The sequence below is a fragment of the Lepus europaeus genome, chromosome 4 (assembly GCF_033115175.1).
Source record: "Lepus europaeus isolate LE1 chromosome 4, mLepTim1.pri, whole genome shotgun sequence".
Classification (NCBI taxonomy): domain Eukaryota; kingdom Metazoa; phylum Chordata; class Mammalia; order Lagomorpha; family Leporidae; genus Lepus; species Lepus europaeus.
The window spans coordinates 33,950,718-34,022,806 of NC_084830.1; the positions used below are offsets into that span (position 1 = coordinate 33,950,718).

Below are 72,089 nucleotides of genomic sequence, written 5' to 3' on the forward strand. Positions count from 1 at the left end.
CCTTGGCTGCTCCACTTCCGATTCAGCTCTCTGCTATGGCCTGGGAAAGCAGTGGAAGATGGCCCAAGACTTGGGCCCCTGCACCTGTGTAGGAGATCTGGAAGAAGCTCCAGGCTCCTGGCTTCAGATGGGTGCAGTTCCGATCATTGCGGCCATTTGGGGAGTGAACCAGAGGATGAAAGACTTCTCTCTCTCTGCCTTTCCTTCTCTCTCTGTGTGTCACTCTGACTTTGTAAGAGAAACGAAGGAAGGAAGGAATCGGAAGGAAGGAAGGAAGGGGAGAAGGAAGGAAGGAAGGGGGAAGGAAGGAAGGAAGGAAGGAAGGAAGGAAGGAAGGAAGGAAGGAAGGGGAGAAGGAAAAGAAGGAAAGAAATACTTAAAAATACAGAGAGTTATCTGCAGTGTCACTTTGTGATTTTTCATTTTCAAGATAAAAAGATATTTCTGATTCATAATTTGTAAGATATTTATTGAAAACAGTTGTAGTATTGATTTTTCCCAGCAATGAACATGTTTGGATTCAGATAGTGCATTTTGGAGATTACTTCTGGAAGGAGAAATGAGGGAGTTAGGACAGTGAGACAAGGAAGGAATCTGAATGTGTGTGTTTTTGAACTGATTTCCTATGTGGAGAATGTTGGCTGAATCATACGAAGACCTTCTGAGGAATCATTTTGAAGATGCCTCAAGAATATTCTATCATAAAGCATAAAGATGTCCATTGGTTTTTATCCCACACACTTTGCGTGTTGTCCCTAACATCAATAACACCTTTGAAACCCTTGGCTATCTAGGCTCAGACTTCATGGATTTCCAAAGTTTTGCAGAACACTCTGGAGAAAAAAAAAACCATCACTTGTTTTGCTGGATTTAGGATAGTGGCAAAGTGTGTGGAGCGGTCCAGCGCAACTCTGCTGAAATTATGACTCCAAAGAGGAGATGTGACATAAGGAACCACAAGGGGCTGCTACTACTGGATTATTTGCATAGGTTAATCTATATCACGTCACCCTTTATAACATGTATTTTGGCTGGATGCAGAATTTTGTGGAGTGAATGGAATGTGCACATTTAGTAGACTTTCGTGTCAGAGAAATCAGTTAACTCATGATGATGAATGTACTTTAGGGTTAACATGAATAAGTGGTTGTTGTTTGAGACCTACTTGAAATCCCCAGTCTTCATAATTATTACACGTGCTACACAATACTCTCTGCTCCTTAAAGTTAATTTTCAATGCACACAATCATTTGCATCCATTGACAAAGGTTTGTGAAGGGTCTTTTATGTTATAGTACTGTGCTAAGCAAGGCAATTTGCTGACCAGAGTGCACAAAAGTGTGCATCTATTGACTTTTATTGCTTTTTCAGGAGATCTGGGAAAGAAGAATGTGCTATTTGGTAAAATTCCATGAAACTACTCATCTCAGGGAACTGAAGAAAATTTATATAGCTTGAGAGCAACATATTGCAATATAAGAAAAAAAGACTTTGAAAGGAGATAGTGGTAATAAGTTTACCTTATTCTCTAGAAATTTGAAAGAACTTTTTTTGGTTCAAAAAATGTTACAATGCTTCAAGTGTGTTTTTTAGTTTATTTTTCCCATGTTCATCACGTGTGAACAAATAAGAGCATTCAAAGTTTGATATTTACTTACACAGGAATTCTCTTTTATCTTCCAAAGTGAACATTACTAAAGAGAATCTGTTTACTCAGTGTCCCAGGAACCAGCCAAGTATGTTTCCATACAGAGCAGAATTTCATAGGCTAAGTGATTTTATATCACCTATCCAGGTAAATTGGAAACTACTTGCAATCACAAAGGTAATGGGGGAATCTGATTTTTACATTTGAGTTTCCTATTTTTCAAGAAGGAGCAGTTAGACATTTGAAACAAATGCTTCAAACAATGTTGCCCAAATTTGAACCACTAGTTAGTCCTCATGATTTTATCTCATTTAACAACAGTAAATTAACTCATTAATATCAATAAAATCATGTATTTGATGCTCTAGACATATTTGTTCCAGTACATTTATTATTAAAATGGAAAATGTCTGTTTACATATTATTTCTAATTATCCCAAGAGCAACAACTAAAACCCTCACAGGTGGTCCGTGTTGAGCTGCATTGAACTGAATGAAACAAAGTTTGCTGGACAAGTGGCTTAGGGTCAAATGATACCCCAGATGAAGCAATTTGGAAGAAAAAGAAAGCTAAAGATCCAGATCTTTGCACTTGATGCTTTATTGCTCCCCATACACACAGTAGGCCAGACACACATTTCCATAGCAGAGCGCATAATACTGCACTTTCTTAAAGAAGAGTCTTTGTTCCATGGAACACATAAAGTGATAAAGTGAGTCAGCAAATTTCCAAAGCTGACAGAAGAAAGCCAAAACATTCAGAGGTACATCATAAACAACATGCAAGTCAACAATGTCGTCACAGTAATCTGAAGTAGTCACTATGTGTTTTTCGATTTCATGTCTAATGTTGAAGCTTAGGTTCATAAATGGCTTAGGTCCCTAAGCTAGCTCTGATCTCTATGTTAAGCATAATTGGATAAATCCAGAGTTGTTAAGTACTTCTATCAATATACACATACATAAATATTTTTAAATATACAGTGATATTATAATACAGGAAAAAGATTTAGACTCATATATTTTTCACCTGGAAAACTAGGGCTATAAGCATACATTTAGAATTACAACACTTACAAGACCACTAGTGCACTGTATTTTCTATAGATCATAAATGAAAGTTTAGAAAATAAATATAACTGACATATACATTTTTAGTTTATATTCTTGTGTATGGGTGGATATTTCCTCAACAAATGAAAGTATATGTCTGTCCCTTACTTCCTTTATGTTTTCTGTGGACCAGCTGCCTGCCTTGTCAATTTGGTGAATTCAACTTACTTTGGATTCATGTCCTTAATATCCAGAGCTTTGCCCTAAAGTTTGTCATTCATCTTGTTTCTCTCACATGGACAGTCTTTTCTTTAACTATCTGGATCAAATCCATCCTTGCAGGAAGTCCTACCTTCTTTACAAAGCCCTGCTTAATGTCAAGAGGGCCTACTGATGATCCTTTCTAGCTGAAGAGCTCAGTTGTTTACAATCTGAAGTCATGCAATTTGGCTTTCAATTATATATACTGTTTTCCTTATATGTTTCTGTGTTAATATATTGTCATTGGATTTTAATCTCTTTGAAAGCAGGAGCAATACTTAATCTCCTTTACTTCTCATTATTAAATTAGATGATGGACATGAGACTGCTATGGAAATTGTTATGCATGATGTACACATAAGAGATTTTGCTGACTTTCACTTGACACATATACCGGAGTGCCCTTCACTGAGCCAGGAGAATTACTTAAAAACTACAAGTAAACAAAATAAGTTATTTTATTGGGAAGATAACCTACAATTGTCAAACTGAGCATCAAGATTTTAGAATGTATCCCTTAATTGGGAATTCATTGATTTATTCACTCATTTTACAGGTACATAGGGATGCCACCAAGTTTAGATAATTTAGAAATACAGAGATGAAACAGACTTACCCTCAAGCAGTTTTCTGTTTAGTAGCTTATTATGTGACAGTGGAGATCCTATGGCTCTATATGGGGACTCAGAAGAAATCAATTTTCAGAGTATACTCAGAGAGCTATAGGCATCAAAATCAGCTAGTAATTAAGAATGACTCAGGTGTAGCTAAAGAAAGTGTACTTTAAGACAATCTCCTGAGTAATTCCTAAGCAGAAATGGCTCATTTTTTCCTGGATAGGGAATAAATATTTGGGATCTTTATTGGGACATCTTCTGACATTTTAAGAATATCATAATGTTCTTGCTTTTTAAATTTAGATCTCTGGTAAGGTGCAGTCTTACCCTATTGCTACATTGCATTTATTTTCCTTTTCTGAAAAGGCTTCATTTTTATCATTATCAGTGTATCTTATTCTTGAGGAACTTTTTCTCTCTTTCTCAGAATTCAAATAAGTTCATGCACAAGAATTAAGTCCATTATTCTATAAGAAACAAAATAATCACTTACAGATGGTACTTCATGGTTCAGATTTCAGGAGCTCTGGTGAATTCCATTGCTTAACCCATCCATTTAATTTTTGTAATTTTCAAAGTGCTTTCAGTTACATTATTCTAGCTGAGTGTCTGTACCATGGACTTGACCTAGATGCTTCTCCTTGAGGACATACAGGAAATTATTATGTAAATTTTATTTTCTCGCTGGATCCAGATTTGAATATTTTGGACAATGTCATGTTTCAATTGTACTACCTCATCCAGCTCTTTTATTTTTTCAGTTGTAACTTCCCAAACTGAATTAACCATCATCTATTGGATCTACCATGAATCAACTTTGTGTAGAATAATGTAGGCAGGCCTGACAATACCGTGTTCAAACATTTATAACTCCTGTCAAAATAGATATTTAAATATTGAAATAATAACCATGTAGATTCATTTTATGTCAGCGTGGTCAATTTAGTGCTAATAACTACCTCAATGACAAAACTATTCCCCAGTGTGCAGTTTCTATACATGAGAATGAGAACTGAGTTATTAAAGATTAAATTTAAAGGTAAAACATATAAGGAAAATATTATTCTTATCTAACCTTTGTTCTTGCATTCTCAATGAACTTAATAATTAAATTAATCAATATGTCTATAGTCCATAATATAGAATCAGACCATACAGATCTTTATACTGTACACCATATTTCCAAATATACCATTAAAAATTTCTTCTATAAAAATATTTCTGACAGCTCCAATTCATATCCTAAATACTGCCAAACAGTTACATCTTGAGATATTATCATATTGGTCTTATATTTTTCATTGAATTGTGAGTTTCCTGAGAATGGGATGAGCCTTTTGTTTTCTTAAAGAAAATACTGGAGCATATTTGCATGCATTCAATATTCTTTTCTTGGATTCTGACAGAAAATTCTGAAATATAAACCTTTACTTTGTTTGAAGAGGAAAATCCATGTTAAGCAGTGCAACTCTACACATGGTTCCTACCACAATAAATGAGGTCAAAAGTCAAACAAAAATTTCAGAGGTATATATTTTTCCTTAATTTAAAGATTTTTATGAAAATGAGTTTGTGGAACCATAACATACTTTTTATACATCTATATTTGAAAGAACATTTACTTTTTATGTAAGACAATTCATATCCACGATCAATGTTGATGAAGTTAGAAGACTGTTCCTGCACTGAGAAAGCTCGGGTTGTGGAGGGTGAGAGTTTGAGGGGAGGAGAAAAAATGATGTACAGTATAAAGAGAAGAAGAAACTATTTATCACTACAGAGCTCTGTAAGATTTCTTCTTATGTATTACCCTAAAAACTTATATCCACTCAGTCAAATCTTGGTTCTCTTGCATTCACATCCAGTTTTCTCACTGTATACACAAATATTCCAGTCCCTTGTGAGTTGTAATTCAGAACTAAAAATATAATCAAACATGATATTTGTAAAATTATTAGAATCATGAGTTAAATCATTAGAATCTCTCTAAAAGGTTAACAGTTTTTTGTTTCTATCATATTTAGAGATCTAACAGTTTATATTACTTAAGTTTTTATTCTTTCAGAACAGTTCAAAAACCATGTAGAATCGGCTTCATTGAAATATAGTGTCCTTAATATTCTAATGTTGTCTTCTGAAAATTAAATTATTCAAGTAATACCAATTTAATACTTAGATACACTCAACTAAGTTTATGGCTATAGTTTTTCTTTGATTTTACTGGTTGTTTTGCTTAAACTAGCCATTTATTGGTATATTATCAAGGTGTATTGTTCTATGCATTTCATCTGTTTAGGAATGATTACAAACTTTGTAAGGTTTGGATTTTTCCTCTTTACCTTTGACATTTAGAATATTTGTGTTGTTTTGTGCTCTAGAAATATGTTCCTAATACAGATGAAGAACTCTTAAGAGAGAATTTATGAATTTTTGTTTGCTTGATTTAGTTATGATCTGTGCCCTTTCCCCAATTATCTTGAGGGCATGAACAAACCAAAGATTAATGAAACAGGAAATAATAAAATAATGCAAGAAATTTTCTTTCTTTGGGCTCTTAATAACATTGCCTCACTCTCCCTGCAAATTTTCATCTAGCTCCTTAGTTTTCATTTGATGGTATATTAAGATTATTTATGAAAATATTTTATGATTTAATATAGTGTGATGAATAACACTTTAAAACATTGTCTCTCTTCTGTGTAGATCCAGATTTCTATTAGATAATACACAGGAACAATTTTATAATGTCATTTTGTTTAAAGATGAAACACTCTGCATTGCCCTCTTTTAAATTTCTCAAGCAGTTTAGACCTAATAAATTATTAGCAAATAAGTTTTTAAAAGTTAAAATGGAAAAATCAAGGCTTTATTTTACATTTCCAAGAATGAGAATGTATTATGTTTTGATATATCTTATAAAAATGAATTATATTTTTTCAACATCTGATGTTACCTGCCTGAAATATATATATATATTTATATATATATATATTATATATATAAATATATATATTTAAAGTATATATATATATACTTTTATATATATATAAAGTATATATATATATTTAAAGTAGCCCATCGGGCTGCAAGAATTTAACTAATGTGTCAACTTAAAAAAATATTGCCCCCATTTTCTCTTTCTAGTAGCCACACTAAGCAGCGTTGATTCCTACCTTCTGTTCATATCATAAAGAAATTGCAGCTGTCGTGAGACTGTGATGAGATCATATTAGTTATGTACCTGTCAGCATGTCTGAGATATTATAGATGTTCAATGAAATTAGTTCCTTTCCCTTTGAAATAACAGAATATATTCCATTCCCCTTTGGTACATGTACATGTGTGTTTGAGGTATCTCTACATGTGCTTGTGTGAGTTGGAGTTGGAGCACTCTGGTTCTTTGTCTGTATGACCTCAAGATTAGCACTTAATCCTGGAAAAGTCAGTTAAAATAGATTGGTCAGTGTTATGTGACAGATTTTTAGGTTATCTGCTGTAAATGTTTGTTTGCATTTGTTTACTGACTCAGTGACAGGATAAGAATGTCTTCCTGGAGTAGATGAGATCAAGATTCATAAAAGCATATTCTGGAGCGCTGGATGGCAGAGTCTCCATGAGGTGGCATTTTAAAAAATGAGATTTCATACAGAATAATGTACTTTACTTTAAGAAGGTAAGGAGGAGTAATTATCATTAGTAATTAGATTTCAGAAAATATCCATGAAATAGGCTAGAGAAAGAAAAGGTCAACATATAGGACACTTAAGAGTATGAGAATTTTTTATACAGTCATCAAAAATAAGCCATTAGTGAATTATCACCAGGGGTGATTTAGCTTGGAGATGCAGGTTGATAAAATCTCAGTAGGTGAGTAATTTGTAAGAGATAAAAGTTGGACTGAGAAAAATGTCCTGGGAAGATGCATATTCACATCTGTCTAACGATCACTGGCAAAGCAAGTCTAGGTCATAACTGCAGAGACGAGAAACCGATAATACGATGAGATCAGTTGCAGATAAAACCAACAGAATTTTTTGTTGCTTTGATTTAGAATCTGTAAGCAAAACATAACCAGCATTTGAAAAAGCAAGTAAAAAGCAAGCAGGAAAGAAGGACAATTGCAGGAAAGTTAAAAATCCATCGACTACAATTCTCAGTAGGAGGTCTTCATCTCGTGTAATAGCCAGGCTTTGACTGACTTTAATAACAACAATGTTTTTGAAAATGTTTCAGACTTTTTAAGCTACATGCAGCTATATTCAGCAGAATATAAGCTATATTCACTAGACATGGCTCAGTAATTTATACACAAGCATGTTCAAAAAGGATCTTTCTCCTTAAATATTTCAGAAAAAAAAAGTAAAACCTTATTTTAAATACTTGGTCTCATCTTGGCTATACTGTTCAACATTAATGATATGGTAGTTTTGTTTTTACAGTAATTTAATCTTTGTTCAAATCATCATTTCTGAGGCTCTAAGAGTGGCTAAGGTCTGGATGTAACTTGGAAACAAAGCTAAAGACTCCTCAACACACAACTTGGATATTTTGGGATTTATTTTACATTGAACTTGAATGATGACTATCTACTTTGTGAGATAAAAATCATCTCAGTATTTAATAAACATTATGACAATTTAAAAAATATAGTGGGTATGTTTGTCTGAATCTCATTTTTACTAAGCATATGATTTTTAAAAAACTTTTCTCTATTGTTCTTAGATATTCACATAATAGCTCTATACTTTGTTAAAACAAAATATTAAGTGCAAACATTTAAAACTATACATGGTCCCAAATTAAGAAGTATACTGGTAATTTCTGAAGCGGTTGGGAAATCATATTTGAGAATGTTACTATGCATAATGTGACTTGGTGTCTAGATTTTATGAAAATTTCCTAACTATAGAAAATGTGGTGAATTTCTCAAATTAACTGAAAAGAGCTACACTTTCAGTTTCCATGGTTTAGCTATTTCACAGATCTACTCCATATATATATATATATATATATATATATATATATGCTCTTTTTGTAAGAAGGAAAATCTGAATCATGTTCATGGGTTTAGGTATCTGGGGCTAAGACTTGTAAGAGCATTGGCAAAGTCCCATCTGCTCCTTCTTCACATATGAGTTTTCCCATTTCCTCTTTTGCTGATTTTGATTTCCTTCTAATTTATCAATCAACTTTCACTAAAGGTTGCTTCAGAAGCCAAGCAGGTGTCATCAAAAGACACTTTTGTGGCAGACAAATAAGTGTCAGTGACAGTGATATCCTCAAACTCTGTGCTGAAGTGGTCTGACTCCTTGACGACACTGTAATTTAGGGCCACGTTGTAGTTAGTGGGTTTCTCCATTGGCTTCTGGTTGCAGTTGCAGAGCTTTCTGAAGGCTGCACGGAATTTCTGGGACATGAGATTGTAAATCACTGGGTTGATGGCACTGTTGAGATAAATGCAAATTCTGCAAAAGAGCAAGAACCAATTTTCTTGGAAAGGGCTGGAGAGGAATGAGTTGACAACCACAAGAGTCCTGTAGGGCATCCATAAAAGGGCAAACAGAATTACAACGACTGCCAGCATCTTGGTGACCTATGAAGAAACAGAAAGAAATGCAGTACAAATACAAATCGAAACGAAACAAAATTACCCTCTCACCCCACTGCCAACCCTTTAGTTTTTATAACGGTCTGCAACAAGGCCTTAGCTAAAGATAATTTATCTGGGAAGTGATCCTAGGAAGCAGGATTAAAGATGTGGAAGAGAATGTAACAGAGGAGGAAAAGCCAAAGTAGGGGGTGCTGTGGAGATGGCTTTAGCTGTGAGGGACTGTACTCGAGTAAAGCACTGGAATAATCAGTTCAAAGGAAGAGAGGCTGGGGCATTTACCCACTGGCCACCCGTTCCCATTTGTGGAAGAGTGCCCTTAGGGATTTCAACTTGTACTTCCAGTATGGTCTATCCTGGGAACTCTTCGGTCATTAGTGAGGCCCTTGAAACACAGGAGAGGTGAGATAAATAGGGAACAATGGATGACTAAAGTGTAATGTTGGCTGCATGCAGGAACATCCACTACAGCTATGGCTGAAATCAGTTGGGGTAAGAGTAAAAGGACAGTACACCAAAACATCTTCAACAACATATGTCTAATCCCATCTTTCCTTAATTTACATGTGGCCCTAAGAATCTGTATTAACCTTTCTTATAGTTTATCTGTAAAATAGAGCCAATATTGCCCTCCTAACAAATGAGGTAATATAATAATGTGAAAAAACATAAAGCAGAAATGCAATGGTTGTTGACTCTATACTTTACGGCAGATGCTATTCTATGTATTTTGTAAGCCTTAAAATCCTCCAAAGCTGGCGTTATAGTTGCCAGTTTTCAGATTACAAAACTTGGGTACAGAGTCTGAAAAATACTTTGAGCAAATTATAGATTCTTTTTATTTATTTATTTTTATTTTTTTACTTTTATTTAATGAATATAAATTTCCAAAGTACAGCTTATGGATTACAATGGCTTCCCCCCCCCATAACTTCCCTCCCACCCACAACCCTCCCCTTTCCCGCTCCCTCTCCCCTTCCATTCACATCAAGATTCATTTTCAATTCTCTTTATATACAGAAGATCAGTTCAGTATATATTAAGTAAAGATTTCAACAGTTTGCCCCCACATAGCAACACAAAGTGAAAAATACTGTTGGAGTACTAGTTATAGCATTAAATAACAGTGTACAGCACATTAAAGACAGAGATCCTACATGATATTTTTTAAAAATTAATTTTCTATGCAATTTCTAATTTAACACCAGGTTTTTTCTTTTTCATTTTCAATTATCTTTATATACAGACGATCAATTTAGTATATACTAAGTAAAGATTTCATCAGTTTGCACCCACACAGAAACACAAAGTGAAAAATACTGTTTTAGTACTAGTTATAGCATCACTTCACACTAGACAACACATTAAGGACAGATCCCACATGAGATGTAAGTACACAGTGACTCCTGTTGTTGACTTAACAATTTGACACTCTTGTTTATGGCATCAGTAATGAAACCCGGTCATTTGCAACAAGATGGAGGAATCTGGAAAACATCATGCTGAGTGAATTAAGCCAGTCCCAAAGAGACAAATATCATTTGTTTTCCCTCATCGGTGACAACTAACTGAGCACCAAAGGAGAAACTTGTTGAAGTGAAATGGACACTATAAGAAACAATGACCTGATCAACTCTTGTCCTGACTGTTGATGTACAATATAATACTTCATCCTTTTCAGTATTTTTTGTAGTTGTTGTTGTTCTAGTACTAGTGGTTGAACTCTGTAATTAACACACAATTATTCTTAGGTGTTGAAATTTTAACTGAAAAGTGATCCCTGTTAAATATAAGAGTGGGGAAAAAGAGAGGGAGGAGATGTATAATTTGGGACATGCTCAATCGGACTTGCCCCAAATGGTGGAGTTAGAAATGTGCCAGGGGATTCCAATACAATCCCATCAAGGTGGCATGTACCAATGCCATCTCACTAGTCCAAGTGATCAATCTCAGTTCACAATTGATCACTCTGATAGGTCTAAGAGTCAAAGGGATCACACAAACAAGACAAGTGTCTGCTAATACTAACTGATAGAAACAAAAAGGGAGAGAACGATCCATCATGGGAAGCGGGATACACAGCAGACTCATAGAATGGCAGATGTCCTAAATAGCACTCTGGCCTCAGAATCAGCCCTTAAGGCATTTGGATCTGGCTGAAGAGCCCATGAGAGTATTGTAGGCATGGAAAGCCAAGACACCATGGAAAAGAAAAAAAGACCTAAATGAAAGATCTCTGCGAGTAAGATCCCAGTGGAAAGAACGGGGCCATCAAAGAAGGAGGTACCTTTCTCTGAAGGGAGGAGAGAACTTGCAGTTTGACTATGACCCTATTGGAATAAGATCAAAGTCGGCGAACCCTAAAGGCTTCCATAGCCTTGGCAACTCGTGACTAGAGCCTAGGGAGATTACTGACACAAATTATAGATTCTAATGGCTGGGATTGGAATCTGAATCATTCTGAATTCAAAGCTTTTGCTCTTCCCAAAACAGCTCTTTTTCAGGTTAAGGGGAGGTGCATGATAGAGCGACCAAATTCTAGAATTTTACCTACCTCACTAGAATTCTAGAATTTTACCTGGCCCTACTTTGTAATAAGAGCAATGTACAAGAGACAGGATGATAGATAGGATGATGTCAATACCCAAGATTGCCCAGGGACAAGATGATCAAAGGACATGATTTAGCAGATTTCATTTAATGATCTTAGTGGTCACTGAGATATTGGGGTTGGCTTAAAATTGCACATCAGTTTTGCCTTTACTCTGGTTTTAGGACCTTCATCAACTCATCCATTTATACAGGAAACTACACCTCATCATATTGCTTCACTTAGTAATAAAGTTATTGAGGACTAAAGTAAAATAATTATGTGACAGGACTTTGAAATGATAAAGCATTATAAACATATTATCCTTTGATTAATGACAACATAAAGAGATCATAATATTTTAACTAAATGATGGGGAGTGGTGGTCCTCATTGGTTGGGGATTAATCACTAATTGATTCTTCAAGAACCACATTTTATACTCTTGAAAATAAGTTTTCAGTTATCTTCAGCGTCTCACAGAGTTTGAGCGATTTCATCTTCCTTATCTCATTATAGATGTTCTGAACTTGACCACTACACAAAATAGAATGATGTGATTTCTCCTTCCCTATTTCTGTGAGCTGCCTGTCTCAATGAAACCCCCTATCCTCTTCTACCGCTCGAAGCCTCTGTCTTCTTCTGGCATCAAGGGGAATAATTCCAGCCTAAGGAAGGGCTTTTAAAAGTTATTCAGTATAGAAATAAAGATTCCACATCTAGAGACCTACTCCATAATTAGTATCTAATGTAAACTCAATTCCCACCCTCCACTTCAACCTGGAAACACAGGAATCATGGTTTCCTGCCTTTGTTCCTCAGCACTCTGAGTCTTCTGACCCCAGGGTTCTGTCTTGCCTTTGACCATACCTCTTGCACTCAGCTAGGAACTCTCCATCAGTCCTGCATTGTGGGGGTAATGCTACCTGATGTTTTCTTTCTAGATCTACAGTTATTGCTTCTCTCCTTCCTTTGTTCTCCAAGCGTTATTTGCCTCAAGACTTCTCATCTACGGGCACACATAGTCTTGATATTTATGTTTTAAACTGTACCTATTCTTGCTGCTTTCCTGCATCAGCACTGATGAGCTATCTTCCTTCTCTCATGGTGCTGTGCTTCCTCTCCCAGGTCACTTCCTGCTTCCTTCAAGCTCTCTCCTCTAAGAACATGCCCCAGCCTCCCCTATCTGACTGCACTCATGGTTCTTTGGGCTTCTCTTCTACCTCAGTGTCTGCAGGACACTAACACTCTATATTTTACCACTGGGTTAGAGAAGTTGTTTAATAAGGGCCTATGATTTCACATTGATTCACATAACACCAGGTAAGACATTCTAGTGATTCTGACTCCTCTAGAGATAGAGAGGCTCTACTCAGCCAAAGCGTTAACTGAAACCTGATTTTTAAAAGATTATTAAGTAAACATTTTATTTGGCCCTAGGAAAGTAAAAACGCACTTCAATGGTAAATATTCTGAGTTTTAGAAGGAGCCATAGCGATTATTGCTCTCATTGTCATCATCATCATAGTCGACATCATCACTCACATCCCTGTCTTTCTCCCCTCTGTCTGATATCAGGTCACAGTTTCACACTTGCCAACATCCTCCCAACCACTGCATGGACTAAACATCTTTTACAGTGAAATCCCTGGCTTTATTTTCCATTAGCTTGGAACCATAGCAGTTAGTCTTTGCTGATGGCTCCCCCTAATCTAACAAGTGCTATAAAACAATTTGTTTATGGTAGCTCCATGAATATTAGTATTAATTTCATTTTGCATATGAAGAAATTGAGATTTAGAGCATCTATGTGACTTATTAAGCACACATGTGTAGCAAATAACAGCTGTGATTCAAACTCAAGTCTGCTTGAATCAAAGTCCATGTTCTTTACTTCATACTTTACCCTCTTTATGAATGTTGGTTTGTTTACAATGGTGAAGTTTTTACTCTGTTATCTACTTTATGGTTACCAAAACATTAAATGTCTTCTAAATATAAACCACACTTATTGCTGCAAAATTTCAGAAGAATGGTTGAATTTCACCCACTTTTATATTTTTCTTTACAATCATTAGGTGAAAAACCTTGAATCTACATTTAACTTTTACCTACCTCTTTTCACTTAATGTCAGAGAGGAAGCAACTTTCATTGTTTTAAAGAAGATCAACTTGTTTCAAGTTTAGTAGTTTCTCATGTGCTTCCATAGTCACTTATGTACACACTGACATCATTCTCAAACACTTCAGGACAATCAACTATACTTGTGTTCATATCTCCAATAAATTATCAGTTTATTCAAGGCAGGGATAAACTTATTAACTTGGTATAATATATGACTTAAACCAATTTTTAGACAGGGTTGAATAAATTTGGACGTGGAAAGAATTATTTTGAAATATATAACCATGATTCTTTTCTAGGTGTTATTATTCAAGTATACTGTAAGAGGATTTTTTAAACATTTTGTTTTTTAATATTTAAAGAAATCCCTCTTAAGTAGAGGTTAATAGTAAAATGAACCCCAAATACATTTCAGCTTTTTGTTTAATGTGTATTCAAAAATTTTAGGGAGGTGTAAACTGAAACAAATATGATGATGTTTCTACAATTGACTAAAAGGAAAGGACGTCTTCAGTGCAATAACAGACAACACATAATTATTGCATATTAACTATAAATACTTTGGTTGAGCTTAGTCACTTTCAAAAACGTTCACACATTTTTACTATAGCTGACACTTGGGTTTTTAAAAGCTTTTACTTACTATAGAAACAAACTCAATATAGGAATGAAGTTTCCTGAGATTGTCTTTGATACCCAATTAATTTCACTGCAGTTACTGATATTTTAGTCCTTATGCTGAATAAAGTGACAAAAATGCATATTTGAAAAATATCTTTGGTCCACTGTTTTCAACACAGGCATTTTAGCCAGGATACTACATGCGGCATGTAGTGATGCGGAGGATTGCTTCTATACAGCACCTTCTGCCCCAGGACATAAAGGACTGGAGAAACAGCATGACACAATCTTCAAGGAAAATGATGTTATAATGTATTTTTGATTGGGAAGGAACTTTTTCATTACTTCTGTGTTGTTCATCTACACCCCTACTGTGTTTCAATGTGCTGGCTCTTGAAGGCTAGATGATTCAGAGAGACCTTGCGAATGCCTTCCTGAACATTAGCTCTGATGGACAGTTATGATACAATTTGACAAATTCTAGGACTGAGGAATGTTTCGGTTCTACTAGAGCACCTGCTCAGAACTTTGGGTTGGAGATTGGTTAGTGAGGGCTTTTTGGCCCAAGCGGAAAGTTCAGGGTAAAGAGAGGTGGGAGGTGTTCCTGTAGAAATATGGGTTTGTGACTATCTGGAAGCATGAGAGTTGGGACTAGAAGTGACTGAGTATGCAAGTGTCAATTGCAGACATGTAAAGAAGTGGAGACATTTCTCTTCCTTGTACGCCTGTGGGAACCATTACTAACAGCAATTATTTTTATACAGTAAGATGGTCATCCTCCATAAACTGCCTGGCTTCCACTTCTAGGACACAAAGAGAGACACAGCTGTCAAAGACCGTCCAGCTGCAGGGTGGGGTGTTTAGTTTTGAAAATGTCAGCTCTGGGGAGCTGTTTTGATCAAGGTGGAAGCAGACAGTCATTTCTGCAGCATGTATTAAAGGAAACGAAGGAAGGAAGTTGTAACAATCTATTGATTAAAACCTAGTATTTAATTACAGAGATTTTCAGTAGAGATAACTGAGAAAGGCAGGGTGGGAACAGAGGATTGTAAACTGGACGGCCTCTGGCTATACAAGGTTAACATGAGTATCTACTCAGAATGTGTGCCAACTCTTTTAGTTTTATCTTTACTCTGTATCTTACCCTAACAATTATCTCTAATAATTTTCAAATATTAAGTAATATTCTTGAGTACTTTAAAAATATTTATTTATTTGAAAGGCAGAGTAACACAGGAAGAGGAAGAGACAGAGAGAGATCCTCCATCTGCTGGTTCACTCCCTAGATGGTCGCAATGGCCAGGGCTGAGCCAGGCTGAAGACAGGAGCCAGGAGCTTCATTTAGATCTTTCTTTTGCTGTTTTCTCGGGTGCATTAGCAGAGAGCTGGATCAGAAGTAGAGCAGCCTTGGCAGAAACTGTTGTCCATATGGGATGCCAGAGTCACAGATGGAGGCTTTCCCTGCTATGGCACAATATTGGCCCCCAATATTCTTGAATAGTTTGTAAGATTGGAGTATCAACTGGAAATTTTGCTATCAAACACTGTTACATTTACCCTTCACCATATTTAAATATGTGAGATAATGGCATATGGTTCTAAGAAGAGAGTTTGGATTTAGTCCTCCCCAATGTACCCTTTTATCATTTTTATATATTAAGATTCTATTAAAAGATTTATTTTTAGTTTTTTATGTGAATTAGATTTTATGGAAATTTTTAAATGTGAATTAGATTGCTATCTCATTGGTAAAATTCAGATTATGGTTTCTTGGGTAGGCACAAGTTCAGCTCTGCATATGTGTGTTGCATGGATAAACAGGCTAATTGGGTTCTGTTTTCTATCCAGCTAAGGAATCTTGTATTACTAACTACTATCACTGTTAGGGATACTATTACTACAAGTTCTGGAATTGGTAATTCACATGTGTGTTTAGAACAAGTATTAGATCGACTAAAGAGTTGAAAAGATAATGCAAAGTGTTTCCACATTCTCCCTATCAATACATCCATCTCATTTAACCCCTTATTTTAATTACACGTTTTTCACAATTAATGAATCAATGTTGATAATTTTTACATAGAGTTAGTTAATTCTATTAGCTTTTTAAATTTTTTTCTCCTAATGTCCTTCCATTTCAAGATCTCATCCAGGATAGAATATTATATTTAGTTATAATGTCTCCTTAGCTTCCTCAGGACTGGGACAATTTCTCTTACTTGACTTGTTCTTTATGGTCTTGGCAGTTGTGAGGAGTATATTAGGTGTTTTATAGAATATATCATGTGTGGCTGATGTTTTCCCCATTATTAGACTGAGGAAGGCCACAGAAGTGCCTTTTTCAACATAACACACCAAGGATGCTTGCTCTCCACTTGACTTATGACTGATAATTTTGACCTTGTATATTGCTTTATTGAGATCTAACCAAATTCAGAACCCACACTGTACAACTCAAAGGATTTTAGTGTATTCACAGAGTTGTGTAATCATCACCCTAATCTAATTCTAGATCATCTGTATTATCTCAAGAAGAAACCCATTAACCATAAGCAGTCACTTTCTACTTTCTCTCCCTCCCTCGCCACCCCACTCTAGGTAATCATTAATTTACTTATGTCTCTAGAGAGAGAAACATTTCATGTAAAAAAAAAATTGCACAGACTTTTGTGTATGATTCACTTCCTTCACTACTACAATGATAGGGTCACCATATTGTAGCATGTATAGGTACTTCATTTCTTTGGGGCTGTTGTGGTGTAGTGGGAAAAGCTGCCACCCATGATGCCATCATCCCTTATGTGCACCTGTTCAAGTCTCAGCTGCTTTACTTCCAATCCAGTTCCTCATTAATGTGCCTGAGGAAAGCAGCTGAAGATGGCCCAAGTACTCGAGCCCCTGCACCCATGTGGGAGACTGGGAAGAAGTTCCTGGCTCCTGATTTCTGACCAGCCCAGCTCCAGCGCTGTGGCTCACTTGGTTAATCCTCCACCTGTGGTGCCGGCCCCCCATATGGGCACCGGGTTCTAGTCCTGGTTGCTCCTCTTCCAGTCTAGCTCTCTGCTGTGGCCTGGGAAGGCAGTGGAGAATGGGCCAAGTGCTTGCGCCCTGCACCCGCATGGGAGACCAGGAGGAATCACCTGGCTCCTGGCTTTGGACCAGGAGAGTGTGTCGGCCGTTGTGGTAGTGGCCATTTGGGAGGTGAACCAATGGAAGGAAGATCTTTCCCTCTGTCTCTCTCTCACTGTCTAACTGTCTAATAATAATAATAAAAGATCTCTCTCTCTTTCAAGTCTGCCCTTCAAATAAATAAATCTTTATAAAGAGGTACTTCATTTCTTATTATTGTTAATATTTCATTGTATTCATATTTCTAATTTTAATTTACCCTTTAGTTTCCTCTTTTTGCCTATAATGAATAATATAGTTATAAACACTATGTACAAGTTTTATGGGGGTGTAAGTTTTAATTTTTCTTGGCTATGTATCTAGAAATGAAATCTCTGGTTTTTAATATTACCTTTTAAGTAACTGAGTATTCAAGAATATTAGCTACTCAGTACTTGAAATAATTAATAGAGATAGTTTTTATTATGATGGATAGTAAAAAGTACTAACTGATTCTTATGGAGATACTAGGGCTCTGGAAAGATACATTTGGGACACACTCTCACATTGCTCTTGGAACCTGGAGAATGACAAGGAAATGGGAATTTTGGGTGAAAATATTATTACCTTATACTAATAAAAGCTTTCATTTGTCAAGAAAACCTGGTAGGAATATGTTCAAGAGAGAATTGGAGAAGTGGAGACAGTCATTGTAAACATATCTTTTGAGAATTTTGCTGGAAAAGGGAGGAGAGAACCAAATGACTTGCCAGAGAGGGGTGAAGAGCCTATATTTCATTTATATTTTTCAAAGATGGAAGATGATACAGAACCTTTGCTTAGGAGATGATTTTACACACAGTAAAGGTTATGATACGAGAGAGAAGAGGAGGATGATGGGAGAAACTGTGCTCTAGAACAGGGAATCTTACCCAACATGCAAGAGATGAAACTGTCTTCTTCTCAAACCCAAGCACAAAATTACTTTGTCAGTGTCTGTCCCTTTGTTCTAAGGCACATTTAACAGATCAAGACGCTGCATGAGAAAATGAAACCTATCTCATTGGTCTCCTGAAACCTAATGGCGTTTTGATAGCAGTTAATTCACTTAGATCTTTGGAATTAATATAATTGCTTCATCATCACTAAACTGTTGCGTGGGACAGTTGTTTGGTCCAGCGATTAAGATGCTGATTTTGATGCCTGTAACTCACACCAGAATACTTGGGTTTGATACCTGGTTCTGGTTCCTGACTCCTGCTTCTTGCTAATGTGGTCCTGGTCAGCAGTGGTGATGGAATAAGTAATTAGGTCCCTGCCACCCATGTAGGAGACCTGGGCTGATGGCCCAGTTTCAGTCCTGACCCAGCCTGGGCCATTGTAGCATTTAGGGCATGAACCAACAGACGGGAGCTCTGTCTGTCTATATGTATGCCTCCCTGGGTCTCAAAATAAATAAATAATAAAAGTAAACCATGTTGTGCTTATATTCCTCTGAGTTTTGTAGGCTAAGTATTATAATTTCTATTTCATTGATGAGGAAATAAAAACCAGCTGAGAGGCAGAGAAATAGATTATATGACATACATAAAAGCGACAAAGCTAGTTATTGAACTGAAGATTTTTGACTCTAGTCTTCTATCAAAAGATAATCACAAAGATCACATATAGTGATGTAAAAACTTCTAATTGCTATAAATATTGCTTGTGATCTATTTGGGAGGTATAGTATCGTTAATAGGCATCCTTGGTAGCACTGGGATCAGTTGTGATTTTTTGCCCTATATTGGAGTGCTATATTTAGAAAGTACTGATGAGGGAGAAGAAAATTGTCATAATAAGGCAGATGGGAATCCTTCACACCAATCTTTTTCAACAAGAAAGTTGAAAATATAAAAATAACCAAATAAAATAATGCTACCTCTCTTTCTTGGGCCACAGCCCAATTAATAGAATGTCATTCACTAAGTGATATCGGACAAGACCCCCTAAAATTCACACTAAAATGTGGCCCCTTAAAGTTCCATAGAAATACTAGACAGGGTGCCACATGTACTACCAGAATTTGGGGTGCCATACGATTTCACCACGGGCTTATTATTAAATCCCCGATATTAATAAGCCCAAGAGGGTCCTTGCCTAATATTTAGAGAAGAATTCTAAATACCGGCACAGATAAACAAGGCAGCATGGTACGTTTTAAGCTTTTATTTAGCAAGAAAGGTGCATAGGAGAGTAAGAGCTTTATTTAGGAGAGAGAAGTGAATGGGGGGTTCATACCGAGCACCAGGAACCAGCCACGTAGATGAGCATTTAGGCCAGGAAGCCTAGAGCACATGGCCCGAAGGCCATGCGCCCTGGAGGCGTGGGGCTACAGCAAGCCCCATTCCTAGCAAGAGGCCAGGGAAAAAGAGCAGGCTGGGCACACTGTGCCCCAGGCTTTTAACCCACTCCAAAGGGGAGTGGTCAATTAACCTGATTGGCTGGTGGGCACCCCGGTACGGCCAGGTAGGGGAATAAGGCCACACAAGGGCGTGGCCAAGGCATCAGGTAGGAGCATGAGGTCACACAGGGGTGTGGTCTTCCAGTTCACAAATCCGATCAACTCCAACCTGTATGCCTGCCTACTTCATAAGTTCTGGTTACATAGAATCTGGAGATACTTTGATTAGTTGTCAAAAATCAACTTGTTAGTCAACCTAGAAAGCTACATGCTCTGATTCAAACCTCAGTTCCCTAGGAGATTTAGTTGAAATTCTTTTACTATTTCAGAAGATTTGAATATTGATTCTATATATAATTCAAGAAGAGTTCTGTACATGGTCATGTAGCATGGTCTTGCTGTTTCCTGGATACTTTCCCTTTGGAGATAAAGACTGAGGCATAGTCCTTTGGTATGTTAACGAGTGACAAAGTGTAGTAGATACAAAGGAAGAAAATGGGATTGGTATCTGGCATATTGGTTTGACAATCCATCTCTGCCTTTGGGGACACTGGGCAGGCCATATAATGACTTATGTCTAAAGCTCACCTAAATTCCAGGGCAATCTTTAATACAGAAGTTTTGTTAGTACTAAAAATTCAAAGGCATAAAATAAGAGGGGACAAACATATTATTAAACTTATATTTGAATGAGAGATTTTCAAGGACATCCTAGTAGGTAACTTTATTATGTGAATAGACTTTTTATCAATTTTGAATCCCCCACTGTATAATGCAGAAACTCTTTTAACTTTATGAACAAAATAAGTCAACAACAAACTTTGGCTGCATCTCTGTGACACAAAACCTAATCCTGACACATAGTAAGTGCTCAATGCATTGCTGAATTATTATGGCATATATGCTTATTTTTCACAAGTGTTAAGATGTATTTGTGGAGTTTTGTGTGAGTCTAGGGTTTTTTAAAATCAGAGCAGAGTGCTCCTGTTCTTGTACTTTTTCTGGCTAGAATTGGTCAATGAATACAAAGCAGTTAGTCTTTAATATTCTAATGCCATTCTTTGTAAGGTAACAATACATTCTGTGTTTGGACTCTGTCCCTGTTCTGCATTTCTGCATATTAACACAGTGTTCTTTAAATGAGAATATTTTGCTTTCAGATGGCTCTCAGCAAAGTGATCAATGACCTTTTGCATTTTGTTCCATTAATTGAGCCAGTTGAAGGATAAATTTGACTTGGTAATTAAATAAATCAAATTTAGCCAAGCTTTTGCACTAACTGGGGGCTCTGGGAATTTCTTACAAATTGTTCTGCTTTGTTTCGACTTATGTATGAACAGTTAGTTTTTAAATACAGTTATAATCAATATAGGATGCTTCCTATCATGGAGCGAGATCACTAGTGGGATTTAAAAGTTGAATGATGGGTATACCTAGAAAAGGGCTTGGAATCAACTCAAAGTCAGTTAAAGTATAATACAAGTGATTAAAACCTAAGTGGTGATTTGTGGTACAGAGCGCACAAACCAATGTACTCTGCACTGTACATTACTTATGGATACCTGTTTTATCAAATCTTATTTTTTATTTTACTTTGTTTGAGAGGCAGAGAAGAGAGAGAGGAAAAGAGAGCACACATTCCCACCAAATTTTTCTCCCCAAATGCCTGTGGCAGCTATGGCTGGGCTGAAGACAAAGCCCAGAGGTGGAAATTCAGTCGGGGTCTTCCATATGGATGGCAGGAACATAACAACTTGAACCATCATCTGCTGCCTACCAGGGTGAGCATTAGCTGGAAGCTGGAATCAGGAATGGAGCCAGGACTCAAACCAAGGCACTCTGATGATATAAGATGCAAGCATCCCACCTGGTGATTTAACCTCTAGGCTAAAAGCCTGCCCTCCTTATAGGTTTGATGACAACAAGATATTCAAGGATGCTAATGCATGGGATTTTGATCTTGTCGGTATTTCATTCAGAATAGCCTTTCTGGCAAAAACTGTAGAGTATTTTCTGTGCTGGACTTTAATTAAAAACATCCATGAAAAAATTAGTAGAAATCCACAAAAGTAACTTTGGTTGCATCTGGTAGTGCTTGGGGAAGGGAAAGTGAGGCTTATGGTGGGGGGAAATAGTGACATAGGGTTTTTTTAAAGTGCACATTTATAGGTCTTGTAACATGTGAAATAAAATTATTTTTTTCTCCCCAATTCTAGGGAAGGAAGCTAGGTGGAACTCAGGGAAGAGTGAGAGAGACATTTGGGGAACAGGATACTGGCCTCTATGTAGTAAGGTCATCATCGGGTACTGGGAGGACACCAGAGCACAGATGTGTGCTGGCATTACAGGTTGGCGCTGCTATTCAGAATAGGATGTAAGCCTTCCTCTGTGAGTCCTTTAGTATTCTAGGAAAATAACTGAGCCTTGTCAAATGAGAGTGTGGTGGCAATTACTGCAGTCTGACATGGGATGGACCCTGGAAGCCATGTACTTTCTTTCAAAAGCGAGGTTAGAGGGGTCTGCACTATAGTGTAGTGGCCTAAGCCTCCACCTGTAGTGCCAGAATCCCATGTGGGTGCCAGTTCATGTCAAGGCTGCTCCTCTTCTGATCTAGCTCTCTGCTATGACCTGAGAAAGCAGTAGCGGATGGCCCAGGTACTTGGGCCCCTATCCCCCGTGTGGAAGACCTGGAAGAAGCTCCTGGCTCCTGGCTTCAGATCGGCCCAGCTCCAGCCATTGTGGCCATCTGGGGAGTAAACCAGCAGATAGAAGACCTTTCTCATTGTCTCTTCTTCTCTGTAACTCTACGTGTCAAATAAATGAATGAATCTTAAAAAAAAAAAAAAAAAGTAAACAGAGAAAGACATGAATGCATCAAGAGTGAAAAAAGGAGAAAAGTGATTAGATTTTGAGCTGTCCTGCTTAGTGGAACTGGAGTTCAACGCTAAGTTATACCAAAATTTCTTAGTGTTGGAGAGGCCTTGAGTGACTTTAAGTCTATGTTAGATGAGGACTGTGCAGTATTTTCTTAATGTGCTTCAATTTAGAATAGGGAAAATGGAATGCAAATTGAAGGTAGGCTAATCTAGTGATAGGAATTAGCAGATAAACGGGAGGAAGAGAATGGAGACATATGAAGTACCTGCTATGTACCAGGCAGTGTGCTAGGTATTATCTCCACAACAGTCCTACTTTCATCTGCATTTCACAGACAGCAAGATTCCTGTTGGAAAACTCACGAGTCTATTGCTGAAAGGCACACCAAAGTCATCTTTTCTCTTTACTATAATATCATGAATTTGGGGAAGAAACATTTTTCCAAATTTGCAAAAACCAAAACTAAACAAATTGTAGACTTAAAAGTTGGAATTGGTGGAGGCTGTATGTTGGAGAAGAGAAGGGAAAATGCAAAACCAATTCTTGTTTGTACTCGGGTTTTTTACCTACAGCATCTAACAAAGGTATTGCTATGTGCATTGTGACACCGAGTCTTGATGGGATATATTTTTAAATGCTTTTGATTTCAGGGTTCTTCTGAGAGTGGAGAACAGCTGTGTGCTAGATAAGATTTGTAGCAGGGTACTGGCACTGTGGCATAGCAGGTAAAGCTGCAGCTTGCAGTGCTGGCATCCCACATGGGCACTGGTTGAGACCTGGCTGCTCCATTTCCAATCTGGCTCTCTGCTTTGGCTTGGGAAATCAGTGGAAGATGGCTCAAATTCTTGGGCCCCTGAACCCCCATGGGAAGACCTGGAGGAAGCGCCTGGCTCCTGGCTTCAGATGGGTGCCGCTCCAGCGTTATGACCAATTGGGGCGTGAACCATTGGATGGAAGATCTTTCTCTCTCTCTGCCTCTCCTTTTCTCTCTGTGTAACTCTTTCAAATAAATAAATAAATCTTATAATAAAAAAAGATTTGTAGCAAGACTTGAATATTATATGTAAAACTTTCCATAAAACTAGCAACTATTGTAGTGTGGCATTTCAGTATTGATTATGGAGTTCTTTAATTGTGCAGGATGAAAGACTGGCATCTCTCCTGCTGAGTCGATGGTTTCTTGTTCACAGGAGGCAGATATTCGGAAACACACTGAGAAAGGAAAATCTCAGCTGGTAGGATTGGGATTCAAATTATAATAACATCTGAATTTAGAAGATAAAAATGTGATTTTGAATTCTTTCATGAGCCATGCTGGAACAATGTTACTGTTCCTCTGCTGTGGTTTAAGTTTGCCATTCAGACTTTTCTAAGTGTTTTCTCTTCAAGGTAAATTACTAGTCCATAGCTAAGCATAAGGTAACTCTGCCCTATTTCTTCTGTTTTCCTACCTTTGCTCTCTAGTATGGTTACTGCTCCTGGTCAATTTCCTGTTTGGAACCAAGTTTTAGAAATTCTTAAATGATGTACATTGGCTGGCTCTGTAGTGGAGATCCAGCAGTAAGCTATAACACTCCTCTGACAATATTGATTCTTTCTCAGGAAGGTATTTCCTAACCTCCTCTCTCCCCCATGATTCTCTGGATATCCAGCCTGGAAAGAGTGACAATTGTAGACCCAGCTACAGAAAAGCGATACCTCTGTGTCGGCATTGTGGTGTAGAAGGTTAAGCCTCTGCCTGAGTGTTGGTATCCCATTTGGTCACCAGTTTGCATCCTGGCTGCTCTACTTCCAATACAGCTCCCTGCTAATGAACTGGGAAAAGCAGTGGAAGATGGCCCAAGTCCTTGGGCCCATGAACCCACATGGGATACCCAGAAGTTCCTGGCTCCTGGCTTTTGGATCAGGCCAGTTCTCACCGTTGTGGCAATTTGAGCCAGTGAATTGAAGACCTCTCTCTTTATCTTTACCTCTCCTGTCTATAACTCTGCCTCTCAAATAAAGAACATAAATCTCTAAAAATAAAAAAAGTGATACCTCAGCTGCTTACCCAAAGCCTACTTGAAAATCAAAGAGGATACTTTAACATGTGAAATATGAATTATGGAGAGAAAAAAGGTGATGGTACTCTCTGAGCTGCATCGAGCTGTCTCACTTCTCAAAGTCTTGAACAAAGTCCCTCATCAACAGGCTGAGAGCATTTGGGAGGCATCCAACTCCCACAGTACATGTGTCTTTTTCTAGAGTAGGTCCTGCTTGAACCTGTCTGGAGTTAACAAAGTTAATTTTCCAGCCGTCCTTAGACAATTCAGAGACAACACAAGTGGAGGTGACATCTTTCTTTCCTTTAGCAAACCATAAATTCTGCTTAGCTTTGAGTTTTAACTAAACATGGATCTCGAAAGATGCTATTTTTATATCTCAAAGCTTTCTGATGACTACATTTAAAATGTGTAAATACGTGCAAGAAGATTGAAAGAAGACATGAAATCCATTGTAACGTGTACTATATTAATACAAAGGGCTATTATACTCATCTTTTTATATTAAAAACTACTTGAAAGGCAGAGAGAGAGAGAAAAAGAGAAATAGACAGAGACAGAGATCCCCCAATCACTGGTTCACTCCCTAAATACCTGCAATAACAGTCCAGACCAAAGTGAGGAACCAGGAACTCAATACAGGTCCCCCACATGAGTGACAGTGATCCAATGACTGGAGCCATCGCCTGCTGTGTCTTAGGTTTCAAATTAGCAGGTAGCTGGAATCAAGATTGAAGCAGGGACTCAAATCTTGGTTCTTCTATATGGGATGCAGGTGTCTCAAGTGGTGTCTGAACTTCTATATCAAATGCCTACCCTGGAAGGGGAGGGGAGTGCCATATTCTTTATACTGTCTTGAAATCTACATTCTTGGTAATGGGTGCCAACTTCCTCCCTGTGTCCACCTTGCAAACTGAATGAAGTTTTTCTGTATTTGTCTGCTTCTCACCTGTTTGTTCAGAACATCATTTGAGTCCACAAGGTACTTGAGGCACAGGGTGTGCTGGCTCTGGCTATAAGGTCCAAGCTTCAACACAGATGAATACATCAGTGTCTTTTGGATGGTCTAGGTTGCTTTGTAGTGCAAATGGGGTGTTAGGGGCCAGTGTTGTGGCGTAGTGGGTTGAGCTGTTACCAGCAATGCCAGAATTCCATGTGGTAACCAGTTTGAGTACCAGCTGCTCCACTTATGATCCAGCTCTCTGTTCAGGCACTGGAAGATGGCCAGAGGCCCTAGGCCGCTGCATCGACATGGGAGAGCTGGATGAAGCTCCTGGCTTTGGCTCTTGCGGCCATTTGGGGAATAAACCATTGGATGGAAGTTCTCTCTCTCTCTCCTTTTTAAAGATTTATTTATTTATTTAAAAGTCAGAGTTACACAGAGAGAGGAGAGGCAGAGAGAGAGAGAGAGAGAGAGAGATCCTCCATCCGATGGTTCACTCCCTATTCAGCTGCAATGACTGGAGCTGCGCTGATCCGAAGCCAGGAGCCAGGAGCCTCCTCTGTGTCTCCCATGCAGGTGCAGGGGCTCAAGGACTTGGGCCATCTTCCACTGCTCTCCAAGGCCATAGCAGAAAGCTGGATCAGAAGTGGAGCAGCCGGGTCTTGAACCAGTGCCCACATAGGATGCTGGCGCTTCAGGTCAGGGCTTTAACCCGCTGTGTCACAGTGCCAACCCCACCCCCCCCTTCCTCTCTTTCTGTAAATCTGCTTTTCAAATAAAATAAATAAACCTTAAAAAAAGGAAAATGGGCTGTTGAACACATACATACATAAAACACATACATAGAATACAGACATGGCTGTATTCTAATTCTCATTCTACTACTTATTATGTGTATGGCATAGCACAAGTCATTTCATCCTTCTAAGTCCCAGTATACTCATCTGTGAAACAAAAGCAGGTAGGAAAAATAAAGGACGAAATGTATGTAAAGCACTGGCATGGATTATGGACCTCAACAAATGACAGCTAATTTTACATAATTTAGAATGGTAAAAGTTCCTATCACTGGGAAAATGTGGAGGATTTAACCAAAGGTAGGAGAAGCCTTGGACAACCACAATAGTAATACCTTATTGAACACGCAGAATGTTTTAAACATAGCACTAAGGACTTTATTGAATTATTACATCTTTACAGTAGTTATGACATAGGTATTCACTTCATTTTCTAGGTAAACAAAAAAAGAGATCCAGAGAAGTTACTATTTTTAGAGTGGTAAGTAGGAGTCCTTCTCTAAGTTAGTTGCTTTTATTTCTCCCTGTTTATTTTGCTTGCATTCATGGTTACAACCTGAAAGGATCTTGTTTTACTTACTTACCTACTTATTGTCTGTCCTCGCTAGAATAACCACTCCTTGAGGAGCCCTACTCTACTCTATCTGCAAGAAGCTGTGTGAGGATCTGCCATCTAGTCGGTGAAATAAATATTCAGAAAATGAATGAACACACAATTGAATGAAGAAACAAACTGACTATTCTAAGCTGTACAGCTTTGACAGAATTCTGTGTGGCCATTTTATATTTCTGGTCTAGTCCCAAATATTATTTTGTGTCTCGTTTATTTTCTGGTGTGTGAGATCTCAATGGTTAGGAATAACTTATTGCATATTAGTATCTTTACTTTCTGAAACAGAGTCTGGCATCAAAAAATACTGTAAGTTAAAAGTTAAAAATGAAAATCAGTGTGTAAATATTCTTTCTCCAAAAGAGATATGATAGATCAAATTATGGTGAATAAAATATTCTGGAGAACAGTTTGCTATTCTGCAAAACTGAAGAATTGGTGACTGTATTGTTAGGAAGAATATAGGGAAATTAAAGACCTAAGGGCATACTAACTCAATATGATTTATGCTGAGTTCACTTCCCATTAGTGGGTGTTGACTGACACTATGTTAATATACAACAAAGTAGAATGGGATTTGCCTCCAAATGACAGGCACTTTCTGTCTTATCTGCCTGCTGTCACAGTCAATCGCTTGGGACTTCTCTGTCACTTATACAGTTATAGAAAGCTATTTTTCCTGGTATCACTCTGCATCTAAATACAAATTTGTATTTTCAGGGTTCATCAGAATCAACATTCTGCAATGTAATGGACAAAGCATTTGTTCTGGGGGATATAAAGTAAAGATAAAAGCCTGGGATCCACTAGCTGCTAACTTGGGCTGCTCATAAGTTTGAATTTTCCAGTTCTAAGATTTTGTGCAATCTAAACATTTTTATTTAGCATGATTTTATTATGTATTTAGTCAGCACTTGTCATGCACTAGTAGCTGTACTAAGTATGTAATATTTTCACAAATAAATTCTTAATTAGGAAGAGTCCAGGAGTCATCAAGCTTTTACTGTAAAAGAGCCAGATGGTAAATATTTTAACCTTTGTGCACCTTACAGTTTCCGTTGCAACTACTCGAAAGTCTGTCATTATAGGGAGGAATCTGCCATAGGCAATGCATAACGGATGTGCATAGCCTTTTAAGATTGATTTAAACTCAATTTAGAAAAATAAGCAGGAGGTCAGAATTTGGTCCATAATTAGAGTTTGCTAACCACAGAAGAGTTGAACATTTTTAATATAACAGACAAATGACATACAACCTATTTCAAATCACTATTATGATTTAGGCTTAAAATTTCAATTCTGTCATATAATTATCAAAGCCTATGAGAAATAAAGATCAAATAATCCTGGCTCTTATCTTGTGGACTAAAGTTTTTATTCAAAATTTGATTTATCTTATTTCAGATTCATGGTTAGCTTTTTCTCTCTAGCAACAACAAAAAAAAATTCATGAAATCATTTCACTGTATTTTAATCACCCTGAGACCCACTTTTCCAGAAGATGAGAACTGTTAAGAATTATTAGATTGGAAGACATATAGAAACCATGTCAAGAGGCACTTGAAGAAGGCATATTTACAGATTGGTGGTAGCTGGCTGTCTTGGTCCCAAATAAACCAGTCCCTGGGCTTGTCACTCAGACTCTCCTAATACTGCAATGCAAAAGACTCTCTTCTTCTATGGCAGCCAGGCTGGGCTGGTATCCTGTCTCCAGCACTTGACAGTTGTTACGATTTGGACCCATTACTATTTCTGATTCTTAGCTTTCTCTTTAGTAAAACAGAAGCAGTAACTTGACCTATGGTTGCTGTATGGATAAATGTAAGAATGTTAAGTGCTTCTGCCAGTTCTCAGAACATAGTCAATTCTTGAAAAGTTAAAGCTATTTTTGAAACCAATTAGTAGTAAATATTCAGTTCTTATTGTGAATCAAGCTATGTTCTAAGTGCTTCACTTACATGCTATCATATTTAGACAAGATCACTATGCACAAGGTACTATTATTATCTCCATTTCACACTTGAAGAAATTCATACACCACATACTAAGGGTAAAATTAAGATTTGAACTGGGTAGAAGAGTCTTCTCTGATTTGTCTCTAAAAAGGCCACTGTTTCTTAGTCCCAGGTGAGGATTTGAGCAAGACTGTCACAAAAATGGAGAGAATTAACACTGTACCTGGATGTAGGAACAATTATCAGTAACTTCTCTTAATCACAGATCCACCAAAACGTTCCTATTCCAACACTGAGAAACACTTCAGTGATGAATCAGAATACATTTTCATTTAGAATGGATGTTATAAAAGTTTATGAAATATAATTGAATAGTATCACTAATGCTATACTTCCTGCACATAAAAATCAAATGACTTCTACAAGTCCACTGCGGATTTTAATATTGCGCCAGTGGGAAAAACTGTGTTGAGTTTTGAGCATTGATTTATAAATGCCATTCGCTAGTGTCTGTACAGAGAATCAAAATATCATACTCTGAAAAGAGGCTATCATTTAATATATCTGACTATCTTATTTAAAATTGTATTCCAGTTCAGCATTTCATTATCCCCCTTATGTGTTTGATTTTTATCTGCAATAGGATATGTCACAATTTCATAAGATATATGTATTTGTCTCTTTACTCCCTGTTTCCTACCTTTGTCTTAGAGGGTAAATTCTTTAGAATAGATTTTTGTCTGATTTGTTCATTGCTGTGTTCCCAAGGTCTAAAATAGTGCTTGGAACATTCAAACAGGTATTCAATGCATTATTATGGAATGAATGCATGAATTTAATTGTCACACATGTAAGAAATCCCATTTATCTTGTGAAGGTATGGCTCACTCTGTATCTCATCACTGAGATACTAGCACCATGGGCAGGTATGTGAAGATGTGGAGTATAATGTTGCTGTCAGAGACTTTGAATTAGACACTAGGTTTAAATTGCTTGCTCCTCCATTTTTTTAAAATGACTGAAAATAAGCTTAATGTCATTAAATGTCAGCCCCCATTTTGAAGTTGATAGCATACATTATGACTACACCCTGGGTGCAAGTGAGATGATGGGTAAAAATGTCTTAGCACCATGCTGGGCACATAATAAGAGCTCAGTGGTATCATCTATCACAAAAGTTGGTTAATGATTTGATACTTATGCAGGTGAGATAGACTATTTTCCAGGCTGTGTTGTTTTGGAGGAAGACCAAACACGAAGTCTGGTGCATGATACTAACTGAAGAATCTAAGCTGGAATACGAGTGGATGGAGAGACTTTGAGGAGAGTTTTAAGAATCAGTTGGAGAAATTTTCAAAGGTCTCCATGGTGTCTGGGGAGTCTGAAATCTTGCCCTCTCATTAGAATTTGTATTGGGATATGCCTTGAAAAGTGAAGGGAAAATATCCTATTCTTCAGGAATTTTGGAGTGAAGTTAATGTGAACAACAAATTTATAACACCTTGTTAAGATATAATATGTTTGAATCTTTATGATGATGACAAACACAGCAAATATATGAAATATTAACTCATCAGTTTATGAGGAAATAGCTACTCATTACAAAGGCTTTTGCACACAGAATTTCCCCTGGTGCTACTATATAACAGTTTACCAAGATGTTTTACCTCTGAATGCAGACATTTCTACTACTCTTTAGGGAAAATGGCTCTCTGAATTTTATGCTTGCTAATCAGCATTCTTCAAGTTGCCTTTATGATAAATTATCAGTGCTTTTGAAAGAATGCTTTATATTTTTCACTGCTACAAAAGAAAAAAAATAGCTTTCAGGATCATGTTGGGTCAGTTTAGCTCAGGCAAAAAGGTGACTCTATTGAATGAATAGGATTCTAATTATAAGAGCTTCACGCTGTAATTCTCTAAAAGAAGGCAGCATTATCTGACAGTGGGTTTACATTTAGGAATCAGTTTGCAAAAATTAATGCTCCTTCCAAAAATGCTGCCAAGATCTTCTTAATGACCACTGAAATTATGTGAGATAATTCATTCTGTTGCAGTCCAGAAGTTTATGTCTTGACTACCAGGGCATAAGGACAGGAGTTTCTTTTTCTGGTGCCTAAGTGTTTATCATTACATTTTTAAAAAAATAAAAAAATTGCTTTCTCTACTTGGAGTATATGCATAGATATTTGTCTATTTTAAAGCATATATACTATGAGGACAATAGCCTGGTATGATTTAATAACCTCTCCTGATTAATTATTCTGATGAAATAGCTAGAGTTGAGGAGGAGCCAGCAACAGAAACCGCTATTCATTAGCTTAAAAGCCATGGTCAATAACAGCAGTTTCCCTCCTGTCTGAATTTTGGTATGCATTGGATTTTGAGTGACTGACACAGACTCCTTGAGTTCAGAGAGCTCCCCCAGGGATAAACAAACATCCTGCATGAGGCTGAAGTGTGAGGGCAGGGCATTGATAGCGGAAGCCTTTAGTACTTTAGTTTTTGCCTATAGTACTCTCAAGGGTCTCAGTGAGGAACAAAAAGCCAGACACTTGCCTATGAACCAGAGGAGTCAAGCACCCTTGATTGTGTTGATCCCTGTTTATTAAGTGTTCAAGCCTCATGACACCATATTCCTTTGAGGTAAAGTCAGCAGCAATGTGAAGTCAACAACCAGGTGCAAAACGGAATGTGCTGCTTTTGTCTCAAGGCAAATTGCTTCTAAATGTGTTTCCAGAATTTTTCAAAGATAAAGTGGAAATGAAAAACAGACTGTGTACCTCAGACGTTCATCTGGGGATGCTGATAAAGGAGAGAGCTGGCTCAAGATTGTGAAGAAGGAGTTATTTCCTATGAGCTGATCTTGTTCACAACAGCTTTGAGTAAGGGATTTATTGAAGCACCTGGTTTTATTGATTTGGAGTCAGGGCTTCTGATGCAAACTTTTAGCAGATGAATAAGTCTCTGCCCTGTGGTAATACTTCCAATCTAATCCAGTGTGGTCCTTTATCACAAGATTTTTGCCTCAATGAAGGGGAATAGGATGCTAAATGAGAAATTATCCTGGTTGTGGATGTGTCACTTGCTGTGGCAGAACAGTAACAACCTTGAGGACCATGCCAGGTAGCCTTGTGGTCAATGAAATGGCTCATTTAAATGTGGACTATTGAGTCCCAGAAAAGACAACTGGAACATGTTCAGATATTATTAAGAAATTCATATCAAATGTAATTTACTATCACACTAGTTCATTTAAAAAAAAAACACTATTGGAATCTAATCATTATCATTTCACCAATCACCTACCTCTCCCATTTCCCACAATGAACATCCATACTTCTACTGGTGCCCCCTTTCCCTGGCATTAAACTCATCATTCTCAGCCAATGACTTCCTGTTCTATCTCACGGAGAAAATAGAGACCATCTAATGAGAACATTCTGCCTTCTAATCTAAAATTCATCAGCTACCATGATCATCCTTATCTCTTTTCCTTGTATCCTATTCACTTCTTCTTTAATCCATTCATTTAGAACACATTCATTTATCCACTTATTTACTGAAAAAAACATTTATTTGGGTACTTCTATGTACCAGACCCTGCTATGTGCAGCACATGCCTCAGTAAATTTGACCCAAACCTCACTGAAAAAGAAAAGATGGCCCCTTTCATATCACTTCTTGCCTCCTCAGAAACTATGTTCTTTCGATATTAAGTCTTGTTCATGTTTCTCCAAATAATTCTTTCTAATCCACTAGCTCTTTCCTATCAAGACTTAAACAGGCTCAGGTTTCTTCCATCTTAAGAAGTAAAGCAAAATGATACAAAAACACCCTACTTTATTTCTCCAGTTGTTACTTTCTTTATCACAATCAGGTTGTTAGAACAGAGATCTATTCCTAACCTCTTTGTAGTTTCCTCCATCCATCACACATCCTCCGCCATCAAATCCATGCAGTCTGATTTCCCTCATGCTTCAAGGAAACCACTTGTGGAATTTTCCAATGCATTTTTAGACCCCATTGTTGATGTTTTCCATTGACTGCCTTTAAAAGAGACTCCTTCTTTGGTCTTTGTGACTTTTCTTTCTCTTGTTTCCTTCCTCTGTCTCTGCCTATTCCTTCTCTGTTTATCTCACAGGCTCTTATTCTCCCTAGAATTCTAGCTACTCAGTGTTTCTTTTCTATTCCACAAAATTGCATCCTGGGATGGTATTACTCTGGTTTCTTTAATAAATGATCTGTATGCTAATTGCTTCCAAATCTATGTCTGCAGGCTACTTACTTCTTTTGAGCTCTAAAGCTGTATTTCTGATTCTGTCTTTGTCTTCTGTAGATACTTCAAATACAATAAACTAAACTAAGCTAAACTTTTTCACCTCAAGGAAATGTTTACTCTCCACTTACTGTCCCCATTCAGGTAAATGACATTATCCACTTAATAATAGAAGTAAATAAAATTTATTATTTCTATATTCCAGGAACTGTGATAAGTACTTTATAAAGAGTTTGTTTGCACCAAGTCCTAATAACTACCTTGAAAGATAGGTGCTTTTATCATCACCATTTTCATAGTATATCAACTAAGGCTCAAGGCTGCAAATTAACTGGTTCACATCACATAATCATTGGCAATCCAGGATGTTATCCCAGGGGGTGAGATCCAGAATTTAATCTCTTGGCTGTCACACCACTTTTGCTCTCAAAGATTCAAGAGAGCTGCCTTTGCCTCCCTCTCTCACATCTACTCACACCAACTTTACTGATTCTATTCTAATTGTATATATTTCTTTCTCTCCTAATTGCTATTCACCTTTTCATGCTAGGCATGCACAGGGTGATTAATATCATTTTGCTCATGCTACTGCAGTCCTCTCCTAACTAAAGTCCCTGACTTTGGACCAACTATTTTCCTATATGGAAAGCAGTGATATTCTTCAAGCATAAATCTGGTTAATACACTCCCTGCCTGGCAATCTCCCAGTGACTTTCTACAGCCTTTAGAATCTTGTCTGAATCCCTCAGTATACTAACCACCTTCTTGCCTGGTCCCTACTTACCTCGTTAGTTTCATCTTTGGTTACTCAGCATTAATGAGATTCTTGAGGTTCTCTGAATAAGTCTGTATTTCTAGCCTTTACCTGTCACGTTCCCACTGCAGACACCACTTTCCATCTTCATCTATAAGATGTCTGCTAATTCACAAGGCTTAATTTAGGAGCCCTTGGTTCCAGAAAGCCTTTCTGATGACCACCTGTACCCAACCTTCCAGATCAAGAGCCACTAATCTGTGTTTTTCATCATGCTAGTACATTCCTTTATAGCTTATCAGTTTACTTTGCTTTTCCTATTAGACTTTGAACTTGCTCTGAGAAAAACTCTTCATTTATTTTCATATCCTAGGGATGAACACAGTACCTGGCAGAGAAGAGGTTTTAAAGCATTGGTGAGGAAGTGCAAATCTGTCCTGAATTTGTGTAACTACTCTTTGCCTATTTTCCCAACCCATGTAATTAAGTGCTGGAAGGGATTGTAATAATTTAACCAGACCATACTTAATTCCAGGAAAGCATCTCCACTGTGCACTGCAGTTGGTTTATACATAAGAATTGATTTTATTGCTTTTAACTTTTTCAGAGAGCTGTCTAATGGATTCCTACAGAAATCCCTGGAGGTTCATCCTAGTACTTTATAATCTCTAGTTAAATATTTCTCTTGTAAATTTACCCTGGATCTGAGTCTATTCCTATCTTTCCTGGTAAAATAGAAAATGGATTAGTGCATTCTTCCCCCTACCCTCCTCCAACCAAAATTTTAAGTCTGTATAATCTTTCAAATGTTTACCAAGAGGAATTAACCACAAAGCTGAACTCCCATCCAAGAAAGTGTGGCAGAGGGTTCAGTGCCACACATCTGTGGGGGCTTGAGCCACTTGACTTTACAAATGATCTTGAAAAATGCATGGGTTGCTCTGCCTTTACCTTGCCTATGTCTTCTCTCACTCTCACAACGCTGCCACATTTCTCCCTGAGTCACTTTCTTATTTTCAAAACTAACTACCTCTGCCTGCAGAAGATACACTGAGTTCTCCCATAGTCATAAATCTCCATCAAGCTCAAACAACTAAGGTCCCAAATGGGGGAGCATAGGAGGCTTTAAAGTTACTATATGATTTTTTTTCTGGGCAAACTATTCAAGGGTACAGTGGAGTCACCAGTGTTGTTTATGGAAGGTTAGTTCTTTTTCTAGGATATTATTTTTATGTCTACTAAATATGGTTATCAAGTGTCTTCTTCACTTTATTTCATGTGCATATGCATAGCCTTGTTTAATTTTTAGGTCTAATTTGAATTTCCATTTATTCAAGATTTTCTCCTGTGTCTCCACATAGCCCTCAGGTGTTGTGCCTGACTCTGGTGGCCAGGCCATGACTTTTGTTTTAGATAAATGCACTTATTCTTTTAACAGCAACTTTTCTCATACTTTGACTAATACTTCTGTCCTCACATTCCTTCCCAAGTGGGAGTACCCACTAAAATCTATCTTTGTTCACCTGACCATATTCTAAGAGGGGAAAATGGGTCTTTTTATTTCTAGCAAAGTACCCAACTCTGTTTTAGCCTCTGAAATAAAAACATTCTCCTAGATCTCAATTTTTATTAATCTGTCCTCCCATTTTCAAAAACGGAATCCTCATGGGGCTAGTGTTGTGGCATAGCAGGTTAAGCCACCATCTGCAACACTGGCATCCTGTCTGAGTGCTGATTGGAGTCCCAGCTGCTCCACTTCCAATCCAGCTTCCTGCTGATGTGGCTGGGAATGCAGCAGAAGATGGCTCAAGTTCATGTGCCCCTGCCACCATCATGGTAGACCTAGATGCAGTTCCAGGGTCCTGGCTTCAGCCTGGCCCAGCCCAGGCCATTGTGGCCATTTGGAGAATGAACCAGCAGATGGAAGCACTCTTGCTCTCCCCACTTCCCTGTCCCACCTTTCAAATAAATAGAAAAAAAATCTTAGAATCCTTGTCATACTTCCTTTCCATTATTTTGATGATTCTCAAATCTACATATCTGATTCTGACCATTCACTATCTAATATCTCCAACTCCTCCATACAACTACTTCTCATCTCAAATTGAACATTTCTGATATTTTTTAAATTTAAAATTTATTTATTTTGGAAGCAGAGAGTCACAGAGGTAGAGAGAAAGACAGTGCTTCCATTTGCTGTTTCACTGCCCAAATGTAGGCAATAGGCCGGGGCTAAAACCAGAAGGTAAGATCACAGTTCAAGTCTCCCACATGGGTGTTAGGAACACAATTACCTAATTCATTACTGTTGCCTTGCAGGGTTTGCATTATCAGGAAGCTGGAGTCAAGATGAAAGCCGGGAACTGAACCCAGATACCCCTGTACAGGATGCAGGCACCTTAAACCAAGGCTAAACACCCATTCTCCTAGCAGTGTTTTAAATATCTCTCCCTGAACATGTCTTTCAGTAACTCCTGAAAAATGTCTTTCAAGTCATATTTGATTCTTTCACTATTTTCTTCATTTCCATGCTGTTCTAGTCATTTATCAATATGTTCCTAAGCATATGAAGTGGGGCACCATGGACACCAAGAGGAATGGGCTAATGTTTCTGCAAAGGTGGTGTGGACAATCCTGTGGTGGAAACAGCCATTGTAACAGATCATTAACAAAACCATGGTTAGGACAGACGAGAGCACACAGTGCTACAATGAGTAGGAAGAAACACCAGACCTTGGCAGTGGAGATCAGGGGAGCCTGCTCTGAGAAGTGACCCATTAGATGTTGAATTGGAAGTATTAGGTCAATTAGATGGCTTAAAACTTGGGGGGATATGCCCACTGGCTTGGAGGTATGCTAGAGTATAACAGATAAGGATTATATGTTGGCAGAAGGAAGGCAACAGCCTGGGCAATCATTAGGGAACAGATCATAAATGTATGGCATGGTAGCAACTTGAGATTTCAACAGATAAGAAATGAGAATAGTGAAGGATTTCAGGCAGCACAGCGATGGTATCAAGTCTGCAATTATGATGATTGTATCAGCACTCTAGGAAATGAATTAGAAGATAACATTCAAGAGTCACAGATATTGGTTATGGATTCACTGAAAATTTGGGGAGGCAGGAAACCAGCCTTCTCACCTACAGTACAAAAGGGAAATGATGAGACTGGAACTGAGGCAAAAACAATAGAAAAGATGTTGGGTATCTGTGTGTGTGTGTGGGGGGGGTGGCAGATAACAACTACCTGATAGTGAGTTTTGAAATAGGCATTTCAAGAATCAAATGATGGAAGTGATTAATGTCCTGCAAATGGATAGGCAGAGATTACTGGGAGCACATTTGGAATGGGAACTCCAAGGATGATGTAGCCACCGTCTAAGGAATGCAATTTTCAAAGGCATTGCTCAATAGCATGATGAAGAAACTGAGGAGGCAGCTCTTGGAGGTGATTTTGGGCTTCGTGTCCTGACATCATTGATCCAACCTCAGCCTATCCATTCTCCAAATTTATTTTTCATGTCTCTGTAACATATTTACTCACCACCATTCCTCTGGCAGAACATGTTTATTTTAAGTCCATTTTTTTCTACTGACAATGCTGTCATATCTTCCCATTCCTCCCTTTACTTCTAACAACTTCTCTTCTCTCATTCTATTCAATTACTAACCTAACCTCTATACTGTATCCTACCAGTTCCAAAAAATTTACTTTAACCTCCACCAACCTCTTTTTTTTTTTTTAATGTTCTTTTGTCCTGGTGGTTGACATCATGTAAACTCTGGAGCAGAGGTGCTGAGTTCAAGTCCTGGCTTTGCCACAACTACTTGTGTGACTCAGGGCATGTTTTGCAGCATGTCTATGCCTCCAAATTATCATCCATAAGTCCATACTTTCCAGGATTGTTGTTAGGATTTACTGAGTTTATGTAAAACACTTTGAATAGTACAGAACACATAATAAAAAATGAATAATGTCTAGCTTCTGTTCTGTGTGTCATTAGGTGTTGTACTTCTCTCTGGGCACACAGTTTGAGTGTAGGAAGCATTTACTGATTTGATCTTATTAATATGCTGTTAGAGACCTGCAAGATCTGCCTCTGTTATAACCTATAAATTTTGTCTTCTTCTTTAGGAATGTACGGCCATTTTATATTTTTATTGCTTTATGAATAAGGAAAGAGTACATGATATTTTAAATATATGATTTAACCACAGTAATATTTTTGAATGTTTATTATGAACTAGCCATTTCCTCACACTCTATGAGTGAAAATTATTAGTATTTTACCCTACATATGAACAAAGTAAAGTATCAAGAAATAAAATGACTTACCCAAAGCCATAGATACAGTCATTAGAAGAGCTGGGATTGGAGTTTATGCTTTCCTGACTCCAGAGCTCATGCTCAGCCTGCCTCCCAGTCTACCCCTAATCTGTTGACCTAATTGCAGCCTGTGCTGGGAACCTGCACATTGTAGAACTGTGTGGAAGTGCCAAGAGTAAGGACTTTACAAGCAGGGAGAATTTGCATGAGCAAAGTCATAAAGTACTAATGAACTTGGCATGTGCGAGAAATTCTTGTTCAGTGTGCCTGAATCTGTGGAGAAGAGAGAAATACAAAGAGGACTGCTTGTCCCTTTGTATTCTGTGCTGTGTTTAATAAACCATAGACTGCCCCAGCTAAGAACCTAGACTCCCTTTAGGAATTTTTCTGTTCTTTCTACCTAATTAGTTCTGAAATCATTCTGATTTTGCCTTCTGAATATTTCTCATCTACATACACTCTATCCCAACAATCCCTAATGCTGTCCCTGAATTCATGTGTTCCTTGATTGATTGCAACAACTTCATTCCTGTTTCCCAGGTTCCTGGTTGGCACCATCAGACAATTTTAATAGCAAATTTCTCAAAGTCGAATATCATTTACCACTGTCTTTTTGAAAGACCACCTATGGTTCCCTAGCACCTTAGAACCAAATCTTCAAACGACACACTAGGTTTTCCATGGTCTTGTCTGGGCCGTTTGGTGACTTAAATGACTACTTCTGCTGTCATGAAAGTCTTCTTCTCATGTTGGCCTGGTGAATATCAACTCATTCTTCAGGAGTGAGAGTGACTCTTACTCCCTTAGGGGTTTGCCCTCCAGCCTTAAGTACAGTATTCGCCCTTTGCTGCTGCTCCTTCTGCACGCTGGGCAACCTAATCTTGTGTTTTCTAAATATTTTAATATCAAATCTCTTGCATTTTATTGAAAATTTGATAAGCTGGTAACTATCACTGGTTCTTTAGAAGAATATCAGGTATGAAACTGGCATTCAATGAATCTTCATTGAATTAACGAGACAGTGGATGAACAGTGCCAGGAATATGACGAAATGTCACATTTTAGAGGGTGTTGAAAGCTTGTCAGAGCAGAGTGGAGATAGTTCCTTCCGAAGGAAGAGAATGCGTGCAAATTGTTTCAGGAAAGCAGTCACACAAGGGCACTCAAGTAGATTTATTCTCTTTAAATCTCTGCTTGGATTGTTTTCCTCCCCCGGGTTGCCATCCCTCTGCCTCTCTGCCCCTTCTGCCTCATGGAGATCGCTGATGGAGAAGATTGTAAAGGAGAACAAGAAAGTCAACGTGATTTTGTATAACAAGGTGAATTATTATCTGTCTGCTGTGTTTGTAAGTAAATCTTTCCCCCTTTGAAAGGGAATCTTCCTAAAATGTCTTATCTACTAACAAAATCACCACCATTCTAGCTAGTTGACTTTGGATATTTAGGAATTCAAAATGCATTTGATAAAAGAAAATACATTTTAATTAAAATTGGAGGATATGGCATAAATAATTTTTCAGGGATCAAAATAGAGTGTTGGCTTTGACTGAACTTTCACACTTTATTATATATGTGAAATTATATATATTTGATACATATGACAACATACATGTATTTGCATTTATACACAAATAGAAAGGTTCTGGCACATATTTAACAATCATCTTTCCACAAAAACAGGGGGGCGTGGGTTATCCTATTTGCTGATCTCTGTTGTATAAGTCTGTCAGTCATGGCTAATTTTCTTTCCTTTTTTTTTTTTTTTTGACAGGCAGAGTGGACAGTGAGAGACAGAGAGAGAGACAGAGAGAAAGGTCTTCCTTTGCCATTGGTTCACCCTCCAATGGCCGCCGTGGCCAGTGCGCTGCACCGCGCTGATCTGAAGGCAGGAACCAGGTGCTTCTCCTGGTCTCCCATGGGGTGCAGGGCCCAAGTACTTGGGCCATCCTCTACTGCACTCCCTGGCCACAGCAGAGAGCTGGCCTGGAAGAGGGGCAACCGGGACAGAATCTGGTGCCTCGACTGGGACTAGAACCCGGTGTGCCAGCGCCGCAAGGCGGAGGATTAGAGTCATGGCTAATTTTAAACAGTAAAATGTAATGGCCTTGAAAGTGGCATCGGGAAGACAGTCCAACAACTTGATCTTGAAAAGCCCATACTCTTTGGCTGCAGCACACTACTACATTTATAAACATTTTGGGAGCTTGCTATATATCAAAGGCAGCACTAGGTTTGCTTTTAAGGATGTTAGTGGCAGTAGAGAGACAGGCAGGTTAACAATTATGGTCCAGAAGAAATACTAAACTTGAAGTATATGCAAAGGACTATGGAAACATAGGAAGAACATCTAAATAGTTATGCTTAGAGGTCCAGGTACATACATTTGAAAAACTCAGGAAAGATTTGATGTTTGCATGGGGCATTATTTGATTGGAGACTTGAAAAACAGTTGGGAGTTTGCCAGATGAAGAGCATTCAGGCTGAGAGAACACAGCATGTTCAAAGAACTGCAAATAATTCAGTATTCCTGGAGCATAAAGTAAGTTGGGAGAGCACAAGAGATGAAGCTGAAAATGTTGGAAGGAGCCAAGATCTTATTTGTTATGCTAAGGAGTTGAAATGCCAGGCTTCAATGGACTTTAAAAATTATTTTGGTAATATATCTCTGTTAGAGAGATCCCTTGGTTGGTAACACAAAGAGTGATTTGGAGGAGAGAGGACCGGGAGCCAGAGAGACTGGTGAGGTGTTAGTGAAGTAGGGCAGTGAGAAGTGGCAAATGAGAGCAGTGGTAGTGCAAGTGGAGAAGTAGGCCAGCTGGGGGAGTTACCAGCCAGAATCACTAGGGCTTGGTTATTGCTTAGATCTGGTTGGGAAATATTTGGGTTTAAAAAAAAAAAAAAACAGAAAAGGATTCCCAGGTCTATAGTTTGTGAACCTAGAACAGGAAAGAACAACAGGAAGGAAGGGAGAAAGAAAGGAAGAAAAATAAAGAGAAATAAAAAAAGAACAGAAAAGAAGAAAAAGAGACATTTATGAAAGAAACCAGCAAGTTTGATATAATTACATTACATCCAAGAAGCAATTGCATGTATGGGTCAGGAGATGTCATTTCTGGAGCCATAGATACTGCAGACTCATAGGTAGCAGCTATAAGCACAGATATGGAAGAAAGTATATGAAATGAGGCTGGCGCCGTGGCTCAACAGGCTAATCCTCCACCTTGCGGTGCTGGCACACCAGGTTCTAGTTCCGGTCGGGGCGCCGGATTCTGTCCTGGTTGCCCCTCTTCCGGGCCAGCTCTCTGCTATGGCCCAGGAATGCAGTGGAGGATGGCCCAAGTGCTTGGGTCCTGCACCCGCATGGGAGACCAGGATAAGCACCTGGCTCCTGCCTTCGAATCAGCGCAGTGCGCCGGCCGCAGCACGCCTGCCGCAGCGGCCGTTTGGAGGGTGAACCAATAGCAAAGGAAGACCTTTCTCTCTGTCTCTCTCTCTCACTGTCCACTCTGCCTGTCAAAAAGAAAAAAAAATGAAAGTATATGAAATGACAAAGGGGCCAGGCTGGGGAGGAGGGATGGGAATTGTGTGTGGCTACACTACAGTCTGTTTAGACTTCCCTCTCCAGACATTTCCCTTCCACAGTCCCCTTCAACAATACTGAATAATTCCACCTCTGGATATGCCCATTCCTCTGCCACCTCCTCTCTCCCTTCTGGTGACCTTTCTTCCTTTTCTGCCTGTCTCCTCATCGCTGCTTTGCGATATTCTGTCTTTTAGGTCCCCCTCAAATATCATGTATTCCATAAAGTTTACCTCCATTCCCTTCCATTTTTGCTTCTCCCCTCACGGATGCTATGTCCTCTATGTTGGAATATAATGGTCTGCTCTGGGTCGGTTGTGTTCATTAGCCTTAGACTCTTTGAAGATGAGTTTGTTTTGATGGATCCTTGTAGCCTCCACACCTAGGCTGTTGCAAGGTGCTTTCAGGGATCCAAATGAATATTTAACCAAATTGGGGAGATATTGAATCTAAATGGCCTACTGTAAAATGTATTTAATACTGACCTAGTTCTAGCTTCATACAGTTTCTTTCCCCCAGTTAATAACAAATAGTAAAGAACAATAAGAACAGTTACAGATTAACCTTTTGTCCGTCTGGAACTTGGGATACCTGCATTTTGAAGAATTCACAAGATGCTGTATTAAGAAGTACAAAGTAAAGCAGTTTGTCATTTTCAAGTCTGACTGATTTTAAGATGTTTTTTGCATGGCCAAATTGACAATTCTGTATGATTGCAGTTTTTCCTGTCTCTAGGTATTTGAGATAATTCATTTTTCTCTACTGGTGGAATTATGGCTCAAACTTGCAGATATAAAATTGGGCATGGACAGTGTATGCTCATCTGAAACAAAGAACAAAAGCATGAAACTGCAGGGGAGCACCCCTGTGTCAATTTATGAGCTATACATTAAACATGTTCTTGTATACATGATTGTGAAGCAAAGTGGAAACTTATTCTTTAATAATAAAAGTAAAATGGCACATTTAGCTACTTGGGTGCTAAGTAACAAAAATTACACTTTTTTATTTCCAATTTAGGGACCTTTGCATATAGTTAGTTGAACCCAGTCAATTGGAACAAATAAAACAATTAAAAATTAAAATAAAGCTGTAAAATAGCCCCAATAAACTTGGGAAATTTCTAATTTAGTTTTAATGCTGCTGAGTTTAGTGTCATTAATTTGCCTTGTAAGGTTAATCACTGATTAAGCTAACTGGGAAGAGGGGAGACTGAGTTGAGCAAGGTTTTTATTAGAGGTGGTGCAATTATCCGTTACTTAAATCAGAAAACCCAAAGGGCTCTAAGCTTCTGAGTGCCAGGCCTCCTGTCTGACTGTCTGCAACAATGCTTCCTTCCCTTTGTGTCTTAAAGACATTTTCTTCTTTCAGGTGTCTTGTTTAAAAAGTCAATAGCATTGGAGGGAAGAAGGAGGAGCATACAGAAGACACATGGAAACCATTTCTCTGTCTTAATTGCCCATGCGCACATTGTATGACTGCAGATTCCTGAACAGAGAGTCAGGAGGGTACCCAGGGGGATGCAGGTCCCTGAGAAGTGGCTGGACATGTGGGAGAACAAAAATGGATTTAGTCTGATGAAACTTGATGTCAGCAACAAAGCTGTGAGGTAATTGTTCTCCCCATTTCAGACATGAGATAACTGAGGCTGCAAAGCAACCCAATCCGAATCACTTTCTTTCACTCTGCTTCTTTCATTTTGAGAATATTAATTTCAGCATTTTGTGTGATATAAAATTATGTCTACATTTTTACTATAAATATATAAAAAAAATCCAGTGAAAACGTAAGAAAAAATATAATCAAATTATAATGATACTGGTTTTAGTGGAGTGTGGTAAAGGATGCTATTTTTGTTATTTCTAGTTTTCTGTATAACCTATAATATGCATGATTGCTTTTATATCATTGTGATAACCATGACTGTCACTAACAACAAAAGGATGGTATTGCTTTTATTATTATTTATGTATTTTTTTGACAGGCAGAGTTAGAGAGAGAGAGAGGCAGAGAGAAAGGTTTTCCTTCTCCGTTGGTTCACCCCCCAAGTGGCATGTTGCGGCTGGCAGTGCTGCGCCGATCCAAAACCAGGAGCCAGGTGCTTCCTCCTGGGTCTCCCATGCGGGTGCAGGGCCCAAGGACCTGGGCTAGCCTCCACTGCACTCCCTGGCCACAGCAGAGAGCTGGACTGGAAGAGGAGCAACCGGGACAGAATCCGGAGCCCCAACCGGGTGGGACTAGAACCCAGGGTGCAGGTGCCGCAGGCGGAGGATTAGCCAAGTGAGCCGCGGCACTGGCCAGGATTGTATTGCTTTTAAAAAGAAAGTCACTTTTGTTTCTTGGGCTGCCAACACCTTTCTAGTAAGGTGGAAGGCATTTAAGAAATTTTTGGAAGGAGTCAACATTGTGGTGTAGCTGGTAAAGCCGCCTCTTGTGATGGCAGCATTCCATATGGGTGCTAGTTAATGTCCTGGCTGCCACACTTCCAATTCAGCTCCCTGCTAATGGCCTAGGAATAGCAAGTGCTTGGGCCCCTGCCACTCACACAGGGGACCCAGATGAAACTCCTGTCTCCTAGTTTCAGCCTGGCTTAGCCCTGGCGGCTGTGGCCACTTGGGGAGTGAACCAGAGGGTAGAAGATTCTCTCTCTCTCTCTCTCTCTCTCTCTCTCTTTCTCTGTGTATTACTCCGATTTTCAAATAAATAAATGGATCTTTAAAAAACAAGGACTTTTTTTTGGAAACAAAGATTGATACTTTCCAGATTTGATTTGTCAAATAAAACTCAGAACAAAAATTTTCCCATAAATTCATGGGGATTCTATTAAGACTGTGTAACACAGTTTCCCCTACCAGTTTTGTTGCAAGAAAACAAAAAAAGTTAGAGTGACTCCACTAAAAATGAAACAAAGTCTGATCTACAAAATATTCTGCATATCATTGCACCTTTTGTAAATCAATATTTAGGATGAGTACATTTAATATATACCAGGATGTATAGGTGCTTTCATAATAACAAAATATCTAATTAATTACCTAGACAATGATGGAAAAATTTTATCTCCATAATGCTGAACACTTAAACTGTCTGAACTGAAGAGAATCTTTTGGCATTGTGGGGATAGAACTGCAGGGCAACAAATCTGATCATTTAAACATTTCTCCTCAAAATCAAAACAAACAGCTACAAAGCAAAATATTTAGTCTATTAGATAATTTTTTGTTCAAGCAGTAAGTTTGAGTAATTTATTTCATTGAATTTATCCAATATTCAAGTGGTTTCCTAAATATAATTGAGGCTGTGAATAATAGGAGTAAAGGATTCTGGCCTGGATTTTCTGCAAACAAAAAAAAAAAATTTCACATCCGTCCCTTACATGTAAATGCTCTTTTAATTCCTTTGTAAATGTGGTTCCTTTAGGCAATGCACATTGGACTTTAATAACTTGGTGAGAAAGACCTGACCTAGACTGGTATTTATTAAAATGTAAATTAAATTTGCTAAAAGAAAAATGCAGAGAAATATTAAAATAAAAGTATTTATATTATAGAAGGTGACGATTTGAACTTTTGTAGCATTTAAGACAAGAGCCATTTCCGAGAAGGAAAAAGCCAGATCAAGGAGCACTAACTTTGGAGAGAACAGACTGCATAGCTCTCAGTCCCACTCATCAGGGGCTCTGTGGTTCCACTAGGCTCAGGAGCCTTGCCCCAGAGTGAATTACCCTCTCGTCATCTTTGATGACTGACATGTTCACACTTCAGCCTTTCTTTGAAGGATCTTTTGTTTACACCTTACATTTAAGTTTTCCTGTTGGAGAAGCTTACTACCTTATGTTTGTATCTCTACCAACAACTTTCAAAGTGGCCTTTCTGGCATCAGTCTTTCCCTCGTCAAATCTGCCTCACCTACAGCTGTCAAATTTCTCATTCCCAAGCACCAGTCATCATTACTGCACCCTGCTCACCACCCAAATTCTTTGTTGTCTCTTCATTAAGTTTAAACTCCTTTCTCTGGCTGATAATTGGGAACTTCCAGTCTCAGGCTTGCTGGTTCTCTCCTCTCTCTGTCCCCCCCCCCCCCCCATTCCCAGCTCTCTCTCACACATTTCTATTGATTAAAAACTAGTTTTTCCCACTCTCCCAATTGCTTCATTCATTTTACTTAATGAAATTCTTCCATTCATAAAAACTCCAAGCTATGAAACCCTCCTTGCCCCTCTCCAAGCCCATACACTCTTACCCCAGCCATAATCTTTCATCTTTCATGCATGGAATGTTGTTCCTACTGACTTTAATTTTTTGAGTTATACTTATTCTTCCAGAGCCTTTTCAAATGTTACCTCTTCTATGAAGACTACTCTGATCGCTTTAGCCCCATACGTTCTCCTTCTTTTCACCAAACTCCTTTGCTATCTACAATCAGGGCTGAATTACACGACTCACTACTTAAATACACTCCTGTTGAAAGATGTCATTTCATGATTATCAGTGAGGGTCTTGCTGATATTTGTAAGAGGACACCTTTTTGGGCAGGACCGTCTTATATCTTGCAGGACGTTTGACACCCCTCACTCCTAGATGTTAATGTGATGACCCCAAATACTCTGAATACATCTCCAAATGCCTCAATTAACAAAAAAATCCCTTAGATGAGTTATTATACTGTATATACTATATGTACATTTGTTTAACAAATAATCTTTGATTAAATGGTAAATGTGTATTTTTAAGAACAAAATCTTAGAGGTGTAACATTAAAACACTAGGAAGGTGAACAGGCAATAATCACCAATCCACTTCAGAAGTCTTTTATAAGCTATCTCATTGGACACACACCCTGATCCTGGGGATGCTGTATCAATTTATGGATCAGGAAACCAAGGCTCTCAGAGTTCTGATTATCCACGGTCACATAGTTTGCTTGTAGCCCTGACAATTAAGCCCAGGGCATTTAGAACCAAAGCTTTGCCTTTTTCTCCTTTCACACGCCTCTATAAATACAACTTATCTATAACAGCGTTGCAATAAGAGTGTGAACATGTAACTTAATTACCAATTTCAAGTCCATTATTAATGTTGATAGGTACTAATGACTGTAATTGAAAGAAAGGACATTAGACCAGGCAAACAATTTTTTAGAAAACAAGAATATAAATTGGAATCTAATGAATGAATTTATTTGCTTAACTTCCTTGCCATAGACATTTACCTATGTTTAGTCTGTAATTGAGATGTACATATTCTTTACTCTCTTATTTTATTTGTTAATGTTTGTCTTGGCAGATGGTCAACAGATCTCTCCAAATTTCCATCAATCAAGTTTTGGATAATAAATGGCCAAATATGCATTGTATGAGGTAGCACTGCTGGGTTCAAAGCAATAGAAATCTAAGAGCTGGCAATAGTTGATCAGATCTCCCCTTCTATCATTTATCTAAGTATCTTTAATAATAAATTTTATATAAATCAAGAATTACAGTATCATTTCAAATGCTATATATATATATTTACAGTTCACTATTCATTTCATGCATATCTAAACTGCCTAAAGATTTTTGTTTATTTCACCATGTGATTATACATCGAATGACAATTATTCATGCACCCAGCTAACTTAGTTTAGGAAGTAATAGCAGGGATGATCTTAATGCATATTTTGGAAAATATATTCAGTTTCTATTTATGTACATGCAAAGATTTGTTATTCCCTTTGGGAAAAAATGAGTAAATTCAACCCAATTGAAAGAAACAGTATTATTGATTTCAAATTTTCTTTTTCAGATTGGAGAATAAATATTTATCATGTGTTGATTATGTTTGACAAAGGAGGAAAAGGAACTGAAAGCTAAATCTGTGAATAGCTTAGAACAATTGTGTAAATACAGATGAATGTTTATATGATGTAAAACACTTTATTCTTGTATTATGGTATAAATTATGTCTGTTATAATACAGTTGCATTTTATTCACTGGTTAAACCACTATTCAACTGTAAATGCATGGATATTCTGGTTATCTGAAAGCATAAGGAATTTTTAGTTTTGTTTATCAAGAAACAAAAGACATTGACAGGTTTCTTGTAATAAACTGAAGCTCATATTTTCCCTGTTTTGGGACATTTCCTGAGCAAAGTGCATTTTCAGCTTCTGTATCCCAGGACCCTTTATGTGGAGCTGGAGAAAAAGATGATAGAATCTTTCCCAACTAAGACCAACAAAAATAAGTCCCAGAATCTCTCTCAATTATGTGTCTCAGTTGTAACTGTAAAATGGCAAGGAAAATTTCACTATTTTGTCTCACTTATTCTTGAACTATCTCTTCAAACCTTTATTGTACAACCAAATTCCCTATGGAAGCCAGAAATGGTACAAGTACTCTAATAGCATTTCTAGAGAGGCACATTTTGAAGGTAGATTTCTAGAGTGTCTACATGTTTTCCTTATATTTTCTAGCACTTGAGTTGATACCTGCTGATATGCTATCACAACTTTCTCACCTATTTTTAGATCTTCAGTTGCTTTAGAGATGGGTTTAATATGTAAAGCAGAAGCTTGCCCTGTGAAACGTTTGCATGACTGTATTTTGATTTCACCATCAGCCACGTGGAGCCCATGTTGCCAGGAACTCTACCTCACATTTCCTCTATTGACTTGGAGGTTCAGTTTTGCTTACCTGCTTTCTTGAAGATACTGTGCTGTTGAAACATCTGTTAGAGGTATTTAAGTTCAAATTCTTGTTCTGATGGGTTGAGTCATTTTTCCATGTCTTAGAGTTTTCTTTAGGATCTGAAGGAATGGGATTTAAGAAGAGGATTCTAGCTATGAATCCATAGAGAACGGTGGCCAGGATCATTGGTACAACGTAAAAGACACCAAAGTCCATCAGGTAAATAGGGGAGTAGTAATTCCTGGAGATCTTGTAGCCACAGGATACCACAGTAGCATCTTTGTAGGTGCTAATATTGAGATCCAGCAAGAAGAACCACAGCATACAGTAAAGGGATGTGAAAGCCCAGACGAAGATGATGATCTTTTTGGCTCTGGAAAATGTGCAGAGAAACTGGGCTTTGATCGGGTGACAGATTGCTATGTACCTCTCAATGGTAAAGGCTGTTATTGAACAAGAGGATGCATTAATTCCCAAATACTGGAGGTAAGTAATGCAGAGGCATCCGACATAGCCATAGACCCAGGAGCCATAGATACTGTCCGTGATGTTGGGGAGGCCCGCAGCCACCAGGACCATGAGATCAGCAACTGCCAGACTCACCAGGTAGCAGTTTGTGGGGGTCCTCATATGCTTGGTTCTCATGACCACCAGGACTACCATGATGTTGCCCACGATGCCCAGACCACAAATAACGAGCACAAGTAAGATGGTGACCACCTGGTATTCTAGGGTCACCACTTCTCGTGGCTGAAGCTGTGTTTGGTTCAGTTCACTGACTGTCTCGTTTTCCATCATTAGTGGCTTCCAGTCTCTGAAACACTGACTCCTCAAAACATCTTCTTTCCAGTGCCCACCTTAATTGCAGCAGTTCTATCCCCCTGTAAGGGTCACAGTACACGTTCATTTACAATGTCACCATTTCTGATCAAGTCACAGTCACAGACAAATCTCACTTCCTCTCCTTCACCCTCATTTGTCTACAATAACAGAGCTTAGAGGTACTTAGAAAACTTCTTTTATTGCAACTCTAGTGTCTGATGGAGTAACTCTTTTGATCAGCTCACTTGAAAAGGAACTCATTCCCTTTTCACGGAGTAAAATACTAAAGAAAGAAAAAGTCACTTGTTTTGAAAGCGTGCTCAATGGAAGAAAACTGAACAATAGCTGAAAACTGAAAAATAAACACAAAGAAACCTTTCAGATGCTTGGGGGAAAGTATAATAAAAAGGAAAAAGGGAACGGGTTCGGGGGAAGCCAAGAGACTCAATGGTCAAGCTCTGTAAGAATTCAGCTGTTGCCACTTGCTCTCAGAGGGTGAGGATGAGAGCTCTGTGACATAAAACAGCAAGCCTTTGCACCTGCATTTCCCCTTGCCCCCTGCCCCACAATCCCAAAGAGAACAATTTTCTCTCCTACCGTATCCTCTGTAGCACTGCCTGTTTTTCTGGGTAGATGAAGTGGTAATAGGTCCAAGTTTGCAATCCTGCAGAAAATTCTGTCCCCTCTGACAGAGAGACCACTTAGCAGGGCTCAGTCTCCAGGACTGCAGTTCCCCTAAGCACTCGCAGCCCTTTTCAACTCATGACAGAACAGACAGCCGCTGCAGCGGCTTGAGCAGCAGCAGGAGCTGCGCGAGGCTGTCAAATCATAGATCGTTCCCTAATGAGAACACCCCAGCTCGCTCTCTCACACACGCACAGGCTCACACACATCCACACATGCTCACACTCACACATGCCAGTCGGGCCTCGCTGATTCTGAATCATCTGCCCTTGAAGAGTTCACTTTTATATGTGCTCAGGATACAGCCCTCTGCCTGGAAAGCGGGAGCCACAAGCCAGGGAGCCAGAGGCAGCTGCTCTTGCGGTTGCTGAGACTTTAAGTTCTGCAGGAACTACCTGAGATGCCCTGAAATACCTCTACCCGTTGTGCTTGACAAGGCTATAGGGGTAGCAAAGCCCTCTCAGTCTAGACAAGGCCCTTGAAGCTTGAGATAATCCGTCTGAGCTGAAATCTACTTCCTCCTCTACTGTGGAAACGATTAGCCTGTTTATCCAATGAACTAGTAAAACTGGCTCCCTCCTCTTATGGTGTATGAAAGGAAAATATGTTAAAATTGATTTTAAATCATTGGAACTGCAATCTTCTGAGGCTTATAAACTTATTATTTAAAAAAAAATTGATTCAATTTAAACCTGCATATGACCTGGTAAGTGGTTTTGCACTCTGCCTCTGCCCCTTGTACCAGAGTCTCTCTAACCAATCTAGGTGCCTGCCCTGTCACTTATCTGCTGCACTGCCAATTGAATTTATCACCAAGCAATGTTTTCTCTGTTTATTTCTAGGTGGAAGGATCATCTAGTGGAATTTTAGCCCAGTGCTGCTCTGGTACCACAATTGTGAAATGAAATTTCATAAACTCATCTTTTTTTTTTCTTTAGTAAATATAAATTTCCAAAGTACAGTTTATGGATTACAATGGCTTCCCCCTCCCCCATAATTTCCCTCTCGCTAGCACCACTCCATCTCCCGCTCCCTCTCCCATTCCATTCACATCAAGATTCATTTTCAATTATCTTTATATACAGAAGATTAATTTAGTATATATTAAGTAAAGATTTCATCAGTTTGCACCCACACAGAAACACAAGGTGTAAAAATACTGTTTCAGTACTAGTTATAGCATAACTTCACATTGGACAACACATTAAGGACAGATCCCACATGAGACATAAGTACGCAGTGACTCCTGTTGTTGACTTAACCATTTGACACTCTTGTTTATGGCGTCAGTAATCACCCTAGGCTCTAGTCATGAGTTGCTGAGGCTATGGAAGCCTTTAGGGTTCGCCGACTTCGATCTTATTCTGATAGGGTCATAGTCAAACTGGAAGTTCTCTCCTCCCTTCAGAGAAAGGTACCTCCTTCTTTGATGGCCCCGTTCTTTCCACTGGGATCTCACTCGCAGAGATCTTTTATTTAGGTCTTTTTTTTTTTTTTCCAGAGTGTATTGGCTTTCCATGCCTAAAGTACTCTCATGGGCTCTTCAGCCATTTCCGAATACCTTAATGGCTGATTCTGAGGCCAGAGTGCTATTTAGGACATCTGCCATTCTATGAGTCTGCTGTGTATCCCACTTCCCATGATGGATCGTTCTCTCCCTTTTTGTTTCTATCAGTTAGTATTAGCAGACCCTAGTCTTGTTTGTGTGATCCCTTTGACTGTTAGACCTATCAGTGTGATCAATTGTGAACTGAAGTTGATCACTTGGACTAGTGAGAGGGCATTGGTACATGCCACCTTGATGGGATTGTATTGGAATCCCTTGGCACGTTTCTAACTCCATCATTTGGGGCAAGTCCGGTTGAGCATGTCCCAAATTGTACATCTCCTCCCTCTCTTATTCCCACACTTATATTTAACAGGGATCACTGTTAAATTTTGCCTGAATTCAGGTTTAAACACCTAAGAATAATTGTGTGTTAATTACAGAGTTCAACCAATAGTACTAGAACAAAACAAAAATACTAAAATGGATAAAGTATTGCGTTGTACATCAACAGTCAGGACAAGGGCTGATCAGGTCACTGTTTCTCATAGTGTCCATTTCACTTCAACAGGTTTCCCCTTTGGTGCTCAGTTAGGTGTCGCCGATCAGGGAGAACATATGATATTTGTCTCTTTGGGACTGGCTTAATTCACTCAGCATAATATTTTCCAGATTTATGTCTCATAAACTCATCTTTTTTAGAGAAGTGCACTTCAGCTTGATTTTTTATTTCTCTACAGTAGCCCATAAGCAAATCTATACTTTTTATGAAAACATGGAAAATATGTCTATCTTTTCCAGACACTAAGTGAATACAGGAAATGCTATTGTTTGTCTGCTTTTATCTTCCTAAGTGACAACAAGAAAGCTTTAGGTTAATTGCCAACATGGTGAACTGGCTATCTTGAGAGTTTTAGAGGCTCTTTTTTCTGGAAGATGTTGACAGAAGAAACTGGTTTTGGGTAGATAGGATCATTGGGGTATCAAAAACATGTCTAAGGCTAGGTAATGATGAGATAAGGGTGGAGGTTTGGGTCAGAGTGAACCTTGGATACACATTTCTCCTTCCAAATCCCCCATGCCTATAAATTAGCAACCCAGGGACCAGATTCAGCCTTCTGCCCACATTGTTTGGTTTGCAGAAGGTAGACTCAAGAGTGCTCTAAACTGGCCGGCGCCATGGCTCAACAGGCTAATCCTCCGCCTTGCGGCGCCGGCACACCAGGTTCTAGTCCCGGTCGGGGCACTGGATTCTGTCCCGGTTGCCCCTCTTCCAGGCCAGCTCTCTGCTGTGGCCAGGGAGTGCAGTGGAGGATGGCCCAAGTGCTTGGGCCCTGCAACCCCATGGGAGACCAGGAGAAGCACCTGGCTCCTGCCATCGGATCACCGCGGTGCGCCGGCCGCAGCGCGCCAACCGTGGCGGCCATTGGAGGGTGAACCAACGGCAAAAGGAAGACCTTTCTCTCTCTCTCTCTCTCACTGTCCACTCTGCCTGTTCAAAAAAAAAAAAAAAAAAAGAGTGCTCTAAACTGATTACCTTTTACCTTTCAAAATTGAGAAATCAAATTTTAAATCAGATTTATCTCACTGAAATCCAAAAGCTCTGGCAACCGCAGACCCAGATTTCCACATAGAAGTCACCCTCCAAGGCTCAGCAGTGGTGCTGGGGAGAAGTTTCAGGCAGTTTTCCTCACTCCACACTCCCTGCTTGGCATCACACATGCCAGCTGCACTCAGTAAGCATGCAAACCTGATTCCCGGGGCCATCAGTTTTGATCCCTGCATCACCTTTACGTTCCTAAGGAAGATAATACGGGAGTATCACACAAATGTCAATTCGTTTTCCTTGAGTAGGAATTTTGCCCGAATTCAGGTTGTCTCCTGTAATCGATTTTGCAGACAGGACAATAGATGTCTCCTTCACCTCTATGCCTGACCTAGAAGACAGAGATTACCCCCAGTAGCTTATTTCTTGCCTAGCTTTCTGCATTTCAGAATGAAAAATACTTTCCAAGATGAAGGGTTCATCTTTTTACTCCATCCCAACCCTACCACCTCCAACATGAGCGCATCTTCCCCTCTCGCTCTCCCAAGGATTTTAGTCAGGCTTTAGGCTCCCTGAAAAAAAGCTTACTTCAAATCTTAGAGTTGGGTGTTCAAGACAAGGGAGCAGCCTTCTGCAATGCTATTTGCTCTCCACTTCCCCTTTGCTTTAAATCTTCCCATTGACATTCTCCAGTATTTCTAAGCAAGGTTATTGTTCTGAATTTCTTTTCAATCTCCAATTGCTAAGCCCCTACTCTAAACCATCTAGCTAATACATAAAAGTTGGAGTTTACCTTCAAGTAGGTCTGTTGAGAGAGACAGACTTAAAACAGTTACTATGAGAGGTACACTAAAAACCTACATTCAGTGAGATTGAGTTTGAAGGGACAACATTTGTGGGTGGTGGGGACAGTGAATTGAAGGACCAGGAAAGGTTTTCAAAGGGAGGAAACATTTGAGAAGAGTCTGGAAGAAAACTAGAGCTTTCTTTTGATAGGAAGCGTGAAGAAATTCTAACCAGTGAGGATAAGGCAGTCAGGACTCAGCTGTGTAAAACTGCAAAGGTTTTGGTGGCTGGGGAAGGGATTTGATGATCCTGCCTTGGCCACGAGGAGTTTGAGCTGGTGATGATGACCGCCAGGTGGTTTTCTGATAAGGAGCTCTCCCGTGGGCTCTGACTCACCCATCCTCCACTCTCCACCCTTCACTAGTTCTTTCAACTCCGTGGAGGCTACACTCTGACTTCCTCATCCCAGTCCTGCCTGCTCTTTATGGCTCTGTGTGCTTTCAGTTCACTTCGTGTTCTTTACAAGACTGTGTTTTCAAAACAACTGTGGTCTCATAATGTGGGTTTTTACTTGTTTACTTCAATTAGATAAATCTAATACATGTTCACTATGTACAAAGAACTGCTCGAAGATAGAGTAAATTAGAATAAAACTGACATTTGGGTTAAGATCTTTTTTTTTTCTTCTGACAATTTTATCTTAAATTCTAACACAGTGTGGTCTTTATGAGTACGTCTGACTGGAGAGAGTTGCTTACTTTGAAAATAGTCCTAGGGCATCCGTGCTAAACGAAAAGGACAAGTCAAAGCTGCAAGAGTATAGGTGGCAAACCCCAAACACTGCACACACTTTCCTGTGCCCACTTCTCAGTCCTATTTTCTCTGACCATACACCTTTAGACAGGCTTTCTCATTTGTATCTGCTTGGCTTACCATCAAGATAAATGAGCATCAGGCTTCATAAGCTCCCTTCTATGAATGTCCTTGGCTTTCTGGCTAGGAGTTTCATTTCCTTGTTTGGCTTTGACTTGCCTCCTGAGCTTCTGGGAAGACAGCACTTCTGCTTTGCCCCCTTGGGGTTCCCAATGACAGGACTTGCTCTTGGCTTTCCTTTTCTTAGTTACTCCAGGGAACTGTATGTTTGGCCAAATCTCTGTCCATGGGATGCAGTTTGCCCAAATCTCTGTCCATGGGACATGATATCATACCTGCGGGGTCATCCTGCTTCCACACAGGAAGAATTCAGACAATCCCTACCCTTATCTCTGGAGATGGACTTAGATATCTAGGGAGGGGCTAGCTTTCTGCTGGTCATCACAAATCCATTAGTAGATGATTATTTATTGTATCAGCTTTCTTAAACTTTAGCATGCATCTATCCAAATCACCTATAGAACTTAGTAATACCCAAATTTCTGCCTCTACTCCTCAGTTATTATTTCTGTATATGTAGGATGGAGACTAAGTGTATGGATTTCTTATAACTTCCAGGTGATGCTGATGCTGCTGGTCCATACTTTGAGTCATATTATACAATATGATCTACTTCAATGATTGTTTGAAAAAACGTTTTTATTCATATGAAAGGCTGAGGTGGGGGATCTCTCATATACTAGTTACTCCCCAAATGCCTGCAAAAACCAGGTCTGGGCAGAACTCAATCCAGGTCACCCATATGTGTGGCAGGGACTCAACTACTTGAATCATCCCAGCAGCCTCCCAGGGTGCACATTAGCAGGTTGAAATAAGAAGCAGAGCTAGGAATCAAACTCAGGCACTTCAATATGGGATATAGGCATCCCAACTGCTGTGCTAAACACCTGCTCAACTCAATGGTTGTGATGGAGAGAAATAATGAATAAGAGTCATTTAGACAGGGTTTTAACATGTATGTATCTAGTCTAATCCTCTTACATGTTTTGGGGCATAAGTGTGCTTCCTAGGATCACTGTAGAATCTAAGAAAGAGATGAGGACATTGGACAGAAGCAAGCAACTTGATCTTCTCCTTGTCCTAGCTTGTGTTCTTATCTTGTACTTTCTTAGTGGGAGCTTAGCTTGGTTGATGGGGGATTGTCAGAAAAGAGACTATATGTGCTTGCTGTAGTCAAGTGACACCAGGTCCACAGAAAGTTGCTGATGGTATAAAGATCCAGCTAAATCAATGATTTGTATGATTAGATCCAGGTGAGAAGAAGGCAAAATTTAAATGGATGCTAAAAACCTAAGCAATCATATAAGTTTTAGTGTGATATATTTTAAAATAAATAAAAATTAATGTGTAAGCATCTATAATGGATAAAATGCCAAAACTTTAAGAAAAGATAGAATCAGTATAATGATTTTTGTCTTTCGCCATAGACACCAAGGACTGATCCTTTATTAAAATTTTGATATTTTGTTTATAATGGATTGCTTAGCATTGAGTTCAGAAAATATTGCATTCAAATATCATCTTTATTAATGTGTCTATTTGGACCCCATTAAGTTTTATGTCATTATTTACCTATTTTCAGTCTTCTCATCTCTGGCTGAATTTCAAATTGAAAGTTTGTAAACTTATAGATTCCTAGGTACCTCTCTCATATATTCATATTTAATTAATCAGAAAATGAAGGTCAAACTTTGGTATGTTCAATGATGGTTGAGAACCATTGAGCTATGCCAACAGAATTTGGTCTGTGGAGGTGAGAGATTGGTGGTACATGGTAGCCCAGGCTCCAGGAGGGCCAGGGAGGTAAAATAAACTAGGTACAAGTAACCTACCAATATTAGGAAAAGTGACAGCATCAGAAAGCTGAGATAGCAGAGAACACTGGCACACAATACTGGTTCTTGAGAGAAATAGTATAATCTGTAAGGCTTCTCAGTGTTAGAAATGCTGAGGAGTGGGCATTTAGCCCAGTGGTTAAGACGTCACTTGGGATGCCCCCATCCCATTTTGAGAGTTTAGATTCAACTGCTGACTCTGGTTCTGACTTCATCTTCCTGATAATGTATCCCTTGGGAGGCACCAGGTGATAGGCTCAAGGACTTTGTTTTCTGCCACCCACATGGGAGACTTAGATTAAGATCCTGACTCCTGGCTTTGGCCTGGCCCAAACCCTGTCTGTTGCACATACTTGGGGATGCAATATCTGTCTCTGTCTCAATTTCTTTCTGTTTTTCTGCCTCTCAAATAAATAAGAAAAAAATTAAAAATACTGCATGTGAAGCAATCTTAAAATTCAGACACTGACAGTATGAGGAGTTGGTCACCGGAATTGGTATGGGTTTTCTGGGCCCTGGAGGTAGAAAAGAAAGTCAACACAGATGTGATGTTAAGTCGCTTAGATACTAAATGAAATGTCCTTATATTTCCTTTGTTCAGGTGTGGGCTTCATCATAGGCCCTTGCATAGAAGAAAGCTTTGGCAAACTATAGAAAAAAATGTCAAAGTCAATTTTGGCTGAAATTTAAATATTAGCCAGAGAATATGTTGGCTTTAGATCAACAAATGAAAATACATAATAGGATTATAAAGGTGGATTTTGGCTTATTGGAAAAGGCATGAAGTCTCACTGACTCTGAAAGGCTGTATGGTAATAATGTATATTTTGAGCACAATCTGCCTTTCCTTTCTATGTCTTTTCCATATATACTTTCCTAATCCATAGTGTCAATGTTTGTGGAGAAAATAGGATCTTTGATTTTAAAACAAAGTACAGTGGAAATTGACCTAAGAATGTTTAGAAATGAAGAAGTACAAACGAGTCTATATAGCTCCTTTCCCTTCATGGTGTGCACATTCATGATGTGGACAGGTGAACAGTATTGTCCGGAAGGGTTAACACTGTTTTTACATTTCCCCAAAGTGTACCTTGGGGAAACCTACCAAAAATATTAAAGAATAGAACTTTTTATTTTATTTATTTATTTGACAGGTAGAGTTACAGACAGTGAGAGAGACAGAGAGAAAGGTCTTCCTTCCGTTGGTTCACTCCCCAAATGGCCGCTACGGCCAGAGCTACGCCGATCCAAAGCCAGGGGCCATGTGCTTCCTCCTGGTCTCCCATGTGGGTGCAGAGCCCCAAGCACTTGGGCCATTCTCCACTGCCCTCCTGGGCTACAGTAGAGAGCTGGACTGGAAGAGGAGCAACTGAGACTAGAACCCGGCGCCCATATGGGATGCTGGTGCTGCAGGCGGAGGATTAACCAAGTGAGCCACGGCGCCAGCCCCCTAAAGAATAGAACTTTAATCAAAATGTCTAACAACTTTAATTTATTGCACATTTTATGGAACACTGTAAAAACTTATTTCCAAAATTTTATAAATTCTTAAAAATAACTAATCTGAAGTTTTCATAACATTTTATATTTTAGGTGATAATGGCTGATTCTTCATTTTGGCTGCCAGGACTCTGAAGTCCAAATTTTATGTCTTTACATGAATTGTTGGGTCAAACCTATAAAATGCCTTTTGCCCATTAAATTAATCTGCATAGTATTTAAATCTTCAGTTGCTCCACTGTTCTTATTTTCTTATTAGGTCATATATATGTGATATATATGTGCATGTACACACACGCACTTGCATACATAAACACTGATTCCCAAAACCATACGGAAAGGCCAATAACCAAATATATGTGTAATTTCCATTATCCTGAAACTGCAATATTCCCAGCATGCTTTCTTAGTCAGTTCTTTATCTTTTTTTTTTTTTTTTTTGATAGAGTTAGATAGTGAGGGAGAGAGACAGAGAAAGGTCTTCTTTCCATTGGTTCACCCCCCAAATGGCCGCTACGGCCAGAGCTATGCCAATCTGAAGCCAGGAGCCAGGTACTTCTTCCTGGTCTCCCACACAGGTGCAGGCGCCCAAGCTGGACTTCTAGCTGGACTAGAAGAGCAGCAACTGGGACTAGAACCCAGTGCCCATATGGGATGCCAGCACTGCTGGCGGAGGATTAACCAAGTGAGCCATGGCGCTGGACCCAGTTCTTTATCTTTTGACCACTACTGCATTCATGTAACTCTTCTTCATCTTTCTACCCCTAAATGTTATTAATGCTTGAAGACTTTCATGTAAGTGGAATTCGACAGTATGTACTCTTAAGTGTCTGATCTCTTTCAATTAGCATAATTAAAAACATTTATACATTATTTGTTGCATGTATTAGTAGCTTCTCCCTTTTATAGCTGTAAGGATATTCTGTTGTGTGAATATATGTAGATAAATCATTTTTTGCTTATTCATTTACTTTTAGTGGACATTTGGATTGTTTCCAAGTGTTTGTTTCTATGGCATTTCTATTAATAGGTACACATACACAGAATTTGTAGAAATATTTTATCATTTTTATAGTGTAGACTCTTCTGATCCAAGACAATTATATATTTATGTATTTAGGTGTCCTTTAAATTCTCCAAAGAAGGTTTTGCAGTTTTTAGTGCATAAGTCTTAAACATATTATGTTAAATTCATCATGTTTTTGACGTTCCTATAGATGATATATGTGTGCAGATATGACAATTTAATCTTTCACTGTTAACGTGAAAGTTAATGTGTAGGTTTTACTCAGAAACCCTCTTTAAGCTAAGAAGGTTCTCTATTCTTTTCTTGTTGGTGTCTTTAATTAAGAATGAATATTGAATTTTGTCAATTTACGTTTTTTTGTCTACAGGTATGCTTATTTTTCTTTTGTTCTATTAATATATTAAATTGCATTGCTTGAATTTCAAATGAATTAACATATATATTAGTAGATTTGATTTGCCTATGATATTTTGTTAAGGAATTTTACATTGATGTTCAATGGTATTGATCTAGTTTTCTTTTCTGGTAAAATGATTGTCTGGTCTTTCTAATGGACAATACTGGCCTGATAAAATAAGTTATTGGGCTTCCCACTTTCTCTATATTTTGAAATATTTTTATTGAATTTGTAGTATTTCCTCTTTCAGTATTTGAGAGTACTCACTAGGTTTCTGAGCATGGAGTTTATTTGTTACAAGGTCTTTAATTAAAATGTAATTTCTTGGCCGGCGCCCTGGCTTAACAGGCTAATCCTCCACCTTGCGGCGCTGGCACACCAGGTTCTAGTCCCGGTCGGGGCGCTGGATTCTATCCTGGTTGCCCCTCTTCCAGGCCAGCTCTCTGCTATGGCCTGGGAGTGCAGTGGAGGATGGCCCAAGTCCTTGGGCCCTGCACCCGCATGGGAGACCAGGAGAAGCACCTGGCTCCTGGCTTAGGATCAGCGCGATGCGCCGGCCGCAGCGGCCATTAGAGGGTGAACCAATGGCAAAGGAAGACCTTTCTCTCTGTCTCTCTCTCTCTCACTATCCACTCTGCCTGTCAAAAAAAATAAATAAATAAAAAAATAAATAAAAAGTAAAATGTAATTTCTTTTACCAGATATGGAGCTATTGTTGTCTTCTACTTCTTAAGTACTTTTAATTATTTGTCTTCAAGTGAATTTATATATTTTATTAAGATTGTATTTTTTTAAAAAAAACTTTAAAAATTTATTTTTTATTTGAAAACACGATGAAAAAATTAGAGACAGAGACAGGCTACTCTCTTAATGGCCACCAAAACTGGGGCTAGGCCAGGACAAATTCAGGATCTGAAAACTCCGTTCAAGCACACCACACAGAGCCAACACTGCTGTCTCCCAACACTCATATTAGCAGGAAGCAGGAGCTAGGAGCTGAAATTGAGTATCAAACTAAAGTATGCTGATATGGTACATGAGTGTCCTAGCTTCTAGGTCAAATTTTGCCCACTAAACTCTCTTTTTAATGTAAGTATTTAAAATCATAAATTCCCTTGTCAACACTGTCCTAATTGAATTTCATTAATTTTTATTTGCTATATTTTTATCTCCATTCAGTTCAATATATTTTCCTTTTATATAATCCTTTAGACTTCACAAATACTGTTTAATGTTTATATATTTGTAGGCTTTCCAGATATATATTTGGTATTTATCATTATTTTAATTCTACTTTGGATTGAAAACATCATGTGATTTCAATTCTTTTAAATTTATTGTGGGGCTGGCACTGTGGCATAGCAGGTAAAGCTGCACCTGCAGTGCCGGCATCTCATATAGGCACCAGTTCAAGTCCAGGCTGCTCTATTTCCAATCCAGCTCTCTGCTACGGCCAGTGGAAGATGGCCCAAGTCTTTGGGCCTATGTACCCACATTGGAAACCCACAAGAAGCTCCTAGCTCCTGGCTTCAGACAGGCCCAGCTCCAGCCATTGTGGCCATTTGGGGTGTGAACCAGCAGATGGAAGACCTCTCTTTTTGTATCTGCCTCTCTGTAACTGTGCGTTTCAAGTAAATAAATAAATCTTAAAATATTATTGTGACTTATTTCATAGTTTGTCATTTGATCTAACTTGGTGACTATTTGATGTCTTCTGCTTTGATTGGGTAGAGTGTTCTATAAAAATTGATTAATTTCAGATGATTGGTAGTGCTAAGAATTATATATTTCTATTGATTTTTCAGTTTACTTTTCTATCAATTACTGAGCTATGGAGTATAAATATTCAGCAAAAATTGAGGATTTTCTATTTCTTTTTCCACTTCTATCACTTTTTGAATCATGTAGTTCAAAGCTCTGTTATTTTATAGCTCCTTGGTGATGTGGCATTAGTCTCCATAGAGACATGTCTTAACCAAACCACAAAAATCTCCACAGAATATATCTTATAACTTATATATCACTTTAATGTTGCTAAATGATTTTCAGCAAGTTTAATAACAGCAGTTTTTATTTTTCACTATCTCATTATGTTTATAGAACAGTAAATACATTAAACTTTACAGGAGTTTATCCCTGATATGTGTACATTGTTTACCCATCACAGCTGTTCTGTGAATTATAGTTTAAGTCAAAATGATTTGAGAAATCTATTTACTTACACAACAAATCAGTATTGTCACAAAGCACCTTCATTGTGTTCAGTATGTTGGCTTAGGTCATATCTAAAGATAGAAAGGACAGTACAGATTATTGAAGCCAAATTTTGAAAGAAAAAAAAAAGAGAAGAAAGAGAGTGGTTATAAATAAAATCCAGTACCTTAATTTTTAGGTTGTATAGAGCAGCTGGATATTTGGAACTACTGATGAGATCACCCTAGCATTGATGTACAGAAGGGACCACACCTCCAGATAAATGATTTCTGTTAGTGCCACAGGTGACCCAAACCATTGGAGAAGGTGAGTGGAGTGGAGGCTTATGGGGAAAGGATGTTGAAAAGAAATGGTGGTTTTCTGAAGAAGGTAATGAGCGAACTCTTCCAGAATCAAAAGCATAGTAATTTAGGGAATCAGAGGTCACTTTGATTGGAAATGATTAAAAAGAAATTTTCATGTGGAAAAAAGTTTCAGTTTATGAGATGATATTGATTTATTCTACAGTAGAATGCTTTGGAAATATCTTATTTCCTCTTCAACTTTCCAGCCTTCTGGGAAAGTCTCTGTGAAAAGAGTGGTAGGGAAGAGGTATGGCAAATGAATTAAGAGACAGCATTACAGAATGATTTCTCACCTTCAGCGTAAAAGTTCATCTGTTCACCCATTCACGCTTTTTAAGTGCTTACTTACAGAGTGCCAATTATTTGACAGGTTCTACGCCAGATGCTGAGGACAGATAGGATGATGGAAAGTGAATATGGAAAGCACAGAGGAACTGCTAACCTGGCATCGGTGGCCTCCAGGAACTGCCAATTATAACGTAAGCGTGTCAGCGGCTGTCACTGAGGGTTTAAGGGTGTACAGGATTAGAAGTGTGAAATCCATGTGAGTGGTATGGTGAAGGTCAACAGGATTCGGGCTCAGGATGAAAAAGCAAACAATCAAGAGTTGGACAGATAAATCGCAACAAACACTGGGCTATAAGGAAGGTACCCTGCATGGAATATGCTCAGAAAAGATGAGCACCTCAATAGCAATGAAATACACATATCTCTGTTTTTCCTTTACTCATTTTGTGAGAAACATTAAGGGGAAATTAATAAAGAGTTTTACAGATCCTCAAATTTTTTTTTACTTTGAAATTACTACAGAGATTGCATAACTGAATTCTGGAAATAAACATAAATAAATATGACAAGAAATAACTAACTTTGAGAAACCTATGGACAAAGTCTTTGCCATGATTTAAATGTGTATCTGTTCACAAAAATCCCTTCATGATAACATGAGATTTGTCTTTGTGCTACTATTACATGGACATAAGAATTGAGAAAAAAATAATAAAGTGCTATTTAAACTATAAAAAAAGTTTATTCCCTTAAGTAAAAGGAAGGAAGGGAGGAAGGGAGAAAGGGAGGAAGGGAGGGAGGGAGGGAGGGAGGAAGGGAGGAAGGGAGGGAGGGAGGAAGGGAGGAAGGGAGGAAGGGAGGAAGGGAGGAAGGAAAATCCTCAGAAGAGAGCAGTAGGTACCTGGGTCTTCCTCTGAGGATGTCCTGTGATAAGCAGGATTCTGTCCCATGTGCAGTCTCAATGCCTCCTTGGACGGAGAGTCCTACTGCAAAGGCAGAGCCATTCCTGAATCAGATAGGCTGATCCTTAGTCCCAGCTCACACGCTATCTGTGTGATGTTGGGAAATCACTTAAATTTTCTGTGTCTCAATGTCTTCATTTGTAAAGCAGGGATAGTAATAGTAGCTGTCTCCTAGGATTCTGTATTTTTTTCTTTTTAAGAGTTAATGAAGGCCGGCGCCGCGGCTCACTAGGCTAATCCTCCACCTTGCAGCGCCAGCACACCGGGTTCTAGTCCTGGTTGGGGCACCGGATTCTGTCCCGGTTGCCCCTCTTCCAGGCAAGCTCTCTGCTATGGCCTGGGAGTGCAGTGGAGGATGGCCCAAGTGCTTAGGCCCTGCACCCCATGGGAGACCAGGAGAGGCACCTGGCTCCTGCCTTCGGATCAGTGCGGTGCGCCGGCCGCAGCGCACCAGCCGCGGTGACCATTGGAGGGTGAACCAATGGCAAAGGAAGACCTTTCTCTCTGTCTCTCTCTCTCTCTCTTACTGTCCACTCTGCCTGTCAAAAAAAAAAAAAAAAAAAAAAGAGTTAATGAAATGAGGGGCTGGCATTGTGGCTTAGTGGGTAAAGCCACAATTTGCTGCTCTGCATTGCATACGTGCACTGGTTTGTGTCCCGGCTGCTCCACCTTGGATCTAGCTCCCTGCTGATGGCCTGGTAAAAGCAGTGGAAGATGGCACAAGTTTGGGCCCCTGCCACCACATGGGGACCTGGATGAAGTTCCTGGATCCTGGCTTTAACCTGGCCCATTGCTAGCTGTTGTGATCATCTGAGGAGTGGTTGGAAGATCTCTCTTTCTGTCTCTCCTTCTCTCTGTAATTCTAACTTTCAAATAAATAACTTTTTTAGCAAAAGAATAAGTGAAATAATTAAAAAATATTGGAATTATGCCTTCACAAAGAGTATAATAATTAAAACTTATTGCAATTATAGTAGAAAAAAGATTAATTTCTAATTCTGCTGATTCTTCAGGCTTGGGCTTCTCAGGTTGTACCTAGCTAGTATTCTACTGGTATCATGAAATGGCAGGACCATCTACAGAAAGCTAGATGATCATTGCTGTTGCAGAGAACTGCCTGAGAAGATTTAAGTCTGCTTAATAATGAAGAGAATGTATAAGGTAGCTCTTGTTGTTTTGCTCAACAATCCTTGAATCAGAGTACCCATTTTTACTGAGTCCTTATGATTACATTTTATATTTTTCCTGCTCATCCTAAAGCAAAGCAATTGATTTTCTCCAAACTCTAGTAAAAATATATATAAGAAGAATGAAATTGATAAAGATCATTTTCTTTTTTTAAATAAAATGTTTATTTTTATTAAATATTAAATATATCAAATAAATGTTAAGCATTTATTTGAGAGAGATATATAGATAAGGAGAAAGAAAGAGAGAAATCTACCATTGATTAGTTCATCTCCCCAAATGGCCACAGACAGGATTAGGTCAGGCTGAAGCTAGGATCTGGGGACTGAATCCAAGTCTTCCAGAAATCACATGATGCCTCCCAGGGTACATATTAGCAAGAAACCAGAATCAGAAACAGAGCCAGGACTCAAACCCAGGAACTTTGATATGGAATGAAGACATCCTAAACAGCCTTTTAACTTTTGTGCCAAACAACCATCCAAGCATTGTCATTTTCAAACTGGTGGTTTGGAGCTGATGCTGGGTTCTGAAATCAATTTAAAGTTTCATGAGAAATGCTTTTCTTAGATAGCGTATAATAGTGAGAATTGTTTCTTAATTTTTATTTTCATTATTTAAAAAAGTTTATTTGAGAAGCAGGGAGACAGAGAAGAGAGAACTCCCGTCTTTCAGCTAACTTTCCAAATGCCCACAACAGCTAAGGCTGGGCTGGGGTCAAAACAGAGAGCTAGAAACTCAATCCAGGTCTTCCATGTGGGTGACAAGAACTCACTCACACTACTTATGGCTGCTGGCTCCAAGATTCTGCACAAGCAGAAAGCTGGAATCAAGAACAGGAGCTGGGAAGAGAACCCAGGCCTTTCAACGTGGACAGTGTGTCCCAACTAGCATGTTAACCACAAGGCCAAATGTCCACCCCCTATTTCTTACCTTTAGTTTCATTTATACATGTAAGTAATAATATAATTATGGACGTTGAAAATAGTGCCCTATATTGTCCTAAGAGTTTGATATATGAAATCTCAGTTAATTGTTAAAATGATTCCAACAGGTGAATCTTCTTACCACTCAAAATTTGCAAATGAGAAAATCACGGTATTAAACAACTTCTCTGAGGACTGAATTTGAAAAATTCAAGACCTAGGATCCAAACCTGGAAACCTGACTCTACAAGTTATGAACTTGGTTATCATGTAAAATCATGTCTAACTGTGGGTCTGAATGGAAGAGTTTGAAAATCACTATGATAAAGAGAAGATAAGCAACCCCTATTCAAGCTGCCTGGGCAAGCGGACTTGGTAGAATTTCAGTCACCTTGGCAATCACAGTCAGTGTCAATGTTCAAACCACTCCTGAGTTGTCGCCAAATGATTTAATCAATTTAAGACTGAAAAAAGGAGGTAAATATATGTAAAAGAATAAAACACCAGTCTTAAAGAGCATGCTTTTAGGGCAAATGGCAGGGATATGCAGAACTTAAAGATTCAATTAGTGTCATTTGTAAATCATTGTTTTAGACATTAAACATTTACCATACACCTATGTATGTATTCTAAGTTTTGTAGGGAGAAAAGAGAAATCAAAGAGACCCTAGTTTTTAATGAATTTGTAGTCCAATTAGAAAGGGAAGGTAACACAAAATATGAACTTCCATATCACCTTATAATTTCAGTGATAGAAATATGAAGAAATGCAGTGAGCTATTCAGTGGCCACCAATTTGGTCTGAAGGGTCAAAAAAGTATGTGGACAAACTGATTTTTGACCTAAATCCTGAGAGTAGAAAGAGGAAGGGGGTAATTCAAGCTGAGGGAAGAATGTGTACAATAGATTAAAAAAGTGAGAGGGTGGAGCATATTAAGGGAAGTATGATTTGTTCTAACTTGCTCACTGCCATGTTTCTTAGTAATAAGGGAATCTTTGGAAATAAATGTTGTATATTTTTCTACAGCATTCTAATAACTGAAGAAATTCTGAACCTTGCCAAAATAGCTGCTTTCCTGGATACTCTATTGAGTGTCTGGAATTGAATACTGTTGCAGCTGGAAAATGAAAATGTCTACAATATCATGCCTGTTTCTAAAAAATTCTGGCTGAATCAGCTTACCTAAGGGGTTAGCATACTTCAAAGACTGAAGCAGTTTCTATTGGTTGACTTACTGCCTTTCAAGAGAGGTGCTGCAGGCTGCAACCTGAAACCTTCCTCTTTGGTATCAATTAGATTACGTCAAGTGTTCACCACCTCTCCAGGGCAGAACAAACGTATCTTCTCCTCCTTCTAGACATAGACTTTTAGAAACATGTTTCAACAAGCAACATTAGTTTCTGGCAACCAAAGTTTAGTATAATTCACAGCAATTAAGAGTTGTTTTGTTTGCTTGCTTACTTAAAAAAACAAAACAAAAAACAAACAAACAAAAAAACCACACAATTGATTCCTTGCTTGGAAGAGCAGGGAGGTAGGGTCATTTATATAATGTAAACAAAAGTCTTGGAGTATCTCATAAAAAAAAACTTGAGTATCTCATAAATTGCCTGGGTGACAATTTAATTTTCTGTGCCTCAGTTTCTTTATCCATGAGAGTATTAGAATAATTGACTTGTTCTGGTTTTTACATTTGACTTTAGGTTTATTTTAGAGAACCACAATCATCTTGAGAGCCAAAGAGAAAAGATGTTTAAGATTCAGGTAGCTGAGCCATAGCATAGCACCTTCCTCCACTCATCATTTTGAGGAACAAAAATGGAAGCCAGTTTCTTCTCTTGATGGACACAGCTGGTATTCAGGGGCTGGACTAGGAAGTTTGACCCTTTGGTTGTACCCAGGGATTGCATCACAGCCATAACACTACACTGCCTACCTTGACTGGCAACTTATAAGGCCATTGTATTTGACTTCTCTGTGCTGCCTTTGTTACATTGTGGAAAAGTACCCAAACTCTTGGGTGTCCAAGGCTTAATGCCATTAGCTAGTACACTATTTGTGGAGACTTAGAGCTGCACAAAGGAACAGAGCAGAAAAACCCACATGCTGGCAAAGATTTAAGCTCCTGCAGATCTTTAAATTCACTGTACACATGAGATGGTCCCCTTGAGAGTACAGAATAATGCCACATCTTCAGAGATAACCAGTATAGTTACCCATGGGCTTCCTGATCTTAAAGAGTATATTTTAATTCAAGGGAAAAGCAGAGCTCTACTGGCCTAATGATGTGTATTTTATGATTTTTTCATTGTAGGCTCACATCTTCTATTGGTTACTCACTTATCTGAGGTTAAGGAAATGCTGAATCCTGCCCCTGTGCTGTTGCTATAGTGATTCCTGAGAGATAAAAGCCAGGCATGGATTCAGGTGAAATTTTTATCAAACTAATGTTTAAATTATTTATGGTTTTTAATTTATTTATTAAGATATCTGAAATCTGGGAGGCTAAAGCACTACTTTCCCAATTACCTTTGCCTTTTTGTCTTCACAGGTGTACACACACAGGTGTCTTTGGCAAGGGTGACTCACTTGCTTTTTTTTTAATTCCCAGGTAAGAATTGCTGAGCCATGGTACAGGCACAGAACAGCTGAAGAGACTGCGTTTTTGGGGGCTGAGCTTAACCTTCTATTCTTTGATGAGAGTGACCTAATTAAATGGATATTTCAAATGTTTATTTCTCCTTTCCTACTTGGAACACTGGCCAAATATTTCTTAAACCATAATAACTCTACTTTGGAAGCTTGGCTTTGTTTCTAATTCAGTTTTATAAGGGCTGTCTTCATCCAACTTTGCTGATGCACCATGAGTATATTTCCATCCCTACATTTCAAGACAAACTATACTAACCTGTGGGTGATGAATCAGGAATTTGGTGTTATGCCAAATTACCGTGCAAGAACAAAGATATGGGAATGAAGTAGATGGAGATAGGTCGAATGGACGGTTTGCCTGGATAGTAGTGGAAAGACAGATTATCACGTGGGAATGGCAAACTTGGCAGATTCTCCTTAGCTCAAGATTGCATAGACCAGGCTCCGAAAAATGTTTTCTGTAATGCTACAGAGAAGGCATAGTTTTGGTTCTGCAGCACAAACCATTTATTGTAACTATTAAGTTCTGCCACTTTAGCACGAAAGTGATGTAGGCAGGGAGCTAGCAAAAGCAGGGAAAAGCTGAAGTTTACCAGCACTGGCTGCCCCACCTGACAGCCCTGGCCATTGGGACAGCCCAGTCAGCACTGCTCAAAACAGCTCCCGCCCCCAGTATCTGCATTGTCTAACCCCAGCCTCTGCCAATGGCCTACACCTCCCTTTCTGTGCATTGCAATTTCCCCCACTTCTTTGTCATGGAAACTGTAGCATCCCTAATTTTGCAACTTAGAACCAGTGCCAATGAGAAATACTCAATAAGGCTGCAGGCCATGTCCCCAGGATGGCCTTTAGGTCATTATAATAAAATCCCATGGCCAACACTCCCACTACTATCATGCACATGACTCCATGATGCTTCTGAAATTTCCAAAAAAGGGCACAGAAATGGGAGGTACTCAAGCCTCACCCCAAACTCTGACCCCTTTAAATTTTTAGTTAAGCCCTGGCCTAGATACCACCCCTAGTCTTTCAAGTCATATAGAAGGGCAGCCCCAAACCTTGTTGACTGCAGCTCATCCTCTCCTGACCTTGCCTACACTCATTCTTAAGTACGCAATTTTGCTCTAAATAGATCTTGCTTCTCTGTTCAGCTGTGCTTATGTCTCTTCCTTGAATGCCTTCTTATGTGGAGAGAAGAACTAGAACCAAGCATAGGCAAGGGCCACTCCACAACAAAAAGCAGTCAGACAATATGTGAATGAATCTCAGTTGTGTTCCAATAAAAATCTATCTGAAATAGGAAATTAGACTCTCATATGATTTTGTATCACAATATATTATACTGTTCTTCTTTTAATTTTTTTCTCCCACTCAATAGTGTAAAACATATTTTTAGCTCACAGACCACTAAAATAATGGGCAACGGAGGCCAACAGGCTGCTGTTCACAGACCTCTGGCATATACTATGAAGAGAATCAGGGGTCAGACCGTCTACCCTTAACTCCTGGAACTTTCCTTTCTAGCTGTTTTTACTTGGGCAGTTGATTGATTCATGACTTGGTTCCCCCGATGTGTACAAGGAAGTTGGCATTACTACCTGTGTATGGAGGTTTTTGAGGGTGAAAGTAGAGGAAATCTGTAAACTGATCAGAATTGTTCACCAACAGCTGTAGTTAGTAACTACAGGAACCTCCACACACTATGGAAGATGCTGGATCATCATGGGACTAACTGAAATAGCAAGACTTTACCTCCTTGGAAAGAACAAATACAACTCAGAGTGAAGATACAAACACACTTCCTTTGTTTGGCAGTCACCAAAACAATGCCAGTTTCCTTTCGCCCACCTGCCGCTGGCCAACTGCTCCCAACCACCATCTCTATCCCTCTGAAGATAAATGACTCCCTGTGGAAACAGATGCTTGTGTTCTGTGTGCCAGCACCTTCTGTCTCACAAAATTTAATCATTTTTATTTGCCTTTCACGGCAGTTTCTAAGTGTTGACATGGTGATTCCAGGACTAGTCTCATCATTTTGAGATCTTATGACGGGCATGTTTTTATACCTCATAAATTCAGAGAGGCAAATATTCTCCCTTGAACGTTATAACAGCTGTTGGGCAGCAGAGAACAGCCCTCTCAGAGCTGTTGGTGAATTAGAGGGTTTTTAAATTTTTTTAAATTTTATTGGTTGTTTCCTCTCCTCATTTATCTGTTCCCATTTATTTCTGGCCTCTGTTCCTTTAGGAAAGCTTGAAGCTGAGAATTTTTGTTTTTGAAGGGAAGTGTGGAGGATAAAGGATAGGAATATTTTATTTGGAATGAATTTACTTTCTTTTTGTACATGATTGATTTAAAATCTTTCCAATAGGAGACAAATCAAAATCTCAATTAAATACTTTATAAGGGACAAGTCACAGGAAGGAAGGCTGTGCCAAAATGTTTTGTCTAATTTAGGGAATCCAGACATTAAATCAGAGAATTTCATAATGGAGACCACTGGAAACACTTCATTGCTTTTTATTAATAATTCTGAGATTAAGTCGCTTTCACAAGTATATGCTTCCTATGCAATTTAAGATGTGTTATTCTCCATTGAGTTCTGTTGTGATGGGTTCATTAAAAACTTAATACAATTATTCATTCACTTAGAGCACAAAAGTACAAGTTCTGAGTCAGATCTAATCTTGGATCCATCACTTAGTAGCTTTGAGACATTCAGTAAGTTATTTAGGCTGTCTTTTTTCAGTTTCCTTCTTGGTAAGAAATGAGAGGGAGGGAAAAAGGTAAATACACCCACCACATAGAATTATTGTGAAGAATAACAAATAACAAGACAACAAATGTCAAACTCTTAGAATGGCACCTGGTGCACAGCAAGAACTCAACCAATATTAACTCTGTTCATTGAGTCACTCAGACATGAGTTCTTGTGGCCCTGTCACGCTCAGCTTGGCCCCTTTTGTTTACCCGCTGTGTGATCTTGGGCAAATTGCTTGACGTTATTACAGCTCAAACTTCTCATCTGAAAGAGTACTCTTGGTGTGGTCTTAGTACACTGAAAACATTCAAATCAAGACCTGACACTAAGTAACTGCTCAGTAAGCATTAGTTGTCATTATACCTGTTATTTGCCAAATCTCTATTGTACGTTCTGAGTATCTAGGGACAAAAAACACAGCCATTGTCTGCTCACAATCTGGCAAATGAGATCCTAAGTCAATAATTGTAACAGAGTATGACAATTGTGATGACAGAAGTGTGTGTAGATGGTGTTTAGTTGAAGGTAACAATTCACAGTCAATTTTCTTCCAAACCAATAGGAACAGTGTGTTCTCATTTAGGACATAGATCTCTAATATTCTGCCTGAGAGACAAAAACAGATATGCTTCTGAGTAAATGGAGCTGTGTGGCCCAGCAGATGGAGTGAAGCAAGTCTGTATTCAGTCCTTCTCTCTGCTTTTCATTAATTAAACACTTTAGCATCTTGAGCTTCGTTATCAGTAATCACCCTAGGCTCTTGTCATG

At 38.6% G+C, this 72,089-nt stretch overlaps 1 protein-coding gene across 1 annotated transcript; it reads right to left on the reverse strand.

Annotated features, from left to right (window-relative positions):
• Positions 1-8,764: 8,764 nt before the first annotated feature.
• Positions 8,765-49,704, reverse strand: TRHR (thyrotropin releasing hormone receptor). The gene is made up of 2 exons (XM_062189475.1): positions 48,916-49,704; positions 8,765-9,172 (listed from the first exon to the last, which is right to left on the reverse strand). Exons 1-2 carry the CDS (start codon positions 49,702-49,704, stop codon positions 8,765-8,767), a joined length of 1,197 nt encoding a protein of 398 aa, XP_062045459.1.
• Positions 49,705-72,089: the final 22,385 nt, after the last annotated feature.

Coding starts and splice junctions, on each gene's coding strand:
- TRHR (XM_062189475.1), bottom strand. CDS start 49,704: ATGGAAAACGAGACAGTCAGTGAACTGAACCAAACACAGCTTCAGCCA. Junction 9,173..48,915: donor CAGTATCTTCAAGAAAGCAG/GTAAGCAAAACT, acceptor GTTTCTTCATAG/GTCACCAAGATGCTGGCAGT.